General features: G+C 49.1%; 1 protein-coding gene across 1 annotated transcript; it reads left to right on the forward strand.

The window, feature by feature from the left end:
- The first annotated feature begins 35,263 nt into the window (after window positions 1-35,263).
- LOC144168570 (arylsulfatase B-like) lies at window positions 35,264-57,937 on the forward strand. Its single transcript, XM_077697525.1, has 10 exons — window positions 35,264-35,365; window positions 36,122-36,281; window positions 38,219-38,331; window positions 39,556-39,666; window positions 41,126-41,251; window positions 42,139-42,262; window positions 43,993-44,286; window positions 47,055-47,325; window positions 49,238-49,418; window positions 55,418-57,937. Exons 1-10 carry the CDS (start codon window positions 35,264-35,266, stop codon window positions 55,541-55,543), a joined length of 1,608 nt encoding a protein of 535 aa, XP_077553651.1. The 3' UTR covers window positions 55,544-57,937.
- Window positions 57,938-71,418: the final 13,481 nt, after the last annotated feature.

Genomic DNA, 71,418 nt, shown 5'->3' on the forward strand with positions numbered 1-71,418 from the left:
TTCGGCAGTGCCTCCGGGGAACCAGCCCATCGATCCTCGGGGCTATCCGGACAACAACAACGGAACATGGGCTCCGTGGTTGTGACAGCCTCCTCGGGTCAGCAACAACAAAGTACTTGCAACAAGCCGACGACCAAATACATACTCGAACAAAAGATGAATGCGGATCCTCTGTTTTCAGCTGTTTTCATTAACAAGTGCAATGGCAGTATTTGCGGTGATAATGCGAGTAATTTTGCCGCTTATGCCTTCAGAAGAGTCACACACAGCCACGAATAAATGCGGTATTCAGCTGTAACTCCTTGTCATACGGGAAGGTGTCCCCGAAGTGAGCTCCGTCGCCTCCGTCATGTGTGACAGCGTGGTGATGAGCGGCCAGCAACAGTGTCTGCCTTGAGGATGACGACAAGAAGCTGTCGGCAAACTTAACTAGTTTAGTGTATGGCGAGAGGTGAGCCGAAGGAATACAGGACCAATACCCTTACGGGCGAAATTACAGCAGAACTCGACAGGGCGACAGCATGGATTTGCTGCTGAAAAAAAGAATTTAACTATCCACCGAGAGGGCTGGTTTTACACACAATAGCCGTAACGGCTGCGCGGCTTTCACAATGCTTCTGTGTACCTGGCCCGAAGACCGTACTGACGCACACAACACTCTCCAGAGTTCATGAGGGGGTAGCGGCGCTCATTGAGTCTGGAGAGGGGGAGAGGAGATCTCGGCTGCGGCGTCCGACTCTCCGGTACGTTTCTCTACATGAAGATCCGTTGGCTTCATGTTTTGTAGCTGCAACGGCTTGAGTCACTGACGGCGAAACGCCCGCGCAGTGGGCACACGAATTGGAAGGCTCTGCCAAAGAACACAGGAGCACTGCACGAAGCTTGCCGAACGCGCGAAAAGAGTAGCGGCGCGCTGAATCGTAACACCCTGTACTTCTTTCGTTCTTCAGCCAACCTCACAGTTTGCTCTGAACAAACACTTCTGCATAAATATGTCGGGAGAACACTTAAAACTCCGGCTTGTTTATATTTGCTCGTCAGCGCATTTTATGCAGAAATGCATTATAGTCGGGGGTTGTCGTGCGTCCCCTGGCCGGCGTCCGCAGCGCGTCTGATGATGATTGTGGCATGATGCCCCTAGGGATTGGCCAACCAAACAATCCATCACAAGATAGCTTCGCGTTCAACCACCATCGTCATCTTCCCGTAGGGGAACCGCTGAAGAAGAAGAAGGAGAAGAAGACAAAGCTGCGAAGAGGAGGGCTGCGTGAGTTTTGGCTACCGTTATCCTCCTCGGCCGGCGCATCTTCCCGATCTGAACCCGGTCCAAGAGCGGCTCATCGCGCCTCGACTCCCCTTCATGAGCATCAGGCGGCTGACTCGAGGCAACGGGCAGTTTGGAATCAAGGGACAGGCGGTGAACGTGCCCATCGACGTATCGAAGGTTGTGCGGTGCCTTCCTCGCATGGTACCCGAGGACGTTGAGTTCGACGTTCACATCAAGCGGAGGCTGATGAGTCCGGCAACGTACAAGCGCGGGTTGGTGAAGCGCGGCAACATCCTGGCTTGGCTCAAGCACCTGGAACACACCCCGCTGTATCGCGCCATCAACGCTCGGGTCGATTGGAGTCGGCTCGATCACTTCGATGACGGCGGCGAACGAGAGGAACCGCAGGAAGACGACGTCGATGATGCTGACGGTGAGTTCCAAACGATTCCCGACGACTTTGACGTGAACGATCCTCTACAGTTGGCGGTTGCGCTCAACGCGGTCTCGAAGACGCTTCTCTATAACGAAGCGGAAATGACGGGTGTGGGAAAAGAAAAAAAATAAATGATTACGCTCACACTCTCGCCTCTCTCTTCGCCATTAATTGCATCACACTCATCGGTGCACCCAATGCATTTCTGCGTCCTCACTATCCCCCTCGGGGAGGTGCGGGGGAATTTTTTTTTTCTAGATGACGAAATAGCTTCTTAAATATATGCATTGAATGAGAACAGGCTTTACGATGAAGTGAGGCTTACAGGCTACGTAGATGTAGGAATTCGAAACACAGCTTTGGCAGCTCCCTCGATGCAAATTCAGTTGACTGACTGCAATATGGTACTACCAAAAAACCTCAAATATTCTTAATGGTAAATGAGCACACGGAGACAAACTTTTATGCAGCAAACCTTTCCTAGAGAGTGCGTACGTGCCCTAGAGATATAAAACAATTGTGAGAAAATTTAAAGTGTCAGCAACCCGTTTAGAAAAGTCCCAATGTGATTTAGGGTCTTTGTATTGCAAATGCGCAAATAAAAAATGCAAGTGAACACTCAATTGTTACAAAATTCATACGTTTAAAACGGTCGACTTGCGATTTTTAAATAGAGGAAACATGAGTCGAGGTGATGTACAAGTTACACACTTCGCCGGCAGAAATTTTCTTTTTTTTTTCTCTGCGCATGAGCCCCCACCTGGACCACCGCATGAAAGTTCCGAACATCCTTTGAAATGCTTGGAGATAGTCTTGTGAGCAGACAAGGATCTGTATCACAACAACACGTCTTTTTGCCAGAAATAGAATGCCCGCTTCAGCCGACGCAAATACGCGCAGCTCCCGCCCTATCTAGAGCAGCGCTTTACGCTTCACAACTGCAAGCGCCGAAGACCAATGAGGCCTGTTTTCTTAATTAGGTGTAAACAAACCGCAAGATACTAAGTCACTTCATAATACAATGCAATATCTCCAAACCACCATCGCTTTGCTTGCGAACCCCAAACGCGAACTTTGCTTCACAAGACAGCGTTGTGATCTTCTGATGGCTTGACTTCGCAGCCAACCAAGTTGCAGTATCTGACATCTCCGTCCACAACGAAAACCTTTTTTCGCTTCCAATGCTTTGTTCCGGATAACACCACCCCAAAGTCCAAGGACGGGGGCGCACCAGCGATGTGCCGCCCCACTTCCAACCGGAACCCCAGCTTCCACTGAGTTACGGACAATAGCATCAGCCTGTCCGCAGGACCTCCAGAGCACCCAAGCCAGCATGCGCCACCCAACCGTACGACCTCAGCACGACTACCTCCGAAGTGTGCAACGAGAACCCTAGGGACTGACTAGGACCCCGGAAATGTGGTTCCACAGTCCCCTATACAGCTTGAAAACAATTGTAGCGGTAAAGAAAGAATTGAAAATACCATTCTACCCGAGTACTTGACTGCCTCGACAGCTGCCGGGGTCTGTGGGCTAGAGTAAAACCTACCCCTTCCAAGTTACTCCGACTAACAATAAACAGTGAAAACGGACTCTTAATGACACTTTCATGCAATTACCTAAACATTATGCTGTTACATACATCAGCGCTCATGCACGCTGTTGTCCCAGCGTAGATTCTATTTTTTACTTGAGTACTAGCATGCTAAGACGTTTCATTCGCCAGCTCTGCATGTTCGGTCACGCTGATTGGTCGTCTGGAACGCTGTGGTGAAGCCAACCTGCGGCGATTTCTTAGGGAGATACATTTGAGAGGAGCCGACGTTCTTTAATAAAGCATCTAACACCGTTTCAACCCACTCAGCCAATGCTTATAAGAGGACAACTACAGTAAACAAAGATTGCAGTACCATTATGCAAATCTACCGCTAAAAAGAGTATTTCCAAAACGACGACGAATCGTTAACAGACGAAATTAGAAGCGTACTAATTAGGCTAGATCTAACGAGAGCAAGAACGAAACTAGAAAAAAGAAGGAAGCCAAACCTGAAAAAAAAAAAAAATAAAAGGCAGGGCGTAGGAGTTTCACATGCCATGTCAGAACAAATTCACTGTCTTTACCAAAAAATAAGGTGGTGGCTGACTCAGCAGAAGCCGTAGAAGTGTGGGTACCTGGACATAAAATCTAGTAAACTATACATTATCAGAAAACGAAGGGTTCTGATTGAACAACGCGAATGAGAGAGCCATGAACGAAAGGGCGAATGTTATCAAAATTGGTGCAGGGAAGAAGTGTCACTCGTGTCTACAACTCTAGGCAAGGATTGAAGAATCATTAACCAAGTGCGGTAGCTAAAGAGAAGCAAAGAAGAAACTGAAACAACGGAATGAGGCAATGAAAGTAGAGGAAATGTTTATGCTGATTTATGCTCTAGCAATATTTAACAATGGAACGGTACTAAACAGATTAGTTTGGCTGTGATAATACTTCAATAACAAAAGAACAAGGGTAAAAAAGTCCGTAAAACAAGAAAGGCAAGGCCGCCAGTGAAGACGGACTAACCACTGATCTACTTCATGATAGTGACGATGTTGTGCCAGGAAAGCTAATAATATTATTCCTGAAATACCTCAGTGCAAGAAAATTCGAACATACTACCAACTAATAAGAAAGGTGATACCATGAGGCTTAAAAATTACCACCCTACATACCTAATCTCTGCTCTGTAGGATTGCTTGCGACAATACGTCAGCCGCGTACGTGACACCTTGATTTGGAAGAACTCAACAGACAGGCGGGATTTAGACCCACGTTTATTTAGCTAGAGCCATGCAGACGTTGCGCCGTCGCGGATGCGTGGTGGACTCGCGTTCGGGCAGCCTTTGATTCGATTCCTACCTCGCCCTAAATATCTGCAACTTCCTTATTTACTCACTTGTATATTCGTTGGCTTGGCACCATCGGCTATCTAAGGAACCGTTTTGCTGTTACAGTCAAACCCGGCTATAACGAACCCGGGTAGAGGGAATTATGCTATATGTCGAACAAAAATATTTCAGTTAGGGAAATACATGGGAAACATATTCCTTATAACGAAGTTCACATCCGATATATCGAACTCTGCGCGCCTAGAATGGCCGCCTAAATGCATGGTCTCGGAGCGGTGATTGAGATGTGGATTGGCCGCGACCACGGAGCAAGAGCCGCGACTGAGACATTGCGCCTTGCACGGAGCGACGTGACGCCCGACACTTTCCGTAACTGTTTCCGACGCGCGGGACTCACGACGGAACCCGCCCACTCAGCGAATCCGGACGAAGACACCAGCATCGGTGAACTGTGGGGAAAAAAAAAGGTAAGAAAATAATGTTCCGGGAAGAGCTCGCCAATTTTCCCGATGATATCGCGAGTAAAAGCCGTCCGACGCTTATAATGAAGCGCTTTCGGCAGTCGATGTGCTCCGCCAATGCTTCTTGGATTTTGGTGGACGCGGACTCGAACTGGTGCAACCAATGTTTCGTGTAGCGAATGCTATGCTAGTTTAAGCCACCAAAACGAAAGTGAAAACAAAAATCACCACTTTTTTTGCAAAGTAGGCAGTTAAGGCGGAAAGTAGCTTTATTACTTGCAACAAATGGATGATTTTGGGTATGGTAATAGCTACTTTACTGAGTTCATTTTTGCATGCAGGGATGGTGGAGTTGAGGAGGAGAAGGGGGGCTCCCGCGGATCGCGAACTTGTAACGATAAGTTCGTTATAGGCGGGTTCGGGTACATCGAACTATTGAATATATCGAACTAATCGCGGTGCATATTGCAGTTCGCTATAAACGGGTTTGACTGTACAGACGCCCACGCTGAACGGAGGCTGTTATTCTGAGTTGGCGATTTATTGCTTTCATATTATAGCGTGTCGGTTAACCGAGGAAAACCACTCATTTGCAACCCCTTTCGGTGCAGTGGGCATTTTTCAATAAATAAATATATACGGGTGATTACAGAAAGGAAACTAAGCACTCAGAGGACATATCTAGGTTAGTCTCCACTCCCAAAGCGGAATTTTGAGCTGCACTGCTTTGAATTTAGTATCTCCGATTGGCTTCGTTCGGTTTTCTAATAAAGAATTAGAAATTAGGCCCGAATTGATTTGGACCTCAGCCTTGCGTAAATACGCTGCATGGTTCTTGGTCGTTAGCGAACGTGAAACTGCTTGAAAAGTACGTCAGCGAACGACAAAATATGGCTTTCTGTTTTTATTTCAGGCAGTTTTTTTTTTAATTCCCGTTCTTTCCTTTTAAGCGTACGTAGACGACCCGTGTCTGATGACTTGGTTTGCGTAGGTCGAAGCAATGACGTCGAGAACTCATCTAAAAAATGCTCATATCCTACAAGATGCTCAGAAGAAAGTACAGCGTGTATGCTAGAAACTTCTTTTTTTAGTTACAAGCACTTGACAAGGAATGAGTATTTGACAAGGCAAGCTTCGCTTTTCAATCCCACACGTGCGGACGACAAATTTCTATGCGTTACACTGGGCTCTGGATTCACGCCGAGAATAGTTACCCACTCGCTCCCTCTTGCAGTCCTTTGGTTCAAGGACAGGAGAAGGTAGAGGGGGAAATGTTTTTTGGGGAAAAAATTGGCGCGGCTTGCACTAGTGGGGCAACGCTGGAGAAACAGCACAGCTGGCGGCCCCTCCTCTCCCATCGTCGGAGACCCGGCTGTTGCATCATCATCCTCAGCAGCAGCCCACTAGGTCCACTGCAGAACGAAGGCCTCTCCCATCGACCTCCAACCGCTCCTGTCCCGCACCGCCGGAGTCCATTCTTTGCCTCCGTATTTCCTGATTTCGTCCCTCTATCGAGTAATTGGCCTTTCTCTTTTTTCAGACCCGCCTTTGGTGTCCACTCTATCACCCTGGTAGTCCACCGATTGTCAATTCACCTAATTACTTGCCCAACCCACGTCCATTTATTTTTCTGTATTAAAACTGTGATATCTTCTACTGTAGCCTGTTCTCTGATCCAGAAAGCTCGTTTCCTGTCTGAAAGTGTTACGACGATCATTATGTGTTCCATGGCCCATTGAGTCCACCTGAGTTTCACGCTACGAACGCAAAGGAAAGGCTGCGCGCCCGGAATGCGATGATAGCTGAATCAGATAGACCATGGTTTCGTAACGCGGGGGACCGAGGTTGTTTTCAGACCACGGGAAGCGTTTGTTTTTCTCAATTGGCTGTACGTGTTATTGTTCCGCACCGCTGCTAACCCGTACCGCACATGGTCAGGGAAGCATTCTTGCCTGACCGTGTTTGCTGGATGTATGCTCCAAGGTCGGTCAAACCGTTGCTAAGGTATACAGCTCAGGTACGAAATTAGTGAAAAATGCCCTGGTTCTTTCCGCCTTACGTTCGGCGGTATCTAAGTCGTGCCCCCATTTGATCGAAGAGAGCTTCACCGGTCAGGTGCCGAAACTAAAAGACGCTGGCTTTCCGCGGGACATGCTCTCTTTGGCATGCCAAAAGCTGGTTTAGAACATTAGGAAAGGTGGTAGAACCGATCTCGCATCCGCTGAAAAAGAAGGCAAAAAATTTGCTGTATTGCCCTACAAACACGGCTTCACTCACGGCCTAAAAAAGTTTGCCTCTCCCTATGGTGTTCAGGTGTTAATTTCTGCGCGCAACACGTTGGGAAGATTGTGTGCAAAAGTCGATCGCCGCATAAACAAGAAAACAGGCTATTGCCACGCCTGGCTGCACGGTGAAGCATATTCATAGCTATGCACCTTGTCGTACTTCCGTCGTCTATTCCATTCCTCTGCCTTTCAAGTGTGTCCATGTAGGCCAGACGGGGCGCTGCCTTAACGTGTGATTAAGAAAGCATTACAATTCAGTCGAAGGGGCTACAAGTTCCCACTTGTCGGCACACTGCAAGCAGTGCGGTTGCACACCCCGTTTTGCCTACACTTCGATTTTGTTCTCCCATACGAACCAGACGGCAAGGGTGCGGGTCGAGGCAGCGCAGATTATTAAACGGTCGACGAATTGTGTCGATCAGCCTTCAGTTTTTTTGCATGAAAAAGAGATTTCTTATCTGGGCATGGGTTTAAATGTAATTTTTATATTCTGTACCGCCGGTGTCAGCAGCTAGGGTGTTTCTTTCTCCCTCTTTTCTTTTCGCGCATGCTCTGTGAGGATGCGACATTTGTATATACAATCGAGTCCACTTATAACGATACCGTTTATAACAATATATCGGATATAACGATGAGCAGCTATGGCACCGTCATTTTTTTGTATTCTTTCTATGGTAAAATAAACCGCTTATTACTATGCTCCCGTGTCACGATATTGGATATAACGATTGAATCCGGTTATATTGTGCACCAAAAGTGCAACAGTGACGACTCTAATGACGTGGTTGTGCACCCTACTCAGGTAGTGTCTTCGTAGGAGGCACAATGCGTGACACAGTCCCTCGGGGACTTTGTATCCGCCAAGGAAATTTATCTCAGCTAGGTGAAGCACCTATAGACGCTCTTGGAAAAGATTTGCGCTAGCTTCACACGCGGCAAACAAAGGTGACCGACTGTGGCCTCTTTTCCGCAGATTAGTAGTAGTACGACCTTGCTGGCATGCGAATAAAATGTTTTAAGCTCTGTTTCGTCTTTTTATGTTGCAACCCGCTTCTAACAATTATCGGTTATTACGATGGGGTTTCCTTGGTACTTGGATATTGTTATAAGTGGACTAGACTGTAATTGCGTGTTTTGTTTTCTTTCGAATAAAGTCAGTTAAAAGTCAGCGCTTATTTCTGTCTCTCCCTTTTCGTGTTTTCGTCCAGTTTTCGCGGTGTTACCCGCCATGGAGTTGAAGTACGTGCGCGTCTGTAAAAGTGCCATGGGTGGGAAAAAGGGCAGTGGAAGCGAATGCGGTGGTACTGCGCGGTAGAGGAAGGAGGGGTTGTGCCTTCTGTCTTCAGTCGTCTGTCTTCGGACGGGAAGCCCGGAAGCCCGGGCTAGAGCAGCAGCAGTCGCTCGGGGCTTTCTGAACTGAGAAAAGGCCACCCACCTCTTTTTTTTTTGTCAGCTGAAATAAAAACGTTTTTCCACCACCACCTGTTCAACTGATTATCTCCATTTACGCTATTATAACGATTACTGGTTGTTTTTTCGCCAAATCTGCATTTGTGTGGAAATAGAGGGTGTTGAGGGTTTTTCGCCCTTTGCGTATTTTGGAACGTTATTCGTATTTCGAACGTTTCTTTACGGGCTCTTTTGTTCATTTTTGGGTTGTGGAGGAAAATTTATAAAATGAGTTGTTTGATTTTGTTGAATCACAATCATAAAAATTTTATTTTTCGATTTTTTAATTTTTGGTTTTTTAAAATTCTGTACCAGTAATTTTCTACATTTACGCTATTATACTAGTTTTTTTCCATATCTGCATTTGTTGTGGCAAAGGAGGTTGTTACATGGTCTTGGCGGTGGAGCTACTCGGCATAGAATGCTACGAATTCATAAACCGGCAATTATAAGTTATCTACGAAAACTAGTTGTTTCCTATTCGAAAGGCTTTGGGTGTTTGCCCGAATTTTGGTGTAATATTTGAATATGTTCCTACCCTCCTTCGTCTGCCCCTTACCCTCATTCGAGTGTGATTGTCTGCGCTTTTTTATGCATTATAAAAACACATACTTGTGGACGAGTAAATACCATTCCTGCCTCAGCGGCAGAAGGGCCTGTGTTCGAGCCACCAAGCATCTTATGTGCATTGCGCTTGCGTGACGAACAGACGAAGACACACATAGTGCTATCGGCTCACGGTCATTCAGGCATGGCGACAGATACGTCAGGAAAAAGTACCCTCAATAAAAGTGGTAAATGCTCGTAAATTCAAACTCCAAGGGGACGCCACCTCAGTTAGATTAATGAAAGTTCGAACTAACGAAGGTCAAAAACAAAAGGGTGCAATTCAATTGAAGAAGAGTAAAGCATGTCAGCAGTTGAATGCTTGAAAAAGACCGCGAGTGAAGCCTCCCTTTTATCCTTAAAGGCGAAAGCCAGCACTTTTTGCTCAACGAGCGAATGCAGCGGAAGGCCCCACTTTCCCATATACTCCAAAAACTGAAGAATAGATGGGTTGCATTCCATCTGGTTACTTCCGAGCTATGGCCGCAGTAGTGCTATGGTCTCCCCTTCCCCGTGGTCAATGGCAGCGACAGGTCCTACCCTTCAAACCTCATAAATGAGGCTATCTGTTATCCAGCCCCACACATTGAACTCGTGTAGATGTAGTCCACAAAGAAAATTCTTCAAAAATGTCTCCCATGATGGCTTTATATTGTTTTCACCTGATTTAACTTCACTTTCCGTTTTTCTTTCCTTTCTGGAGGTGTCACAGCCTCGTGTGTAGGCAGCGGGTGCATCTCTCTGGCTGTTTGTCAGGACCAAAGCCGCAGCAGACTCAGTGGCTCGTGGTTGGGATTATCCGTGGCGGAACCCACCCGCGTTCTAATTAACGCGCTTTCTTACGCGTATCTATGGAGGCCTGGTGGGACCAAATCATACAGTTCGAATTATCCATAAATTTGAATTACTCAAGTTCGAATTAACGATGTTTCAACGTATTCAATTGCTACAATGTTAGTCGGGCGGCTGGGCCCTAACTTTTTCCTGAATCTTTTCTGCTCGCAGTGCTCAAAACTGAACCAGTTTTTCTACTCGCGCCACCCCGGAACCCGAACGCTGACTACCCGAATGCCTTCAGAGCAACGCTATTACTAGGGCTGGACGCCGTGATGTAGAAGCCCACAGTTCCCCGAGCACCCAATTCAGGGAAATTCACTCAGGAGCAGACAAGAAGTCGCTTGTAAGGCCCACCTCACAGGCGAGACCTTCGAAGCCGACTGTGCTGGCTTGCGGTAAAGCGACAAATCACACAAAATTAGGCATGTGTGTGGTTCACCGCCAGATCGTTTATTTACGCCTTACATAAGTCGGGATGACCAGGGGGTAACATCAAAATGGTTGAGTGGTGTGATTAGGATGATGGGGTGAAGTCAGGATGGCTAAGCGGAGGCTGCCGCGTACCGAAGACCATTATGCCTACGAAGAAGGCCAGTAGGCCTGCGAAGAAGAAAAGGGGCAAAGTCAAAACTGCCCGTCTGCATTTTCCTTTTCCTGGCCGTAGCCAAATGCGGCTAGGCCTGTACGACACAAAAGTATCAGCGTCGGGGGGGGGGGGGGGGGGGGGAAGGGGGGAGGGGAGCGTTGCATGATGGTTAACATTCTAACACCAACTTCGTGCGTTTATTAAACTCCTCGTCCTCGACCGCTTGCCGTTTAAATAAATAAATAAATAAATAAATAAATAAATAAATAAATAAATAAATAAATAAATAAATAAATAAAAATGTTTTAATAGATAAATACTCCTCTAACATGCGTTAAAGTTAAACATCAGTGCCAAACACACACGAGATCTCCTGACGCGTCTTTAACATCCTTTCGCGAACTCGTCACATAATATTATCAAATATAGATAGCGTGTTATTATATTTATCGTGATACGTCTTGCCGCGGCGTCCGCGAAATTCACCTGCAGTTGTGGTGAAAATGAAACGTTCGCTACTGTCATTGTCCGCTAACTTTCCTGACAACCAGTTCATTTTTTTACTGTTCTGCCAACTAGCAGTGACTGACTAGCCCAACTTTAAATCCCCTAAGCTCTTTTCAAGCCATGACAGTTTTCAAACTCTAGTATACAAAAAAAATTATTTCCGGAAGTGAACGGCAGCTGCTGACGTTCCGGAGTGTGTTTTTGTTTTTCTGCGCAAGGCTTCATATTAGATGTCCTTGATTTTTTAAGTACCTAGTTTTTAGCAGCACTTCGAAGAGTACAGGAAGTTAGAGACAATGAAACCCTCGGAGGCTGCACCCATACTGTGCTGGTGTAAAAAAACAATGCAGAAGGCATTTAAACGCAAACATGTGGTGCCCTAGCTGTCATTTCAGGCTCATCCGACATAATAAATCCACTCTCAGCTTCTGTTCGAGCTATTGAACGTGAGTAAGTTTCCTAGTACGAATATTACCTATGCCATTGTCTCGCATGAGAAGAAGCGTGAGCAATAGTAGGCTCGCCTCCTTCACCAGGGGGTATCAAAAATCTTAAAGACCCTTGCATTTCAGACGCTTCTTAGACTGAAAATACAATTCATGGACTCTGGACGCACATTGGTGCAGTTGTCGAAAGATAATGAAATACCTAAATATCTAAAAATCACCACAGAGCCATGCCTTCCGCAGTATTGTAAAACGGCAAGGCCTTGCTTGATGGCCTCGCTAACGCATGCTGCTCAAGACACTGCGGTATTCACCTACAACAATTTTCAGCTTTCCTCTCATTCACTCAGACAGCGCTTTTTTATAGGCGACAGCATTGCGTGCCTCATTCTGCGCAAAAGCGTTGTCGTCGCCGTTGTTATTGTTGTTGTCCTGTCAAGAAAATGGGATCCGCTGTAAAGCATAAATAAGACACACATGTATGATCCGATGGAATTCGAACCCAGGTCTGCAGAGTAGCAGCCCAGTGTTCTACCATCTGTGCAGTTCCCGCAGGTTGCCAGCGCAGAACGAAAAAATGACCGCGTATGTGCTCCTTTCGTTGCAAATGTCGACTCGACGAAAGACGATAGTCGACTGACGCCCCTGCCAAGTAGATGCCTCTCTTCCCTTTCCCTTTCCCGCTCACCCCTCATGCTGTTCCTCTCCCGCCTCGTTCCGAACAAGGTAACGCGCTCAAGTCAATTTAACTTTCCGCATTCCACTGCTCCAAGTCGGGTGCCTCGATGCCAGCGCTGCCGTACGGCGGAGACGCGCGTGAATCTAGGCAACCTACTACAACGTTTATGGAGCCACGTTACCCTTGTCCACGAACGTTTAAAGTGGAATCTGGAACATATCTAGTAGAACATTTCGTTGCTGTTGCCGTTTGATTTCTTAAATGCCGCCAGGGGCACGCGCAACAGCAGGCGACAGTTTTGTGCAGTTGATGTAGTATTTTATTTGCTATCACAAAAACCAAGCATCCATAATTTTTTAATAAGAGAAGACTACAAATATCACTTATATATTGATTTTCTGTCTTATATCATGCTCAAGAACTTGATGTGCACAGAAACGGCGAGTAATTCACAGTGACTGGTATAGACCTGTGTGTTGCAGGTACTTTATCAGAGCTTTTGTAGTCCGTAAAGCACGTTTTGGACAAGCCGATGGTCCTAAAACGTCCTTTAGCTGAATTTCCAGCGAAAGCGGCAGTCCCAAATACACTGCCAGGGACACTCTTTGAGCACTGAATCGAGCATATTCATAGAGCGGGTGCTGGAGGGTGCCTTGCATATCACAGTGTGGGCAGAGTGGCGACGTACGTCGCTCGTTTCATCTTAAAAAAAGAGGAAGTTGCGCGTGTATGCTACATTAAACCGCATTGCTTCTACCCGCTTGGAGAATCCGGGTGGCATTTTCACCAGGACACTCGTTTACGCCTCGCGCTAGAGAGCGTGCTTTAAAGACAAGAGACGTCTACACAGAGCTTTATACCTCTACCCCCCAACGGTTTCATCTCCGTTGGCTAAAACACCGATGCCCCAAGAATGCACTTATACACTGCATGCTTCGCTACTCCCCAGGTTTCCCGTTAGTGTAGGTGGCCCGGAATTGTTTGTACGCTTCCATATCATAGCCCAATGTTCGGGGCCATTTGGCCTCGCTGCAGTAGTTTCAGGGCCGATGAACACAACACAGCTTTTTTTTTTCAACCTAGAAAGCCGTCGATATGCATAAAATGCGAACGTTAGCCATCTAACCCACCAATTAAGCCCGAGGAAGAAAAAATAAACGCGAGCAATCCAGCGAGCTTGTAAAAATCGGCGTATACGTCTCTAGACACAGCAGAACTTCAGAAGCGAGACAGAGTTCCTTTTATCTGTGAGCGATGTTAGCAGCACCATGATTGGCTCAATCTGCAGAACAGTCAAACAATGCATGCGCAGAAAGCAATTGCTTGAGTCGCTCAAAAGTGCCGCTGGCTTGCTTTTCTTGTGTGTGTGGCAATGCAGGTACGGTAGATGCTGTGGACAAGTCTGTGGGCACTGTGGTGGAGGCGCTGTACGAGGCACGGATGCTGGACAACACAATCATATTGTTCCTCACTGACAACGGAGGCCAGCCCTGGGGCCCCCATGCGAGTCGCGGCTTCAACTGGCCCTGCGTGGCACTATGCTCACCGTCTGGGAAGGACGCTGACGCACTGTCGCCTTTCTGTGGTCGCGTCTGGTCGCCAGAAGTGGCAGGGTGTCCCAGCAGATGTACGTTACTGCTGGGACACGCTGTAGATGTACGTTACTGACTGGCTGCCCACGCTCTACTGCGCCGCCGGTGAGGGTCAAGCATCCGCTGGTTTGTGTCATGCTCCCTTTGCACCCTTCCCTTTTGGGATAAATGGAGTTGTCACTCACTCACTCACTCACTCACTCACTCACTCACTCACTCACTAACTCACTCACTCACTCACTCAATGAATCACCAGCTAGTGCTCGATAGTATACTACAGCTTTCACTCCACACACCGCTTTCAACTCACATGGGAGCAGCCTCGATCGCTATCGCATATTAAATGCTATGTATACGGCAAGGCCGGTTATTAAACAAACCAAAACAACTCGCTGCTGGCGTTTTGTGCTTTGTGGCCTTCACACTATTAAGTCCCACAACAGAATCCAGCCTGTTTTTGATATTGCTGAGCTAGTGAGCTCAAGAATTCCCTTGTGAAAAGTACGTTTGGCATTTGTTTTTTATTCAACGCACTGATACAGTTTTAAGAAGAAAGGCACTATGATTAAAAAAGATCCTGGGTAAGGTCAGATGACGTCTGCAGTAAGCAACGTTTTTTTTTTTGTGTGTGTGCGTGCGTGCGTGTGCGTGTGCGTGTGCGTGTGCGTGTGCGTGCGTGCGTGCGTGCGTGCGTGCGTGCGTGCGTGCGTGCGCGCGCGTGTGTGCCGGTAGAACATGGCAGCCGGTGGAACATAGAACATGCCGGTAGAACATGGCATGACACGCACGCGCGCACACGCGCGTGCGTGTGCGCGCGCGTGTGTGCCAGTAGAACATGGCAGCTACTTGCAATATATCTTTTAAAACTGCAATAGCAATGTTACTCTCGAAAAACCCCACCAAAATTTAATTCTGTAAAGGAGCTTCCGTGCAGCCGCTAGGATTTTTTGGTAGATCTCGCCGTACAGCGAGGCCCCGAAACTGAGATGAAAACCTACGCACTGTTGTGCCAGAGCGCCTGGCCCAAAGGCGTTGCACGAGGCGACGCGCCGACAGCGAGGCTGAGTCACGCCTCTCCCTTTGTCGCTGCGGCGCGGCCGACTCCTGCATCTCGAAACGATGCGGCGCGGCCGAATCTCTCAGCGGAGAACGACCCAAACAAGGGCATGTCGCTACGCCCGGAGGCGAGGTCACGGAGACGGCGGCGGCATCGCTCTCCCTTTCCCCATTGGCGGCGCAGCTGACTCACCGCTTCGCTACCATTCGTCGGAATTCAAACTTCAGGCAGCGAGAGCCCTGATTGGAGCATTTCGAACTTCTTGGGGCCACAACGAACTTCCCGGGCTATAAAAGAAGCGCGGAGGCTCTCATCGTCGGCTTTCCTCGGCGGCTTCTCTCCGGCACCAGTCTCTTCGGAAGCACCGAGTGAAAGGGTGCTGTCGCCTTTGTGCGAATGATGTAACTTTTGCTTACCCTGTACATACTGTATATAAATGTTACTTTAAGTTTTCGACGGCTCGACAACTTCTTCGCTCTGCTCTGCGCCGCGTCGATAGCGGACGGAGCAAGGCAACGTCGCTACACCTCTGACTGCGCTCGGATGGCCAGTCCCAACAGCGGTGACAGCGGCGGGATGGCTGGTTCCCACCATCGGTGACGAGCTGGATGCGAGTCACAACGGTGGCGACCGCCCTGGGATAATCATTCCCAACAGCGGTACCAGCGGTGGGATCGTCATTTCCCAACATTGGAAACAGCGGGGGATAGCAACTTCCCAACAGTGGATGGCAGCTGCGGGATCGACCGGCAACGGCTACTACCTGGTGTGGTAAGCGCTCGACGTTTTCTCTCAGTTCACCAGACTTCTCTAGCACAGGTTATGGTAGTTTAGAGAAGGGCTGGGTGAAGCACTGTGTATAGCTTTGAGTGTTTCAAGCCTAGAGAAAGTGTTTTGAAACCAAAGCTAGTGCCGAGAGGTAAACAAAGGAGCGTAGAGAATTACTTGCGCGTGCCTTACTAGTAGCTTGGTGGTATAGGAACGGCAAGGGAATTCTAAAGCGGGTAAGCAGCAAGAGGCCAGTGCAAACGATGGAGGACCTTAAAGTGAAGGAACTCATCGAAATTTGCGAGGAGCTGAGCCTTGACTTAGGCCGTGCGAAACGGAAGCATGCGATCCTTGAGATCATGCGGAAGGAGAACGTAACGGCTGAGGAAGTCAATGAGGCCAGGGCTGAAATCAAAGAGCGCCGTGAGCGCGAGGAAGCCGAAAAGAAAGAGCGCCGTGAGCGCGAGGAGGCCGAAAGGCAGGAACGGGCAGCCAAAAGGCAGAAACGGGAAGCCGAAAGGCAGCTCGAGTTGATGAGGCTAGAGTCTGAGCTCCGGCAGGGTTCGCCGGCGCCTAGCGTGACTTGTCCAACGTTTCAGGCGAGCGGACCGAGAAGTCAGGACCAACGGCCGCCGTTCGTTGTGGAGAGGTTAGGGCCGGAAGACGGAGCGTCCCAGGCCAAACGCGAAGCGACCGCTATCGTATTCTTGGCCAGAGAAGCGAGCCAAGAAGGCGAGAACGGCGCGGAGGCAGAGAAGCCGCTTCGAAATAAAGATTTTGAAACGCGCGCAGAGTCCGCGAGCAGTGGCCAGTGCATGGCACTCACGAGTTCGCAAGCGGGGAAGCTCTCGGAGAGTGTTGACTCTTCCCCAGCGAGCGAGAAGCGAAAGGACGCCGAGAAGCTTAGCCCGAACTGCGAGCCGACCGAAAACTGTCGCGGTAGGCTAGTCGAACCGCCAGCGGCTGAGGCGGGTTGCGTGAAACCCTTCGGTGGAGAAACGGAGCCGGGCGACACGGAGAGTACGTTGTCACCGTTTTCCGATCAGCCGTTACGCGAAGACGAGCTCAAGGTCGAAGCGCTGCCGAGAGAGAAGTGCAGTCGACTCGTAGCGAATGAAGTTGACAGAGACTGTACCGCCGTCTCGGAGAGCAATGGCGTACCTAAAGTAGATAACGCACTTACTGAGACGTCCGATAGAGGGCCGTACGAGTCCGCTGATCGAGTTCAGGTGTCGGTCTCGATTTCAACGATCTCGGCAGAACCAGGCCTCTCAAGCTTGGACGTTCCCTGTCTTCCCTATAGGCGGCGTAAAAATCGACGCCCCGATTGACCAACCTAAAGCGCTGTTTTCGACCATCAAGCCCACCAGATGGCGCAGGCAAAATGTTACTTTTGGTATAGAATACAAAACATTCATTCCGTGACTCAAAGAGCCCACACAGTTCGCTTACAATGTGTTATTTAAAAATACTATTAACAAGTTCCGCATCAAACATCCGTTGAGCAAAAATGTACGCAACTTTTTACGAACAGCCGACTGGTGCACCACCTCGTTTCTGAATTCGCAACCACAAAGCCGCCAATTCAAATTGAAACCGCTGCAACGGCCGACCGTTTCAATGTGCGCGGAGCACCGGTTTCGTGACTGTTATTGCTGTTATGTGCTTTTGCGTCCATCAGTTGTTGAGAGGACTGGCAAAACACGGGAATTGAGTGCTTGTGGAATGACAAATGTGGGAAATTCCGCATCGGAAGGCAGCCGTCGAGGCCAGAATATTTGATTCTTCCAACAGAAGGTGAGTGTTATGCACTCCGCTAGAAAGACGGTGCAAAGGAAACCGTTGTCGCCGTCAATACTTCATTTGTGCCCTTCGTTCGAAATCTTAGCGCAAGTGAACGAGTTGTTATGGCAAAAAAAAAATGTTGTCACGAAAGCGACGTGCAATTGCAGCGATCGAAATGAAATGATGTCCTGGCCTCTGTAAACTTGCGGATGTCAATAAACGATTTGTTCTCACTTGCTGCTCACTGTGGTCTGTGCCAGTCGAGGCCATCTGGTCACCTGGCGTAACATCACTTCACTAGCGCGGCGCAAGTAAACACGCGACCAGCGTGCCAGCCACGAGCCAGCAGGAGCAGCCACGGCCGGACTCGACGCCCCTTTCGCGCGCGGGAGGAGGAGAGTCGAGTCCGGCCGTGGAGCAGCGAGCCGGCGGCCGCCGTGCGAGGGCAGCCATGTTATTAAGGAGCTCAAGCGGCCTGTGCAAAAAGCATCCGCCATGTTTACAAAGCCGTGTTTACAGCGCCATCAAGCGGGCGTACTGGGTAGTTCACGACGCCGCCACTACGCTTTTTCTGGCACTACAGGCAAAGCTAGACCTTTGCTTCTCTAAAATCCTCCCTGTTCTGTGGCAGAACGCTCAGAATCAGCGGATGCCTCAGAGACGGCTTCCAACAGGATCGCGCTCAGTGCGCGAGATAGCGAGGTTTCGCGGGATACTTTGGACAGCGAGGCTAGCCGGACGAAGCCGCTAGAGCCCCCGGAAACAGAAGGTGTTCCTTCGGGTGTGAGCTCTAACGCGGGCGATGTTGTGGCTAAGCCTGCGAGCGGGACACGAGAGACGCGCGAGCAACGAAGGCCGAGCGGCAAGCGGACCGAGAGCTCTGGCAGTAGCTTAGTGGAGCCGCCGACGGCCGAAGCGGGTTGCGTGATCCCCATCGGCAGGGAAACCCAGGTGGCCGAGCGTTGCGAGGCGAACTCGATGTTGTCCCCAGTTCGCGATGACTTGCTTGAAAGCAAGGTGGGACACTTTCACCCGCATTTCAGGCCAGTGGAGCGAAGACGCACAGGGCGAAAGCGAACGTTCGGAGCTTTCTGCTTTGAGCGGAAACGCAATTGCGAGGCATGCGTGCCTGCCGCTAGGTTGACCTTGAAGTCAGCTCCGCGCGATATTACGGGCGTCAGCTTTGCGAGGCTTGTATATGACCGCGGAAAGAGAACGCGCTTCGAATAACGAAACTAGCCTTTGGGGAAGAGCTAGTTGTAACGCTGCGTTCTTCGTTTCCCCGTTCGTCCAGTCCATCCCGTCATGTTCAGCTTCGGCCTCAAACGCGCGCCGTGTGGCCTTTTGAGTCGAGACTAAAGGATCGGGTGTTTTGTGGCCTGTCGTAGTGCGCGCTCCATTACCTCGACGATGGCGCCAGCTTTTCTAGCACATGGTAAGGAGCATGTAGATCACTTACGAGTCGTGCTGAGCAGGCTCAAGGCAGGCCTATCAGTCAAACATTCAAAAGTGTCACATAGGATACGCCGAAGTGACGTATCTAGCGCATGTGGCGGTGGTAGCGCGGCCGACGAAGACCGTCAGTCGTTAAGTGGCCGCAGTCGTAAGCTATCGCTGACCAACGACTAAGTCAGAGAGGTAAGGACTTCTAGGGTTTGACTGGATATGGCTAAGCGTATGTGAGAGATTACTCCACACTGGCTAGTCCTTTGACTGACGCTCTCAGAAGAGCCAGTTAAGGTGGAAAGGGCACAGAAACGAGCCTTGAGCGAGGAGCCACTTCTAACGGTCCCCGACTTTTCGAAAGGTTCGTTATTCAGTGCGATCGAGCGATCGGGGCATGTAAGTTGTACTATGCCAAGAGGATGCGAACGGCCGGGAACCGCCAGTTTGTACTTAAGTCGCAAGTTCACTTGCCGGGAAGAGGCTTACAGTAATTCTGGAAAGGTATGTAGCTGCGTCGTGTGGACAGTGCAGAAGTTTGCGTGCTCTGTAGCCGGTAACGCAGACTCACTAGGCCGGGCGTTCTAAGTAGGGCCGCCTTCGTCCTCCCCGTGTCTTTCGTTTCGTCTCTTCGTGAGCAGCTTTTATCTTAGCAGGTAGATGGGAGCAAAATTATTGCCCTCATTTGCTGCCTCAGTTGATTATTTCCGCACCGCGTGATTTCAAGTAATCAACCTTAGTTATCATTTAATGTCGTGTGTTACGTTTGACACTTAGTGTGAGTTCTTCTTTTAAGAGTTTTACGTCCCGCATGGGTCTCTTGGTGTAGAGGGTCCAAATTTGGGGATAGATACCTAGCTAGGAGAGTTGGTCACGTTTTAGAGTCTGGTGTTCTGACGGAGGACAGAGGGTGCTTGCTTGCGCTAGGTGTTGCCTGTTGTCGGTCGGTTCTTTGCAAGCTCCAGAACGATGAGCAACCGGTGCTGAGGACAGACCGGAAGAGCCGGACGAAGCTGGTCGAGACACCTGGGCAGCACGGCGAGGTACCTGTGATCCGGACCTGGCAGGCGGTACCTGTTCAAGAGAGGAACTTCGTGGAGCCGCCCTTTTCCTGGGGCCCTGGAGGTGTACCTGGATGAGCCTGGCGAACGAGCGCGCCCAGCATCCGAGCCACGTGGAGGCAGCTCGTCTTCACGGCGCATTGTCTGGCGGCGGGGGTGCTGTTGTGCCAGAGCGCCTGGCCCAAAGGCGTTGCACGAGGCGACGCGCCGACAGCGAGGCTGAGTCACGCCTCTCCCTTTGTCGCTGCGGCGCGGCCGACTCCTGCATCTCGAAACGATGCGGCGCGGCCGAATCTCTCAGCGGAGAACGACCCAAACAAGGGCATGTCGCTACGCCCGGAGGCGAGGTCACGGAGACGGCGGCGGCATCGCTCTCCCTTTCCCCATTGGCGGCGCAGCTGACTCACCGCTTCGCTACCATTCGTCGGAATTCAAACTTCAGGCAGCGAGAGCCCTGATTGGAGCATTTCAAACTTCTTGGGGCCACAACGAACTTCCCGGGCTATAAAAGAAGCGCGGAGGCTCTCATCGTCGGCTTTCCTCGGCGGCTTCTCTCCGGCACCAGTCTCTTCGGAAGCACCGAGTGAAAGGGTGCTGTCGCCTTTGTGCGAATGATGTAACTTTTGCTTACCCTGTACATACTGTATATAAATGTTACTTTAAGTTTTCGACGGCTCGACAACTTCTTCGCTCTGCTCTGCGCCGCGTCGATAGCGGACGGAGCAAGGCAACGTCGCTACACCTCTGACTGCGCTCGGATGGCCAGTCCCAACAGCGGTGACAGCGGCGGGATGGCTGGTTCCCACCATCGGTGACGAGCTGGATGCGAGTCACAACGGTGGCGACCGCCCTGGGATAATCATTCCCAACAGCGGTACCAGCGGTGGGATCGTCATTTCCCAACAGCACCGAGGCAGTTACGTGTCGTAGTGGCAACCTAGGCTTGTATACAAGCATTCGCTTTCACTTCTCCGTCTATCTGTTCTTCATGGCGCGAGAGCGCGAAACGGCCACAGAACATTGGCAGATTTATCACCGCGGACGTTGCGGAAGGGGGCTATTGCCCATCCCCCTGGTGGAAGGATGCATCCTGTCGTGAAACAAGGGCAAGGTCCGGGAAAATCGGCGCAGACGATTTCGTTGCATGCTCATGTTGCATTTCATTGATCTTAGTGCGTTGGTCCCCATCACCAGGTGGCAAACCGGGCCGTCTTAGTCGTCAGTTGAAAGGCCGAGACTTGTGGCATCACCTTTCCGTGGAAAAGGCCTCGCGACGGACCGAGATCTTGTACAACATTGATCCAATCGATGGCACAACGGGTAGGAACATTGAACAGGGTCACTGATGCAACCAACTAAGTTTTCCTGCGCTTTCGTTTAAACCATCTCGTATTGTATCGAATTTGAATTAAAGGAATGATTCGCGGACTTCCCTGCCATGATGCGTTCGAAAGCCAGACTCAAGTATCGGGGCTTGGATATGGCCAAATGAGTGGCCCGTGACATTGGCATGCTTTGATATTGGAAAGTGAGGTAGTGTAGAGATATAAACCTTGTGGTTGCTGAACCACTACCTAAAGGGGGTTTTAGCCTCGCCAACATACTGCATTTCACTGATATCGTATTCAAGAAAATAAACCCCGTTGCGCGTGTCGCAAGTAGTTCCCATTTATATTTACTCTGAAATTATATGCGGTGCTACTTACGCACATGGATGCAGTGTTAAGATCGTACACCTTGCAACCCGGCTTGTTTGTTGCTAGGGAAGCAGTTAGTAGGCACTTTGTTTTTTTTTTTTTTTGTTTTTTATCGGATGATGTAAGGAGGTCACGTAAATTTTGCAATCTTCTGTAGGTTACACTCGGTGGTTCTCGGAATATCGATTTCAATCGCTCGCTCTGTAACAGTACGTTGTGGTGCTTTTTTAGAACGGCATTAACATTTTGTGCAGGCGCGGAATAGGTGAGAACCAGGTTTGTATGGAAGTAAATCGGCTGTCTTGTTTTGCTGCATAAAAGTGTTTTGAGGTCATGGCTATCAGCACGCTTAATGGCGTCGTCGATAATCTCAGGTGGGTACTTCTGCTTAATTAATGCACTAAGAAGTTGGGCACCATTTCAGTTAAAATAAGCCTGTCCGGAACATATTCTCTTAAATCAAAGCGCCCGACTATAGGGTATGCTAGTTTTGCAGTGCTTTTCATGATAACTATTGAAATGGATGTATTGCTTCTGGTCAGTTGGCTTCCTATAAACTTTGGTAGTCACTTGACCATCGCGAAGAGTCAAAGTTACGCCCAGAAAATGGATAGTTTTGTCCGATTAGGTATGGCAGAAATAAATGGATGGATGAGCGTTTAAAATCGTCAATAAAAGATAACAGTGCGCTTCTCCGTGCTGCCAAATCGTGAAGATGTCGTCAATAAACCGTCTGTAGTACAGTGATTTGAGCGAACGGCTGGCCAGAAATTCGTTTTTGTGTACACCAATTAAAATATTCGCATAATTAGGGCCGATGGGTGTGCCGATTCAGATCCCATTGAATTATAAGTTGTTAAATTTTAGGATATTTTAAAAGGGTGTCAATTACTCTTTCGCAGATCGACTCGTTGTAGGCATGTGGTGTTGCCCCTATACCATCTGCGTGCTGGATATTGTTGTAAAGGAATGCCACATCTAAGGCAACCAGCAGTGAATGAAGAGGTACAGAGAGGCCGGCGATATCGGAGAAAAAGTGGTTGGTATCTTTGATATAAGACGGATAAAAAGGTGGAATCGGGTTAATCACTGTATCCACAAATTGGGAGATAAGTTCTGCAACCGTACCGATGCCGGAGACGGTCGACCGAGCAGTGTTTCCCGCCGTATGGATTGTTGGGAGAAGGTAAAAACGACTCGGGACAGGGCTCAGTGGAATGAGGGATCGCAGGGCGGAAGGCGGAATTTCTCGCTTTTAAATGCAACGCATCTCATGCTCGCCCCTCTGTCCTTCTTGCGTCTGTCCGGCGTTGTCCGCACAGCTGCGCCTCTCCTCCTCTCCTCTCTCCGATAGCGAACACTCTCTCCCAAACAGCTGCGGGTTGGCGCAGCGCGCTCTCACTCCGTTGCTGGGCGCTGGTGGGCGGCGCTGCGCTCTGCGCTGCGCTCGGCGCTGCACGCGCTGCGCATGTGCAGTACTCTCTCTTCGCGCTCTCCTCTCCTTCGGGCGCTGTGAATATAAAGGCCGAACCGCATGGAGCGTTTTTTCGCGCGATTCGCGCGCGTCGGCGTTGCGCGTGCGTTTTTTCGACGCCCGCGTTGACGATTCCGCGCCCGCGGCAGCATCTGCCTTGGCTAGATTTTGACGTGCGTCGCGCGCGGCAGTGGGAGGAGCCTGGCGACTTGCGCCTATGGGGAGGCGCGCGCCTCATGGCGGCGGTTTCGAAGCGCCCGAGACCACCGGCTGGCTCCGCCGGGGATGTTTAGGCTTACCACCCCAGCAGATATTGAATGGGCGCTTTCACTAGTGGTGCGGATGATGTTTTACAGTACAGTTTTCGCCCACATTATAAGCTCCTTTACCGCACAAGCTACTTCGTGCGTGCCTTGAGCGGCATTTTAGACAGCGGTTAGAAGCGGTCGCTCGAAATCCCGGCACCACTTCGCTGCCGAAGCCGTCCGCATTACGCTTGCACTCTCTCGCAGTACTCGAATCGTCTAGCACCTAAATGTGCACTTTACGGACCACAAGGCACTCATTCTCGTCTGCAATAAAGACCGTACCTGAGCATACGTGTACTGCATTAGCATTACATGGTGAATATGAAAAATTACGCCCACCTCCCCTTCGCGTGAGAATCCCTGCTATAAGCGTAATCAATACGATGGAAAACGCCAATGGAACCCCCCGAGACGCGTTGCATCACACCAGGGTTCCCGCGAGGGGAGGTGGGCGTAATTTTTCACAATGAAAACTTCGTGATTTGCGCTGGCTGCTACTACACGGCCCCCGTATTCACAAACCCAGCGTAAAGGGCCCTGCAACACTTCCGATAAAAGTTTTCACTCTTTGCTTCGCGCCTGGAACCACTGCGAAAGCTATAGTTATTGCCAGCACGGAGCGGCAGTGCGTGATTTGCTCGTCGCCCCAGATGCGGTGGTGGTGGTGATGATGTTTATTGACGAAGGGATCTAGCCTTGCGTGATATGCCGGCAATTGCTCCCCCGATCAACACCTTCTTGCCGCTATGCGCGGGAAATCACCAGGAGTCACCTTCCATTTCTGCTTTGTTTTGTGGCTTTTCTTTTAAATTGCTATCGAAAAGCGTTTATAGCTGCAACTGAACGAAAAACGGCCAACAGCCGCTACACGGCCTCAGTGGCGTAATTCGAGGTCAAGACCATGGAAGGGAGAAAAATATTTTGAGCGAGTTTCAAAGTTATCTTATGGGCATACAGCAGTAATTTTTGGCTAAGGTAACTCGTGACCCCCTAATCTAAGTACTCGGTGTGTTGTGTGACTACGTTCTGCGAGCACTTAAGATTTCAGAAAAAGTTGAGACAACTGTAGCAGGGTCCCTTTAAGTATCACTTTTGCATTTCGACACCTTTCTGTGCCTGAACGCAGGGCGCCTTTTGGCAAACTTGACGCTCCTTTCCGCACCCTAACCTGTTGAGCAGATACTAGCTGGGGCGCTCTACCTGACGGTTACGTTCTCGACGGTGGAGACGGCAGTTAAAATGGCGAGCTTGTCTTGAAATAACAAAACTTCCCGCTCTCTGCCAGCAAACGCGCCACCGACGAACCGACACCACAGATAGCAGTGAAGACACGCGACTACACGCCTACAAGCAGGCCAAGCACCTAATAGACACCGCACTTACTCTTCTAAACGCAGGACAGTTTGCGGTGTGGGCTGAATTCACTAAATTAGTTCATTTCCCCGGACGATGTTTTTAGAAAAAGTGCAAGAAACATTAACTCATCAGCGTAGCGAATTCGTTACATCGAGGTAAACCGTCGCAACGGCTTCGTGACGTAGAGTTCGCAACCACATGGGATTCAATGAAGGTGGAAATGGGGAATTCAGAAACTTCGTTCAATACAGGAATTCGTTACATAGATGTTTGTTACATCCAGCTTTAACTGTATAGACAGCTCTGCCCCTCCGGTGTGAGAACTGCCTCCTTCACTAAGAAAAGCGCCGGATATCAATCAGGTCCTCTGTTTTGAATTAGATATTGAGGAACCTAACTGTATCATTGCAAAATCCGGTGTAGAACTTCCAAATTGCCGTCGCCTTCCTCGCTAACCAGAGGCGCGAGCTTTGCTTAAGCCTTAACGCGACATTATCCTGGATGGCCTGACTCAACATGTGCAGCGAAACAAGGTGTTGTATGACATTTTATTTATTTATTATACCTCAAATGCTCCGGTAGAGGGTTTTACATGAGGGGTTTTGCATTTACGCACACCACGACTACTTTCCTTCCCCGCGAAAGCTTTGTTTCGGATAAAGACCCCCACAATTAAAGTACCCGGCCGTGCGACGCACCGCCAGCCTTTGCTTTTATACCAGAAAACATAACAACTACCGTTCTACATACGTAATCTCTGCTGTGTTGGATTGCTTACCACAATAGCAATCAGCCGCGTAAGTGACACTTTTATTTGGAAGAACCCAACAAACAGGTGGGATTTAGGCCTGCAAGACCCACGTTTATTTAGCTTGAGCCATGAAGCCGTAGGCGCGTCGCGGATGAATGCATGGTGGACTCACATTCGGGCAGCCTTTGATTCAATTCCCACCTCGCCCTAAATATCTATAATTTCCTTATATTCTCAATTGTTGTAGGTTTGCTCTCTTCGTGCAGTATTGGCCATTTTAGGAGCCCTTTTGATGCTACAGATGGTGGCGCTGGACGCGGCTGTCTGTGCTGAACTGGAGATTTATTGCTTTCGCATTATAGCGTTACCATTAAGGAAAACCACTCATTTGCGATCTCTTTTGTTACAGTAGCCATTTTCAAACAAACAAACAAACAAACAAACAAACAAACAAACAAACAAACAAACAAACAAACAAATAAATAAATAAATAAATAAATAAATAAATAAATAAATAAATAAATAAATAAATAAATAAATAAATAAATAAATAAATAAAAATACAGGTGATTACAGAAAGAAAACTAAGCACTCAGAGGAAGAACAATCAACATATCTAGGTTAGTCTCCACTTCTACAGCGAAATTTTGAGCTGCACTGCTTTGAACTTGGAATCGCCGATCGGCTTCGTTCGGTTTTCTCATCGCCAATTGGAAACCACGCCAGAAATGATTTGGACCTCAGCTTTACATAAATACGCTGCGTGGTTTTCGATCATTAGCAAACGCGAAACTGTTGGAAAAGTACGCCAGCGGACGACAAAATGTAGCCCCGGCCGCGGCGGCCGCTTTTCTGATGAAGCCAAACAGCTAGAACGGGCGCGTGTTCGAGATTCCGGCGCGTGTTAAAGATTCCCAGAGGATCAAAATTAATCCGGAGCCCTCCACCACGGCACGCCTCACCGCCTGTGTACTGACGACGCGTTAAGCCTCACAATCAATAAGTCAACAAAATATGGCCTTCTGTTTTATTTCCGGCAGCCTTAGAAATCTCTTTTTGTTTCCATTCAAGCGTACGTAGACCACACGTGTCTGATAACTTGTTTTGCTTAGATCGAAGCGATGACGTCGCAAATCATTAAAAAAAAGTTATATGCGGACATCCTCCCGCGGATGCTAGAAGAAAATACAGCGTGTCTGTGATAAAACTTCCTTTGACAGTTTGGACTGGGGCACCTGTATTTGACAAGGCAAGCTTCGCTTTTCAATCCCACACGTGCGGACAACAAAGTTCTTTGGGTTACGCTGGGCTCTGGATTTACGCCCCGAATAGTTTCCCACTCGCTCTGCTGGAGTCATTCGGTTAGAGAAGAGAAGGAGGAGAGGGCAAACGTTTTATTGGGCGTGATGATGATGATGGTAAATAAACTTTATTTGAAAAAGAAAGAAAGACGATAGTCAACTCCCGCCCCTGCCATGTAACCCTTTCTCCGCTCTCCGATCCCATTGCTCACGCTCTTGCCCTCCCCTCTCGTTCTTCCCGTGATGCAGTGAATGCAGGTTTGTTCAATCCAGTTCAATTTTCCCGCCTTCGAACTGTTCGCGCCCCATCTGTTTGGACAGCGCGCAGCTTTTTTTTATCTATAGTTTCCGGTTTTGCCCCGTGCGCCGCAAGCGGAAGCTCGGTTATTTTTGTAGCGTGAGCTACACTGGCCGACGTCGAGCAGTTTTGAGTGGCTCCTGGAGAGCCGTGCTGCGCATGCGCAAGGAGCAGTGACGTCGCAAGGTGACCAGAACGCTGCTGGCTACCCGGCGTCTCTTACACACCCTACGCGCCCAGCGTCTTCGCCGACCTACGTTCCGCACGTGGCGCCCCGGTCCACTTGATCATGCGAGGGGTGGCCGGGTGTGGAACCGATGGCTCGTGTGTAGCAGCAACACCGGCGTGCGCCTGTGGAACCAGCTTAGCTCTGGGGCGATTGGTGACGCTGTGCCGGAGCCGCTTGATAAATATACATGTGTCACATAATGCGTATGCCGTGTGTGTGTCACTGAAGCAGCAGTAAGCATAATAATCAAGCTAATCTGATACAACCAAGAAAGCTAAGAATAACCAGCTGAACCTCAGCTCACGCTACGTGTATCCTGGCATAGCCGAGCTAAGCCAGTGCTAATTTTGTGCTTTGTTTTATCTCGCGTAAGCTCCTCGAGCCTTTCTGTGCCATTTCTTTTTTGCTTTTAACGCGTTGATTTTTCACTTGCTACTGTGAAAACCAAAACACCGTATATTCTTGACTAGAAGAATGCGGGGCCTGCCGGTCAAGTGTTTACATTTTGCCTCAAACGTGCTTGAGGAGTCCTTCGCGCTAAATGATGGGTTACATGCATGACTTTCACCGCCAGTTTTGAAAGTTTGGAATGGTCCTGCCTGCACAGATTCCTCGTTCAACATTTTGTGAAGTATTGACCGGGTGGCTGAGTCGAGGGACCGAGCGAGTGACAGACGGACAGACCGAAATTTTCGCGCTTGGGTACCCGAAGAAAAAGAAGGGAGAAGGATGGAGAAGGGTGGATGGCGTCCTCAGTTCAGGAAGCCGCGCGCTTCTGCAGCCCGGGTGGACTGTTCGTTAAGGCGTCGCTCGTCCTCCAACTGCAAGCTGATCGGTGCGCATTACCACCGCTCAGGTTATGGGGAAGGGAAGGGATCGGGATGTAGTGGCTAGACCCACACAGGATGGGCTGTTGTTGCGGAGAGGTTACCGGAGAGGTAGAGGTAGGAGAAGGTGGTGGGGGAGATGTACGAGAGTGTGTTGGAGTTGAAATAGATGCCGGTCTGTAATCATGCACCATGGTCGAGCCTCTGTGGCAGTCACGACGGATGAGGAGGAGGGCAGTGGAAGCGAATGCGGCGGTACAGAGCAAGGAGGTCGGTATATCGGAGCGGTTATAGGGTGGATGGGTGGCGCGGACGCCAAGTAGTTTCTCGTCGGACGGGAAGCGGCATGTTCCGCCTCATTCCCTTGGAGGGAGGCGTGCCTAGGTGCTCGCACTACCGGGATGATGGGGGAGGCGAATTAGAAGCACTGAAACAAACAAACAAACAAACAAACAAACAAACAAACAAACAAACAAACAAACAAACAAACAAACAAACAAACAAACAAACAAACAAACAAAACAAACGAACGAACAAGCAAACAAATGAACAAACAAGAGAAAAAACACAAACAAACAAGCAAGCGAATAAAGAGTGAGCAAAGAAACAAAGAAAAAACAAACAAGCGAACAAACAAACCAACAAATGAAAACGCACGCCTTGTGCTATAGAACACCTCGCGCTTCAAAGACAAACGCCCATAAATGACCGCGTACTCCTCTCGAGCTTTTGCATCAAATTCGGACGCTTCCCACCAACCCATGAAAGTAGAACAGGCCACCCCACGTGGTTTTAACTTGGTAATACAAATGTCTAATAAGCCTACATGAACTTGAAATACCGCTGAGTCGGTGATGTCTATCATCAACCTAAACAACGTTGCCGTACTCACCGAGGACGATAATTGCAAACAATACAAGTTCAACCTCGGTGATTAGCAAAGCAGATACTGCTCACACAAAAATTGCTAGGGAAACACCTAGCGCATCACAGAAAGAAATTAGCTGTAGCAAGGACGACTATGCGATCTCCAGGGATGAACCGCGGAGCGCGGAATTGTACGGGTGACGTGAATTCCGCCCCACTGTTTGCAGCATGCGCCGACCACTATATATAGTGGCCTTGACCTGCTAGCTCCGTTTCTATCCACCTGCATTGCTTGGTCGCTTCCTGTAATTGTAACAGAAAATTCCAGACGGTGAAGCCGAGGTCATACGACCGACAGACAACAGCTGTTGATGCTGGGCTTTGCAATTGCAGTAATTTTCCAGGGACAATACTTTCTGCTGTATGTCCCAAAGTTTTAGTTTCGAAATATAAAAAACAAAAAAAAAAAACAATCGGCGTCCTCCTTGTGTCTGTATGTAGGTGCCGTTGTAGGTAGTCTCTGTAAAAATTTTCTAGGCCAAGAAGAAAATGCGCAGGCCGTAAAAAAATTCAACCTTTCGTCATAAGCGAGGTTGAAACGTTTTATGTAGGAAAGCTACAGAAAACTAATTTCTTTCGTATCTTCATAAAATATTTTTGTTACATTTAGAGGTACAGCTTATTCGAATTCTTTGTTGTAGAGAAGGCATAGGATTAGCCTAGAAAATTTTGATAAAAGGTATACTTGGTGATGCCCGGGACTGCTAAATGACCAAAAAGAAAACGTTTTTCCATAAACCAATATTACCAGCATTTTTGCTGCATGAATTCAATATATGCATATACAAGAAATCAGTAACAGCGTAACATTAAATAAAACAAGCCGATTAATTTTGTGGCAATGCTGGACTGTGGTCGCCAACTTTATTTTAGAGCGTACCTTTGAAAGGTAACAGGGTGTCGTAAAAGCACCAACAGGGGATAATTTTCATCAAACCACTATATTTTCCTTCTTTATTTCTTGGGCAACCTCGACTTGCACGCCTTGGCGTATCCAGGCAGCTCAAGAACATGTGCCCTCCCCCCATCCCCCCCCCCCCCCCAAAAAAAAAGAAATAAAGAGAAAGGGAAAGCAGCTGGCGGAAGTGGCTTCTTGCCTAGCGTGCCCCTGTTTTCCCACACGCTCTGAGACCAAAGCCTATAGTATTTCCAGGTACAAACAAAAAAAAATTGCTCGTAGCGCCATTCTGACCTTTAAGTCCTGCGCTTCAGCGCCTCATAGTGTTGCGCGTATCATCGCTCGATCGAATTCCGAGAGGACAGGTGCAGAAAGTGGGTCAGGGAAAATAAGCGTGCGTGCCATTAGAAAAGGATAGAAGACGGGACTGGTTTTATCCAAAGGATCGGGCGAGAAAGCTCCAAATCGAGCAATTTTCGCTTGCATTTGGCGAGATTTTTTTTTTTTTTTTGGCGGTTTGGCTAGCTTTAGGCAACTTTTAGAGTTTCGCACGTGTTCGACAACCAGGCAATATTTGAAACGCAAGTGAATTGCTGTTCGTCTTCGTGGTGTCCATACTGATATTTGGTGCACCGATTCAGCGGTTTTATATTGGATCGGTTCCACGGCGGCTTTTCATTTGCTGCGAAACAGACACACTGGGGTGTCTTTACGCATGAAGACTATTTTGTGGCACCAGCTTGCCTTCGTGGCACCACTAGTAGCTTGTTTCAGGTCTGCGTTATAGTTTCTTCTAAAGAATTCGAAGATTTCAGCAATCTGTACTTGCTGGAGGCCACAAACTTGACAAAATGTTCTTTTGAAACCTTTCGTTGGTGGTTTGAAAGTTTATAGGAGCAGCATCTATTCCCGCTTTCGAGTGTGAATATTGCTTCCTGCAAGTGAAGCTTGGGAGCCTGTCGGACATATGCGGAACACAAATCTGGAAAAGCATATAAAGTACTTGAAACACCGTAGAAGATTTGGTGTTTCATTTCCTCTTTTAGCTCAGCGTCTCCCTTTGATCTTTGCTGATATCAACTTCCAGAATGGAAGGTGTTTTCAGAGACACGTCTTTGAGAAAGTGACTTAAGAAACTGCACATCTCATGAAATGCTACAAAGTATGCCCAGCTCTCGGCATCGTCCTTGGCGTCAAAATTGAACCCCTGGAGTTACTTGTACTATTTCTGCTGGAGGTGGGGTGCACGGTTTTGGCATCCCGGGAATGACCAACAAAGTGTATATACCACAACAGGGTCTACAACAGCTCTTTATGAACTTTTTACATGAAGCCTTGAGAGACCGGATTCATATCTACACTGATGGCTCGGTAACGAACTCCAGTTTGGCGGGAGCTGTAATCGTGTGTCAGCCAGATCAGTTGACATTCAGTTCAAGCTGTCCAATTTAACGCCGTCAACCTCACCGGAAGTCACAGCTATTCGCGAGGCGCTCCTGTACGTCAAGCAAGAATTACCACAGAAATGGGCTGTGCTTTGCGACTCTAGGCCAGCTATTCAGTGCCTGCAGCCTGCTTTTCGCCGCGGCTTGTACGCACAGCTTGTGGCCGAGATCCGTCAGGAGTATTCTCTCGTAGTCAGGCGTGGGAATAACATTATTTTTCAATGGCTCCGAAGTTACTGCGGCATTTCCGGGAATAAATGGGCAGACAAAGCGGCTCATTATGCCCATAAATGTGCCCTGTTGGCCTGCATCCCGTAATCACGCCATGACGCTACAAGGTCACTGCGCCCCATCGCCCGCAAAATCACGCTTGCTACTTGAAATACACCGGAGTTTTCAAACTCCCGCTTGCACTTGCTCGACCGCGACCTGCAGCACCACTTACCCATTAACACGCCATGCCTCGGATGCCACCCTAATGTGCCGCCTGTGGATAGAAGCCGCTTTCACCAAAGCTTACTCATTCTCTATCGGCATAGCTGACAGCCCTGCTTGTGACGTGTGTGCCACGGGCGAAACAATAGAACAACTCTCGTGTCCCTGTGCCCGGTTTGCAACGCAGAGACTGCACCTGTAAACTGCACTCCGGAAGCTCGACAAACCGCCAATAACTGCGCAGACGTTTTTATGCTACACGCGTTGGCCATCCCAGTCCCAAAAGGCCACGAAAGCATTACTTCGGTTTTTAAAGGGCACAGGCTTGTCTGAGCGATTGTAGGGACATCATGTATCATCTTCAATCGTCATTTGGTTAGTTTACCTTTTCTGTTCAGGCTTTATTATCGCCCACAGGGTTGCTTTTGTAGTTAACTTCACAATTTTTCTTCTCTTGCTCCTCAAGCTCCATTCCCAGTCTTTTAAATACCCTTCCTTCTCTTTAAACCCCTCCTTTACGGCTTCCCATGCGCAGGGTAGCCAACCGGACTGTTCCCTGGTTAACCTCCCCACCTTTCATGTGCTGCCTTTTCCTTCCTTCCTTCCTTCCTTCCTCTTCCCCAGTGTTTGCCATGTTGAAGACGACGGTTGATTCCATCTCTCTTTGTGAAGCTCCCCATAATCATAATCTCATCTCTTGGAAGAGCCCGTACACAGCGGCATACTCATTTGAAACGTCGGGAGCGTGCTTATTGATCACAAGAGTTCAGTCTTGGCGAATTCCAAGACGCATGAGGGTGTAGTCCGAGCTCGTAAAAGACTAATTAAAAGAGCACACTGACAGATGGACATCTGAGCGCAGAAAAATTTTGAAATGGCAATTTCTGGGAAGCTTGGCTTTCTGATTAGATGTCAGAGGTCGACAGGAAGGGATGGTAGTCCACAGGTGCTCTGTTGAAACACGCTTTTATAATTTGGGAAAGTTTGAAGCTCGCTGTCTTGTCGCTCCAGAGGCACATTACGTCGCATAAAACAGAGCAGCCGGCCAGTCGGGTCACTCCCGCATGTTCGCGTGCTTCCCAACACAGGGTTTGTCGCCAGAAGAAGGTGGGGTGCGGTTACCACGGGGAGCCCGGTACCTCAGAAAGAAGCACGCGCCAGAGAGGAGAGGTGGCCGACGCAACCGACGCGGTGCATCGCCATGCCATTGCCCGGTGAAGGACATGATAAAAAATAGCGGCAGCCGGCACAATCGACGTGAAGCAGTGCGCCATACTCAGGAAAGCAGCCTGAGAATGAACTCTCGGGTTTGTACGGTAAATCGATGGGAGCATGCGCGTGCAATTGCGACTGAATTGATTTGCATTCTACTGTACCGAACCTACGGCGTCCCTTCATCATAGATACACCGCCACTACCGACTTATGAAACCCCAAAGCGCTAGTTGTGAAGGTTTGAAAAACGTTGCACACGCAATGGCGTTTGAGGATTTTACTTCGTTTCGATTTACAAGAAAGCTCTATTACATGCGTTAAGGAAACAATAGTGAGACACGTGTATAAAATTGCTTGAAGTGCATTCAGCAAACTTTCTGCAATCACTTCAACGAGAGAGAGAGAGAGAGAGAGAGAGAGAGAGAGAGAGAGAGAGAGAGAGAGAGAGAGAGAGAGAAACATTTTTATTTGCCCTTCTATAAAAGCTTCTGTGTTGTTGAAGGGTGGGGGGGGGGCTGCTGTTACCAGTCCCCCCAAAAACTGCTTCAATGTGTTGGAGGAGGGCGTCCCAGTACTTCTCTTCTGTCAGTCCTAATGTGGAGGTGGTCAAGTGTTAGACTGAGGGTGGGTACCGGAGGAGCTTTTCGTACGTTTGCGGAGAGCGAGTTTCAGCTGTTTTGGGGGGTCCTCTGGGGGGTCGAGCCACTCCGCCTAAGTGCCGGGAGAAGGGGAAAGGGAGTCTGTGTATATGTTCCTTGTCTGTATAATCTATACGCAAAATTAAAAAAAAAACATCATAGATACTGTGTCGGCATATTTTGTGAGAATAGAAATGTCGCGCCTGCGAGCATTTTCCACTTTTTTCTGGCATTCCGCTTATTTATTTTCGAATGCGCTGGTAACCAACCGCTAATATTCACTAACTCGCCCAACTTTATATACATAAACAAGACCGCTCTTTCTATGACATGTGAGCGTTTTCTATCTCTGCTAGCATGCAAGACAACTTTCAACAGCGAACGGAAGCTGCAACTTCACCAGCATGCATTTTTTGCTTTACTACGAGAGCCTTTGGAGTACATGTCCCCCGTTTTATGAGCAGCACGTGTTGAACAATACGTTAGGCAGTACAGGAAGTTGGCGACAATGAACTTCTTGGAAGCTGCACTCTACATAAATACAAAATAAAAAAGTGACATGAAACACATTTAAAAGAAAGCAACAGGTGTCCCAGCTGCCATTTTTGGATCCAACTAACCCAATAACCATCTCTATCGGCTGCTCTTCGAGGTACTGAACGTAAGTACCTTAGTACGAATGGCACAGATGCCTTTTTCTCGCATATAAAAAAAACTGAGTGATTATAGTCTTACCACTTTTACCAGGAGGTATCAGAGCTACCCAGATCGCCACTTCTCGGTTTATCGTACAGCTGAGGCACGGTAAAGACGGCACTTCTACCAAGGATGAACACTGGGCCCATATCTTTTATAATACTGTAGAAGAACAAGCGCTACTTGTTTAACAACACGGTTAAGGCATGTAGCGCATGTGGTTAGTGCAGGCACTATAACCCTTTCTGGCCCTCCCCTCGCTGACTTGGACAGACTTTTTTTTTTAATCAGGATAATACAGTCCCTTAGTTTTACCTGCACCCGTCCGCCTTTAGAAATTCTCCAGACAAATTAATGCAGACACTGAGTTGCGTCTAGATCGAATGATACGGGCTCATTACGATTCTTATTTCACAGATTTATCTTGCAAACCAATCTGTGGTTAAGACGGGGTAAACACGTATAATAATAACGCACGTACACACAGGCGTTTATCTGCTATGACTAAAAATAACACCCACTTTGGAGGTCCTGACGTCATTTCCTAACCTGGAAATTTTATGTTCTAATTATCAGAGTCCACCATGACCATGCCCTCGTCTCTTCAAACAGGGGATGGCGGTGCCTTTGCTGTTTCTGCTCCTGGCATTGTGCCCGATTGCATCTTTCGCTTACAAGAAGCCACCGAACATAGTTATCATTCTAGCTGACGATCTGGTGGGTACCCTGATTTTTGTTTTGGACGAATGCCCTTTACAGAGCTCATAAGGATCCACAAAAATGGAAATTTTGTTCACTTTGTAGCAAGATTGAAGTGTATTGAGGTTAGGTCTTGCCCAGAGCTGTACGAAATGAAGTTTTTTACCGCAGTAACAACACCAGCAGCAGCAGCTGCTCATGTATTTGCCATTTTTGTGGCTGACTTGTACGCCATTGTTGCTTGTTTTGTTTTTCATCCGTCACAAAAAAAATGTGAACATTGCGACGTCAAAAGCTTTCCGAAGTTTATTAATCAAGCTTCCTGAGCGGCACAATTCGAGAATAAATCGCTAAAAATAACGGCAATTCATTCGGTCTAAATGAAGTTGTGGTCTGAAAACATGATTTTGTGGTTCCGACGATACGGGGACAAGCTCGCGGTCATGTCGAAGCCTAAGCCTCCCCCCTGTGGTTTTCCAGGCTTCCAGTCCAATCTGTTTCACGTGAGGTTCAAACAGACTTCATGGATGTGATACAACTAAGATTCTCCGAGCTAAAATACTCAAAGGTGATTCGTAAGGAGAGCGGTCGGCTGAGACCCGTGAACGATATGAATGAATGGCAAGAACAACGTCGGAGTACGAGGCTTGCGTGCTTGCGTGTAGAACAGGAGGATAAGTTGATTAGACGGGAAATATTGACGTGGAGGTCGTTTAGATGCGTTATTTAATTGTTGCGCTAGCAGCACCCAATACCTCGTGAACGGCTTCTCAGGGTTGGGACGACGTGAGCTTCCACGGCTCGGCGCAAATCCCTACGCCCAACCTGGACACCTTGGCCGCGGATGGGATCATTCTGAACAACTACTACACGCAGCCGATCTGTACGCCGTCGCGTGCAGCGCTGCTCTCGGGCATGTACCCCATCCGCACAGGTAGGTCCACCCTACGGCCTGAAACAACTTTTGTTTAGCAGCGGAAGCTTTCATTTGTGGGGTTGGCTACGTTCGGGATGTATGGTATCCGTATACCTAGGGTTGAAGAATTTCGGTGTGCCCCAGAGTACAAATATTTTACACATAGCCGCGCACACCCACAGGGTCGATCGGTAAAGACTTGGTAAAATATCTCACCAAACTTTGACTTAGCATTTCAATCAATCAATCAATCAATCAATCAATCAATCAATCAATCAATCAATCAATCAATCAATCAATCAATCAATCAATCAATCAATCAAATACAATAGTTTCTTTAAAGAAGCACTGACAAGAAATTTTTGTGATGTTTTTTTCGCTGCTATGGGTGCCTGCCAGCCCACTAATCATAAAATGGCAGGTTAGATGGTCGATAACAGCGTAAGTAATTATTTACAGCCTCGTTTATTCGTGTCTGTCGGTTTTAATTAAACAAACATCGAGGCGGGCGGCATTATAGGAGTGCGCACATGACTCCACTCGTTCCGGCCGCACCACGGCTGGACTGGACGCGCGCGCGTGTGCTTCCAGGCGGCCGTGGTCGCCCGCGCCCGGGAAGCTTGACGTCACTCCTAAAGCTGTGACATGTGCACAAGGCAAAGCAGCGCGCGCCAACAGCAGCGAGCGCGTTGGCTGCGTCACAGGAGCCCTGACGTCGGCAGTTTGGGGCGAGGAGCAAATGGCGTCAAGGATGGTGTCATGCTGATGTCGATGACGAAAGGGTATGCGTTCTGAGCTTTCTGAGGCGTGCAAAGTTCAAAATTTAGAATATGTTCTACTCAATGGTAACGGCTGAAATATTGTGGGATTTATCTCCATTTGCAAAGGAATTTACACAGGTATCTAAGCTTTGTACTTTTTTGTCAGTACTCCTTTAAATCAATGAATGAATATTCCATGGATAGTTATACGAAATGTCGCTCACTTCGAAAGTCGACCCCGCTTTGTCCCGCTTGTGCGAGACAAAGCGCCCTTGGCAAGTCAGCGAAAGTGCCTTTGAAATGGGTAGAAGCTAGGAATACGTATAACGGGGCAATATTTTATTCATTTGACGTTTGCGGATGGCACTGTCTTGTTCTGTGAATAGGGAAAATACTTTAAAACGTTTTTCTTGAACTGAACTAAGCCTTGTCGTACGTTTAAATGAGTAAGTCAAAATTATACCATGCTGGAAGCACCCGCTGTAGCCTCGGTAATGGGTACTAGGAAGGGTTGATACCAATACTAACATTATTTCAGCCCCAAATGATACACTCACAGAGGAGCTGCAGAAACAGCTGCCGTGAACAGCTTGACAAGCCGAAACCCCTCTTAAGCCGAGCAGCAGCAGCAGCAGCAGCAGCAGCAGCAGCAGCAGCAGCAGCAGCAGCAGCAGTGAACAGCGATGCCGTCAGTGACGCGTCAGCAAATAACGGCAAAACTACAATGTAAAACAGCTTCATGCGTTGTATAAACAAATGGGTGAAAGAATTGGTGAAAAATGGGTGAAAAGGGGCTGGAAGACATCATTTCTATCTTGCTGAAATTCACAAAAATGCATGCAGAGAGACAGAGAGACAGAGAGAGAATAAGCATTTATTCACGAGCTCATATGTGCACGATGGAGAGGCCACAGGCGGTATGAGGTACGTCCTCTCTACCGGATTGCCCTTGTACTTGATGGCCGCTTGTCCCCTCTCTATCAGCAGACACTGGGTCGAACGGTCCGCCCTCATAAGCCGACACAATTGTGCGGGCTGGATATACTGGAGAAGTATAGAGAGGGAGAGGGGGATAGAAGTTGGTCTTGAGTCGGGAAAATACACGCAGAACCGAGCAGCAGTATTGATGCTTGTAAACACGTGCAATTTCTTTTCGTTGTTTCCTGATTACCTTGCACTTTGCGTACCGCACAGGCATGCAGCACTTTGTGAATCAAGGAGCAGAACCTTCAGGTCTCCCACTAAACGTAAAACTCATGCCGCAGTACCTCAAGGAGCTCGGCTATGAGTCGCACCTGGTAGGGAAGGTGAGGGACAATTGATCCTTGACTTCAGACGTTCTTGAATTTCGGACTTTATTTACAATTCATACTTTGGGCCAAGTTTCACATTGCGAAAGCAAGTTCTGATACCAGCCTGAGCTTTATGGGAAATTTGCAGCATAAGTTCGGGGGAGGCCCAACCATTGGTTTGGCCCAGTAATTGAGGGGTGTAACTGCCCGGCTCTTTCCGTCAAAATTCATTTCGTTTCCTTTCTTCAACATCGGCAATTACCGCTGCACGTTAATTACGTCTCATTCAGAGCCAGCGCCAACTTCACATGCAGGTTTCGCGTGTTATACGGCCAACCGCACATCCTTCTCCGCGCACTCTCAAAGCGCTAGTTTGTCCAGTTACAAAAAATCCACGCAGTCAGGATGCGCACGCATTGCGCATATGCTCCGGCTACAGCCTGCACTGGTTTTTCGTATTAGGCTATCTTCAAAATAGTGACGTAAAAACCTTATCGTGCGCTACGGACGTAAAAAAAAACGGCGTTTCACGCAGTTAGGACGGGTGGGACATCAAGTGACGTCATTATTTAAAGATGTTACAACAGTTGCGACACGTCTGAACCCAGCCTTACTTTCACAGCTTGCGCAACACGTTACAAAGTTGCGGTTACTTATGCAGCAGGGAATTTACCTGAAGAACCACGCCAAAGCACGTTTTCATATTTTCATACATGGCCTCTATTGTGCGCTGCTAGTGACGTTGACACGAACTTGTCGCTCGTACTTCTATAATGTTACTCTTTGTATGTAGGTGTTACCAAATTACACAAATTCCACCTGGCGTTTTCAATTCTCCACCGGCGTTTCTGGCTGTTAAATTTGTAGTAGAAAATAAAAGCGCACCAACTTACTAGTCACGTCGTATTTCGTTAAGTTAGAAACCACGGCAAGGAATAGTAGCGAATGATTACATCCATTAATCCTGACTCTGTGTGGCTGCTTTCGGATTTTCAGAACATTGTGCCCAAAATACAGAATTGGGGAAAATCGCGAAGGCGATAGCTAAGTGTTGCGGATGTATTGAGGAAAGCAGAAGCTATTTTTTCTACTGAATACGAACAGTAAGGAGAAAAACATCGATTAGAAATACGGAATAAATGTGCAACTTACTGGTTTGCGCATTTGGGCACGTCCGTGACCTGGTTGTGCAGCCCTGTGGTCGGCATCGTCCCATGGTTCATGTTACACATCTTTCAGTGGCACCTTGGCTACTTCAAAAAGAAGTACACGCCCACGTATCGTGGATTCGACTCCTTCTATGGACTATTCAACGGCGAAGGAGACTACCTCAATCACACCTACACACAGGTACGTCAATGGATGGCGCAATCTTTCCAAGTTATTTATCACAAGGAAAGCAGTTTGTGCAAAAAAACTCCAAAATATTAGGCGCTGGTGTTTTTCTTTGGGGAATTCAACATTTCCTGCTTTCGCATATGGACGGCCATGTTGGCTTCCATTTTTTAGCTAAAGCATTGGTGACTCACGGAGTAAAAAACCGGCGCCGCTGGCAAAAAAAAAGAAACGCCTCTTTGGCCGCCATGGCGGGAATGCGCTGGCGTGGCATGCTCATCGCCTCATGCGTGACACCGAAAGAACGGCGCCATCCACTGCCGGAAATGCGAGGAGCCCCGTTACGTTGAGGCCAGAGCCATCGTATGATGTAAGAAACCCAGTGCGCATCTGGGTGCAAGAAACCCAGCGGCCGCATTGACCACATCAGCAGCAGCAGTGCCCGAAAAGCCGGGAGGAGAGGCAAAAGAAGCTTCGCTTTAACCGCAATATTCGGTTCAGATCTCCTTGAGAACTTGTGGCCTGCTGAGAACTTGTGGCCTGCAGAGTGTGGCCTGCTGAATTATCAGCACTAGACCGTCTCCGGGCTGCCAGGAAGGCACGCTGGCGCTCAACCCGCCGCATTGTCTTAGTGGCTAAGGCGTTGTGCTGCTCAGCCCAAGGTCGCCGGTTCGAGCCAGGTTGCGGTGGTTGTTTTCCAAATGGAGACGAAAAGAGGAAACACCCGTGTGTCGATCTTTCGGCGTTCGTTAAAGATTCCAGGTGACAGAAATTACCCCCGAGCCCTCCACTACGCCGCGCCTTGTATTCCAGGTGTAGCATGGGAGTGTTGCCCCTCATATGTTATTCGAAATCCGCCACTAGATTTTTCTATGTACTCTTCTGAAAATTTCGGTCCGAAGGATCTCCTCGAAATGCCCGCGGTCTGTCCAGGACTGGTAAATCGAGGACGCCCACTGTGTCGCATGAGCCTCGGGATTGTGTTTTCCCGTCTCGATCATTCCCCACATCAGCGAGGAGTAGATAATCTAACGGTTAGCGAGGAAACAACTACGATGGCAGCCAGATAGTTCACCGTCGCCTAAGTATACGCGGAGAATTTTGTTTGGCATGCAACATAAAAAAATTCTCCCCACCACAACAAATGTACCGGCTGCATCAGCGAAAAATATGAGAAACTTGAGCTACATGCCAACCAATGCTATTAAACCATTTGCTGCTACGTGTTATCAGAACCGTGCGGACAAACCAATTCGCGCTTAAGAAAACTTATAGATAATCCTGACGTACCCAACAGCCCCAGGCCGGGTTTTGTTTCACACAAATCCAGACAACGAATTCCACTTCCCATTCACGCGCACCCTATTCTCGATAACATATAGCGGCCCACTATGGTCATATGAGCCCCCGAGAACCGGCCTTGACCTTGATTACACTCATCTCCATCAGGCTACTTGGCTGTTCGGTTTTGCAGGATAACCAAACTGGGCTGGATTTCTGGACCGGTTCAGAGCCTCTTTGGAACGAGACCGGAAACTACGCGACGACCTTGTTCACCCAGCGAGCGGTCCACCTGATCCGAACTAGGAACAAGAACAAGGTAAATAAACACAACACCCAGCTGGGCTGATGCATGAAATTCGGGTTAATAACGCTCCTAATAATGAGTATATCCAGTTGCCTACTTGTCAAACGGCTACTTCCCTTCAAGGAAGTGAAACGGTTAATTATTTTAGGGGCTGTCATGTAGTCACCGTGCTTAAACACGGGGCAGTCATTTTTTACCGCCTCGCGCTAGAACGTAACGCGTACTAAAAGAACACACGAGGACACTAGTTTTCCTACGCTTCGCGCTGGAATCTGTCATCTCCGCCGGAAAAAAACTCGTACTGAAAGAACATATCGGGACACTCCTTTTCCAACTTCTCGCAATAGAACGCTTCGTGCTTCAAAGACACGAGACTTTTACAGCCTAGCTGTATACGCCCACCCCCCCAAAGGTTTCATCTCCGTCGGAAAAAATGCCAAGGCGCCAATACACTTACACACTGCATGTTTCGCCCCTCCCCATGTTTCACGTTACTGGAGATGGCCCGGGATTTTTCATGAGTGATACACACTCACGACTTAAAAATAACCCAATACGCGCTACAGAGAGAGAACACTGACATCCAACACTGGGCCGTCCAAAGGGACGAAGATATCGCCAGGAGTCAAGGCATCTTGGCCGTCGTCTAGGGTTCGACAGGACTGAATAGGCCTCCCATTTGGGACCCCATAACGCTATTTTTTTCTCGTCCACCGCATGCCATTCAGTGAACGTTTCTGACAACAACGGCCTGCGAGCAAGTGGTTGACAATTTAATAGAACGGGTGCCTTTAGGCCTTAACGTACGAACTTTTCTCCCCTCTGCATCACCTACATACAAGCAGATTCGTTAAAAAAGTTTGGTGTATGTTGCTGTTGTTCACCTTCGTGCTTTGCAGCCCTTCTTCCTCTACCTGAGTCACCAAGCGCCTCACTGCGGATCCGAAGGTCAACTGGATGCTCCTCTGAAGTTTATAGAAAAGTTTCCTTATATCGGAGAGAAGAACCGCACGATATATGCAGGTAAGAAGAATGCACATGTTCCATTGAAGCGAAGCAGCTTGCTGTTACAGACAGACAGACAGACAGACAGAGAGACAGACAGACAGACAGACAGACAGACAGACAGACAGACAGACAGACAGACAGACGGGCGGATGGACGGACGGACGGGCGGACGGACGGACGGACGGACGGACGGACGGACAGACGGACGGACGGACGGTGACCGGGCAGGCGGGCGGGGAGCGCGTAACTGCTCGTACGGTAACCGCTGAGTGCTTTTGAGGGCATCCACTGCCAAGCCGGCTATCATTTACATTGGGTTGGAAGAGGTGAAATGTGACAACGAGGGCGCACCAAGCAAACGTGAATATAACGTGAATACGAAGGACTAGACACTGGGTTGTATTTGCTGTATACACTACCGCGCCTATCAGAGCAGATTTAAAGTAGGTTGCGATTTCTTCTGCTGCCTTTTGTGACAATGCGTTGATGAGGTGTACGCCCTAAGCCGATTTGGCCATTACTTCGCGGTTCTGCAATTAATGCACTTCATAATCCAAATAGCCCGGACAGGCGACGACAGAGGCAGGATATGTGTAGAAGAGCGAGGTAATCAGGGGGTAAAACGGGCCCAAACCTATATTGTACTTCACGGCCCCTTAAGACCGCTTGCGTGTATACGATTACGACAGCATTGTAGCCCAACTGGTGAAATGTTTTAGAGTTGCTTCTACCGGTACGGCAGCTGCCGTCATATTCCTAGGGGTTTGGAGGAGCAAGAGGGGCTGCAGCTCCGGAAGAAAGAGCGGTGATGCAATTTGCAAAGCGCCCGGATCCGCTCGGTGGGAAGCCCGGCTCAAGATTCCGCTTCCGCGGGTGGGGCTGCTCCTTTTTCCCTGTACCACCATTTGTCACCATTCGGCGCTCCTGCCTGACGCTTGATGACCTATTTTTACAACATTCTTTTGGTCACGCCACTGGCACCACCGCTTTTTGACGTTATGTGACTATAAGAATAGCACAGAAAAAATAAGGAATACCCCCTCTTTATTTTGTTAGCGGATCCTAGTATATATCATACGTTGTTTTGTCAGGGAGAGACAAAAAGAAAGGGAGGGGGGTGGAGTGGAGTGTAGAACATTTGTTTGAATGTTCATGCACGAATAAGTGAAGTGGAGAAACACCGCACGCTGATTTCGCGTAAGATGATTGAAGCTGACACTTCGGCAGTTGCCGCCTTGTCGTGCTTTTGTAAAATCACATACGTCAAGGGTATCCAGCTTCGTTTACGCTTAAAATACATACGTAAGAGACGCACTGCAAGACTTTCACGCAAGTCTATAGGATATCAACAAGCCTGGTGTTAATTCCAGGGGCTAAACGACACAACGTCTCACACTTCACTTTCATCCGGTGTAAGGGTGCAGTGACCCTCGAGCAGTTTTCTGTATTTTCACTGACATTGGTTCTTATTAGGAAGATGTCGGCAGTTCATCATGTCTGTGCCAAAGTCATCAATACTATCTAGGCTTGCTTTTCACGGAGGCTAAGCGGCAAGCACACTTAACTTGACGTGAAGATAGAAACACGGTAGCATGCGAGTACCGGAAAAGTACAGCTTGTCTGATAATTAAAACGACAACCTATGATAATTTATGCCCAAGCAGGCCGAAGCTGGCAGGCAAGCCAACAGTGAGTGATGGCATTATGATCGTGAAATCGTCGCCCTTTCTTTTTCGCCAATGGAGGCATGGTAGATGCTATGGACGAGTCTGTGGGCGCCGTGGTGGAGGAGCTGTACGAGGCCCGGATGCTGGACAACACAATCGTGGTGTTCCTCTCCGACAACGGAGGCCAGCCGTGGGGCGCCCACGCGAGTCGCAGCTTCAACTGGCCTCTGCGTGGCACTAAGCAGACACTATGGGAAGGAGGCTGCCGGGTTTCCGCCTTTCTGTGGTCCCCGCTGGTCGCCAGAAGAGGCAGGGTGTCTCAACAGATGATGCACGTCACTGACTGGCTGCCCACGCTCTTCAGTGCCGCCGGTGAGAGTTAAGCATTAGCTGAATTTTTTTCCTCTTGCCACGTAATGCTCGTCTGTAAATTAGATTGTCGCTTCATACGCCACTTTCAACCCATATAAGAGATGCCTCATTATTTGGGGTAAAATACTATGCATGTGGTTCGCTCCGCCATTGCAAGACCAACCCGCCGCGGTGGCTCAGTGGCTAAGGCGTTGCGCTGCTGAGCACGAGGTCGCGGGTTCGATTCCCGGCCGCGGCGGCCGCTTTTCTGATGGAGGCGAAAAGCAAAAACGCCCGTGTGTACGAGATTTCGGCGCACGATAAAGATTCCCAGGTGGTCAAAATTAATCCGGAGCCCTCCACTACGGCGCGCCTCATCGCCTGCGTTGCGTCGGCGCGTTAAACCCCACAATCAATCAATCATTGCAAGACCAGAAACAACTAGCGGCGGACGTCTAGCGGGTCACGCACATCAACTACTAAGTCCCACCGTAGAAACGCCCATCCTCACGACATTTCTGGACTAATGGCTGTCATACTAGCATGTCGGTATGCATTTTTTGTTTTGACATTCAACTCATTGAGGCTCGTACCACGAGACGGCCACCAGGCTTAAATATATGTACTGAAGGGCTTAAGGTGCCTGATTCCACAGTAAAGAGCGGTTCTTCGTTTCTTTGTGCGAGATGACCAGTAGAGATAAGCGGCCCCTTACAATACATTTTTGTACCTCCACTAGGGAGCAGTGTGCCTCAAAGCTTTGTTTCAGATTAAATTTATTGCCCAACAGAACATTCTAAAACGATTCTTCCTACGCTGCTACAGCGCACGTGTTTCATGGGCAGCTGTGTTCGTTTAGTGAGCCCCAATAGCTAGATGATAGCCGGCTCACCAAGCCAAAGACGAAGTACTCATTTATATACAAACTATTGCTATGCCTTCTTCCATTTTATTTCCTGTTTTCGTGTTGCGAGATATGAGAACGGTTGCAGACTCTTGGCATATTTATCATCTTGGTCTTTGCGCAATCGGTCTTCAGGTTATTATGCTCGCTTCCTTCATCCCTCCCGGAAGCAGGTGTTACATTCGGTGAAGGCATTTGGGAACCGGACTCTGTCGCCTCCGTCAATGTAGTAGCGTGGTGGCGAGCGGCAAACAAAAGCAGCTGCCTTTGTGAGGACGACAAAAAGCTGAAGGCAAAACTTAACTCGTTTACTGCGTAGCGATAGATTACCCGCGACGACACGGCAACATCACCCTTCCGGGCTAGCCTACAGCATTTCTCCAACAGAGCGACAGCGGGATTGGATGCTGTCAATCGAATGCCTTCTGCACTTGGAGGAACCGCATATTTGCCCCCGAAGCGCTAACGGTCAAACAACTTTCTTAGTGCTTAGCACGCGGCACGAAAATAGTACAGACACACACAAACACTCTTTCCCGGGTTTGCGAAAGCGGTCGGTAGCTGCGCTCGTTGAGCGTGATAGAGGCGGAGAGGAGATATCGGCTGCGGCGCCCGCTTCGCAAGTGGAAGTCTCAACACGAAGAAGAGTTTTTGTATTTTGCCGCCGCCGAGGTTGAGTCACCGACAGCGAGGCGTCCACGCGGCGGCCGTTATCCGATATGCTGTAAGCCTGTCCGGGCATAGAGTTTCATACTAATATATACTAGAGGGAAATCTGGCGCTGCGATCGCAAGCCGCCGTGGGTGGCGCCATTGCAGCTAGCGACGTTCCTCGCCTACTTGGCTTAGCTAACCGTACGGCTTCTTTTTTGTCTCGAAGCCAGAAAGGTAACTTTTTTTTTCTTCTACATCGTGCATAAGGCTTTTAAATAATTATTGACAGGTACATCTTTCTGGAAGTTCAATTTTGTAATAACAAAACAAATTTCAATAATCTTTTAGAGTAATATTGTCGCTTTTTGGCAGCCAGAGGCAACTTTTCAGCCTGTTCAGGAGCCATGCCAAGGACAAGTGGAACGTGCCTGCCCGGTACATGACGGCCCGCTCGCTGAAGCGCGGCCGCGCGGCTCCCCTAGACAGTCGCGCCAGATTTCCCTCTAGTGTATATTAGTATGAAACTCTAAGTGTCCGGGGAAGGAAGGCACTTTCTTACACTGCACCGGAGCTCTACAGAAAACTTGCAGCACGCGCGCAGATAGTCGCGGCGCGCTTCATCGCAACACGGGATGCATCGACTCTTGCAAAAAATATGGACGCCATCCCGCCCCGCGAAAGTGGATGTCCAGCGAAGCTGTTGTAAACCACTATGCTGATTGGGGAGGGCATGAAATGTCCCTCGTTGTCCCGGTGGGCTTATCGCTCGCACTCGGCATCTCTGGCGGCTAATGCTGGGTCCTGACGCACGTGCTCGTCGTCTTCGGCGAGAACTGCTGGGTCCTGCTAGCCTGACACATGCGCTAGCCCTCCAATCACGTCAACGCCTACCCCCTTCGGAAGAAGCTCTAAACTTAATCTTTACCAGAAGTGTCCCATATTTCACCAGCTCCTTATCATCCATCATGAGGTTTCGATGGCTGGTTTTTGTTTTTTTTTCTTTACACGAACACTGATGTTTATGCTGCACTCCTGATGGCGCATGAGCTCGGCGTCTTGGGCGAGAACTGCTGGGTCCTGCCTGGGTTTTTTTGTTCAGGACACGAAATCTTCCGACCAACGATAGGCTAACAGCTTCGTTGTAAAAGTTCACGACACGGGTAAATGCCTGTGTATGATTTAGTTGCATGCTCATGTTGCATTTCGTTGATCTTAGCACGTCCGATCCCCAGGGGGGAAACCGGGCCACCTTAGTGACCAGCTGGACGGCCGAGACATGTGGCGCCACCTTTCGCTGGGCAAGTCATCGCCTCGGACCGAGATCTTGTACAATGTGGACCCAATCCAAGGTACAGCCGCCCTGCGCTACCGAAACTACAAGCTGGTGCAGGGCGTGCTCCTAAATGGGACGTTTGATGATCGGTTTCGCACCACTGGGAACCCACGACCTCAGCCGGACCTGGACGACCTCATGGTGACTTCTAGAGTGGCACGGGCATTAAAGTAAGGAAAGCGCGAGCTTATTTATTACGCTTTGTGGATCCCTTCACTCGTCTTTCCATCCGTCCCGAAAAGCAAGCTGGAGCGCGAAAATATAAGAAAATGAAAATAATCTGCTAATGTGACCTCGGGAAATCACGAAAGTCTACCTAATTCAGCAACCTTACGCTATTAAACAAAAGAGAGGAAACGAAAGAAAAAATTAGTTCCCTTCCACTCGGTGAGAACGGATGACCTGCGAAGCTGCACGCCCTCCGCGGAGTGCAGGAAACCAAACATGCTTGTAGGTAATTTACGACTGAGCGTACCTCCAAGCCAATTACCTGAATGAAATTCGGAAAGACCTGAGCTTTATCCTAGCGTACAAACGTCCAGCTGTCTCTCCCCCCTGTGTCGTAGGCATCTCTTACTCTTTGTGTACTACGGGCCGGTCGCATTGGGCTGCTTCACGGCCACGTTTAAACCTCACGCCGACACAATGGACATGTCATTTGTAAGGGCATGAAACCTTTAGCTGCGCGTGTCCCCCCTCCCTCCACTCCCAACCCGTGCACACATGCACCGGTAACCAGTCTTGAGAGGGTGCTTAGAAGTGAAAGACACTGTTTAACCTGTCGCTCTGAAAGCTCTTTAAGCTGACCAAGTGATATTGGTGCACGTCGGTGTTTCAAGCGGGCCAGTTGACCGAAGCGGGAGTTCATCCGGGACGGATTCGCAGCTACTCGACCAGCTAGAAATTGAGGTGGCAACGGCAGCGGCAGTGGCTTGCGTTGTTTTTTGGCGACCATTCACGCGTCTGTCCTGGCTGACGTTTCTTCAGTTTCCTCCCATCTTCCTCCAAGCGAACCACGTGCTTCCGTCCCATAGCGAGTTAACACATCGAAGGCCTCGACCTTTATTCTAGCGGACACACACGTGGGTGTCCCCTTCGCTGCCCAGTCGTAGGCACCTTATTGTCTGCGCAACACACCAACCCAGACCCAAACCGCTGGATTGCGAAGACAGCTAGTAGGGCGCATTGTGCCACGGGACACCCGCGTTTAAATCTCCCCCCACCACAACGGGTATGTTATCGCGAGCGGCATTCAGCCCAGCCGTGCCTGCATGCTTTCTCCCTCCACCCCCGGCAAGAGTTGTCTGACCACCCCGGGTATATCGACCGGCGAGCGGCTTCACGGCAGAGGGAACAGAATGCCAAGCGGGCGACGCTGGCGTCGGAGACAGGACGATCGCGCCGTTCGGCTCACAAAACGCCGGAAGCGGACCAGGCTAAACTAAGCTTTCCCTTTGCATATCGAGGGTCAGCTGAGTGAAGCCGCATCCATCTTTTATTTCGTAGAAGCTCCAGTTAAGAGCGATAGAAATTTTCATATATAGCATTTGCTGTGCTCCCACAACGTAGCACATCGTTGCTTCATGGTTTATCTCAATTAGCCAAGGAGCACATTAAATTAAGCGTATTGGTAACGGTTAGTGGGAGCAGGTGGTGTGATCGTGTATACGATTTTTTTCGCTTTCTACGGGGCTGTAATTGGAAAACGCCTTGAGTTCTGTCGCAGCCCTAATGAATAACTGGCCGGAATTTTGTGAATTCTGTTGTGCTAAGCAGTTTAGTTCAGAGCGTGTTGTTCTTGCTACATGATTGTATCAAGGCCGGTTTGATTTGTATCTTCCGCAAGAACTAATCAGGCGTTGAGAAAAAATTGAATAGATCAATTGCCGTATTTTTTTGTAATTCGTGCGCCATTGCTCGTACTAAAACTTTCAGATGCGATGCTCTACTTTTTATCTAAATATTTTCAACGTGTTATGAAGTTCAACCATAGGCGTATTTGATTAACTGCCGAAAAGGACGTTTCTAACACCACGGGAGGGATGTGGCTTACCAGGATAATGCAGCCTTTTTATATCACAGGGGCCTCTACCGCCGTAATGCTCTCCGGTTTCCCAAGAACTGGCGTCAGCGGGCTACGCTCCGGTGCGATGACGCCGGCCGTGGTCGTCCCTCGAACTTCGCGAGCGGAAAGCCGCCGTACTTGTTTGATCTGGAGAAAGATCCTTGCGAGCTGAGGAACCTGGCTTCTACCCTCCCGAATGTAAGTTCCAGCCCCACTGGGGCTGTTTTTGGGCGGCCGGTGTTGTGTATACTTTTAGGAGGAGGCTTCGGAAATTAAGTATTGCTCTAGAGTTCCGCTAAATAGGGACAATGAACGGTTAGGGGAACTGAACTAAAGTCGGAAGCAAGAACACAGAGTTTGATGAATTTCCCAAAGTTTGTTCTTCTAAGTAATAGCATGAAAAGCTGCGGTTAAAGGGCTTTATACTCAAACTGAACCAGGGGAAATTATCAGATTTATATGTGCGACTACATTTAAGATTGCAACACGGAACGAATTCATTCGGTAGCGGTTGAAGACAGCTGCTTAGCTCACCCATGCTGTGCATGCGGTTTGCCGAATTAGGTGGAGGAAAGTATAGGCTAGACATCGAGAAGTTATTAAGGCGGAAGCGTTTCTTGGCGAGGTTCGAGATAGCGTTCACCCAGCTGGCGATCGCAAATAGCAACCGCAAAAGAATTCTGGGAAACGTGCACGCACGCGCAAGACTTGAATAGCGAAGATTTTGTAGGGGAGTATTGCCGGATACATAGTTAAAGGGGTCCTGAAATACCTTCCGCCGATGCATGGATGTACATCTACCCAAATAAAGCAATGTATTTTCAATCTCCTCCCACAAGAATTTTGTTAAAGCGATGAGTATTAGCTGAGAAAGCGTAAATCAAAAACCGCGCATTATCGTCGCTTCGCGTTTCCCTCCTTTCGACTTACTCTCCGCTGTTGACGGCGCGCGAGCCTTGCCTCCCATGATGCTGCGCTCCGCAGCGGTGACGTACTTCCGCTATTGCGCTGATCAGACGGTCGTCTGCTACGGGCAAGCTTTGGTGACACCATGAATCCCGCACTCCGCCGCTCAAGGCTGGAAAAGCGAACAAAAAATCTGGCCGCATCTATGCGGCGGCCTCGCCTTGCCCTTTCGCGGTGTACGTTGCTGGCGGCACATGACTTTTTATCGGCGGCGAACTCGCAGCCGCACGGGGTGGGTCGTGCGCTCTAAAGTCCCTCGATCGGCGTTTATCGAGGGACTTTAGTGCGCTCGTTCCCTTGATGTACCGCGCACTGTTTATCCAAAAAGCACCGTATCAGATGTGGCCCCGCTGGTGCCGGGTCTTATTTTGCGGCGGTGGTAATTCCTGCCGGCGGCATGTGAAAAAGTCGTATTAAACCGATACAGAACCCGTGCACAAAACGCTTCAATCATGTGACCAGTTCAGCTTGGGGCGACGCGTGGTGGAGAGCGGCAACGTTGGCAACACATTCTACGCCGCGGCTCTGAGCTTTCTAGCGTTGGAGCGAGCGCCATTTCTTTGACTATCTCAAACATCGGTTGCCTTGGCAACAAGGCACAAACCGCTTAGAAGTCAGTTACGGTTCCGTGATCCCGGTTCAGCTCGGGGCCCCACCTCGCGACATGTGGGCACTGCAGGCGTATCATTCATTCCTATTGGGAAGTGCGAGATGCGTTTGGCATTACAGGAGGCGATGGTGTGTGTGTTGTGGACGCCTTTGTTTCGCGATGAAATGCGCCGCTGTGCTTCTGCGGGTGGATAGTGCTTCCCATGGTCTGGATTATCTTTCTCGAGCGACGTACGACTCAACCTCGCATGGGGTATGTGCAGTGTGCGTGGCTAAAAGCCATCGGCTTGTGCGCCAGAGTTAAGTGACTTGCTGTTCGTCCCCGCAAAGCGCGCGCGAGGTGAGTACCGAATTTACGACGGGCAGGAGGGAACCCATCCTCTGTCAATCGTGGTTCAGACTTTCAACGCATGTTGTGACGTTGTGTTCGTTAGAAACGCATCTCTGGATTGTTTTGAAGTTGAATAAAATGTATGCGTCAAACCCGGGCATTCGGCTCAGGGCGTTCTCTGCGATTGCACGAAAGAAGTGCCACGGGGCTTCAACGCTTTCTTTATGAAACGTACTCAGGTAACAGATTATCAATGTCGTGTTATGGCCGTGTTGCATTCAATACAAACGGTTAAGCGTTTGTTTTACACTTGTTTCGTTTGTCGTAAAATGCCCAAGCACTCCGGCACTCCGCTGGCAGATAAGCCGGTGAGCCGACGCTGAGCAGACGACTCATCTCTTTGCCGGAAGTGCGTGAAAAAGCCGCCCAATAGCAGGGTGTCTAGCTCATGACGAACATCTGGGAATCGATGATGTAGACATGCGAAGATGGCGGCGTCCAAAAACACGAAGGAAAGGGTGAGAAAAAAACGACAAACTTTGCAACAAAAGTGTGAGCTTTCCGCTGCGCGTAAAAGAGTAATACTTGGCACAGAGGACGTTGACGACCCAATCTAACGGTTGCGCTAGCTCATTTAGTGTGCTCAAAATGCCTTTCAGGGCCCCTTTAAGTTTCCGTGTCATTGTTTATTTGCATAGTCGCGGTGCTAGTAATCGTCGTCATATGCATCGAAGAGGTCGTCGTCTTCTTCGCGGCGAGTATTGGATGCAAAGTCATCCTCGGCATTGTAGACTTCCCCCAGCTCTTCGTCATCGACTTGAGGCAGCGGTGGCGGGATCTGCAAGTCGTCTCGGGAAGGATGGGCACCCTCGTAGCCATGTCTGCAAATATCCATAATGGCTTGTAGAGAATGCGGCGGGCGCGGTGACTTCTTCCAAGGAGAGTGTATTTTGTCTTTAACATTAGCGCTGGAGATTCTTTTAACGTGCGCGGTAGCACTTGACGACGGCGCTGGATATTTTTTTGCTAAGCCCCTGCGCAGAACCGGGGACGCTCGGCGGTCGCCGCGAGGCACGCACTTTGGGAACCACCCCCACTTCACCGGCTCAATAAAACGTTTTTTACTCACTGAATCACTCGCTCGAGCGCACCATCTTGGTGCAATTTGTTTAGCGAGAGTGGTTTAGCGGTGCCCACCCGGGCACCGCCGGGTACTACCGCTAGTTAGAAATAAAACACCGAGAAAATGAGCGTGCGCATCGGCCGGGACGCGTTCCACTGCACGTGCATCATAAACAAACGACAAGACGTGTCCTCAGCATTCAACCCGTGGCTTCAACGAAAAAAGCGCGCTCTCGCCCACAGGCATGAAGTGCGGAGAACTTGAGGGGCCGGGCTTGTCGTTGTAGCTCGTCTGGGGTCACAGTATCTGGCCACCGGAGTGGTTGTGGTTTGAGGGAGAGGAAAAGGAAGGGAAATGCACTGGGGATATTTTGAGCTCGGCAGGGAACTCACCTGCACAGAACCCAGTGCAGGGGGAAGGGACGTAGAGGGGGAGTGACAGGATAAAGTGGAGAGAGACACACAGAGAGGGAAAGGTATAAAGAGAGCTGTCAGTCCGGGCACAACAGTCAGCCACCGTAGTCACGCGGCATCACGTACACAAAAACCGAGGCTTCGAAGCTATCACCGCTTCCGCTCGACGGGACTGAACCTGGATCCCTCGCGTTACGAAGCCGATGTCATTCCCATTGCACAACACAGGCACACACGTTACTTATATGCAAAGTTTTGGGGTGATATATGCGCTGCGCCGTTTTTACGGACGCTGCCGTTGTTAAGCCGCAAATATGTACACAGCAAATACAATAAGGAAATATTATGAGTAACGCATTGATTGCCCCAAATTACTAATACATTCAATTCAGTGTCTCTTTATTAAAGTCCTTTTCCGGAACTGCAGCGCCCTCTATTGACTATTTTCGGTATCAACGCCGGGATGATACTGAAACTAGTCAAGAGGGGGCTTACAGTCCCTTTTGCGGATCACTGCTCCACACTTGACACTTTCACGTTGAATGGAACTCCTTCGACGTTTCATTTACTTCAGTCGTAAATTTCCCCCCCTGCAATATTTTTTAGGGGCGAGGCCTCTTAGGGGCTCGGGCTCTTGGCGTCTCATGTCGTCATCGTAAACGTCGTCTCGTGTAGTCAGGGTACTAAAACACTGGGGCACTAGTTCACGCCTCGTGCTAGAACGTAACCCGTACTGAGATAATACACCGGAGCACTCGTTTACTGCTCGCGCTGGAACGCTTCGAAACGCGCACTGAAAAAACATCGGGACAGTCGTTTACACCTCGCGCTAGACTGTTCCGTACTTCAAAGACACGATACGTTTACAGTAAAGCTGCATAGCTCTACCCCCCCCCCCCCAAAGTTTTCATATCCGTTGCCAAAAATGCCAAGGCGCCAAGCATACACTTATGCACTGCATGTTTCGCCCCTCTCTAGGTTTCACGTTAGTGGAGATGGCCGGGGATTTTTGAATGCATAGCTTTCTACCTCTACCGGCCAACGGTTCCTTAGCGCCATGCGGGACAAGAAGCTCCTGATGCGGCTGAAGAAGGGTGGGTGGTATTCACTCACGGAACACCGTGTAGATGGCGCGGCGAAAGGGAGCTAGTACCCAGCGTTCCCTGCGTGCCGGCGGGTGCGATGGCGGGAACCATTCCGTCGGCTTTGTCGTCTGCTTTAGCGACGGTTGTGTTGGGCCTGTTTTGGCGCAGCTTCACATCCATTGCGCGCTTCCTTCGCAAGGCTTGATTTGAGGGAGCAGCTCCTGGGTAACCCGGAGCCGACGGAATTAAGTGGTCGTACGGCAAAGATACGCTAAGGGTTGGTTTGCAGGGCGGGAAAACAAAATGTAGAGACCACGTTAGAGACCTGACCGCTAGAGAAACGCTACCTGTTGTGCACTGCCTGCCAAGAACGGGACCCCGTTTTCTGAATGGGCGAATAGCAATTCGGTTGTGCTTTAAAAGTATTACAAAAAGTGAAAGGAGCAACTGGTTCTGATAAATAGCAATTATAAGAGTCCCCTCTGCTTACTCGTAATTCTCAAACTTGCTAAACTAACTAGTTTCATTCGGTATAAATGGGGATCACTAAGCTACATGCCGAATTGCTTCAGTATGTGCGCATGTGTCGCGCGGTGGTGTAGCCCCGAGCAAGCACATCAGGATGGCTACGTTCCGCTGTCTCACCCTTCGAAAGACGCTCCTCTCCGTTTTCTTTCTGCCGACCGACGGCTGGGCTACAGCGACGGCGTCCGCCGCTCTAGCCCTGCCGTGGCCGACGCTGCTGCGTTCGGTATCCACCCCCCGAATTCCAGGTAACGGCTGGCCCAATCCCTGGTTTCACTCTTTCTAGAGCCATGTGTGTGAATTTAAGTGACATCGCATGGGCAATTGTTGTGAGTGTCAGTTAAAGCTTTTCTTTCGAACTACCTTCACAGTATAGATTGGACCCAATTTTTTTCTTACACTGTACGCTACCCTAAACGTCCGTGTGTTCGAGATTTCGGCGCACGTTAAAGATTCCCAGGTGGGTAAAATTAATCAGGATCCCTCCTCCCTCATCGCCTGCGTTGCGTCGGCGCGTTAAACCCTAGAATTCAGTACGATAAGCAAATTTTCTCCACTGCTAGGTACCCTCCAGCATATAATTCTAGAATTCGCACGCAACCCAGCCCTACCACCCTATTCACCAGTACTTTTCCTGAGCCATGGAGACGCTGTTGAGCAGCTGTCGGATAGAGGAACACACCCTTTTGGTGAGCCGAGCGAAGACGTCTAGGACAACATATGGATTCCCTGACTAGGGTTAAACTTCCACTATCGCCCTCATTAAAATGCTCTCTCTCTCTCTCTCTCTCTCTCTGTGTGTGTGTGTGTGTGTGTGTGTGTGTGTGTGTATCTCGCTCTCTTTCGCTCTGACTGGGTCTTCAACAACTGTGGAGGCAGTGTCCCAGTAGCACGAAGACTGATTGCACAATAAGTACCTGCAGTGAGTCCGCTATCGAGCCTGTAAGCTACATACGCCATAGACTAGACAGCAGACCTAGCCTAATGAAACATTGTTATCGTCTCATAAGATTATGCCTACGAATCCTCTGCAAACTATTTAACACACTGTAGTAGTGTGCAGTCACCTATCCAACGAATTGAAAACAGGTTTGATAGGAGTCGTTTCATACTGATTTTATTATTCTCTTCATGTCAATATCCAGGTGGTGGCTTTCCTGCAAAAAAGGCTGGAGCGCTACGCCGCTTCATCAGTGCCACCGGGGAACCAGCCGATCGATCCTAGAGGATATCCCGACAACAACAATGGAATCTGGGCACCGTGGCTGTGACAGCCTGCTCGGGCTAGTAACATAAAAGAAAGTACTCGCAACCAACCGATGATCACCAACACACGCGATGAGAAGGCAAAACTTGATCCTGTGTTGTCATCTCTTTTTATTGCCGAAATTTCATGGCTGTGTTCCGTATGACAATGCGATAATTTTACAGCTTATGCATTAAGTAAAGTCACAATTATCCGCGTAACAAATTTAGCAATCAGCTGGAACCCCCCTATTCCTTTCCTTCTTCAACCCGACCCCCATTCCCTCCTAACAAAATTCTATAAAACGGGTGAAGTTACCTGTGTATGAATACGCAGGGAGATCAGTGGAAACTTTCGTTTTATAATAATAGACCTATATCAGCTTTTCGTAGACGCCATAATAACTGTAGAATAACACAACAGTATACTTTTCGCGAGATCAGGTTTTACGATAAGACCGCGTTTTAGAGGCAACGTAGATGTATGCAATTCAAGGACAAAGTTTTTGCTGTACCCTGATTGAAGATGCAGTTTTTTGGCTACAGCAGAGTACTATTTAACAACCTCAGGTATGGTTGGCGATAAACGGGCACAGATAACAAAAATCTGCGCCCGCTTACCACTTTTGTGGCTGCGCACAGCAGCGGCGAGAGGCGGGGTCGTTTCTTACGGTGGCGTTAGGGTTAGCTAAGTTAGCTTTACGAGTGGACAAGGTGCATGATTTGCCTGTTAACTCGTTCTCGACGAAACTGGTGTCATTAGAGCCCTCACTTCCTGCCGGATCTTTTGGAATGGAAAAGAGGTGGTTAGGCACTGCTGTTTCTCGGCTAACGGAGCTTCGGCCTCCAAGGCGAAGCGGGTGTCACTGTGTCGGCTCCCTTGCGGCAGAGAACACCACTGGAATCACGACTTCGAATTTGAGTGGACGTGCTTTTCTTTTGAATGGCACGTGCGGCCCCAAAAGTTCCTGGGGTAACAGTCGGCTCTGGATTTATGGCCCGGAGATTTTCCACCTCGCTCATGCAGTCGTTCCCTTTAAAGAATCAGATGGATGTTGAGACAAAAGGGCCCCGCGAAGGCCTTCGTTTCATCGGCCCCGCTGCAGTCCGTCGTGCTAGCCCGTAGAGGCAGAAGATTAGACGCCTAACAGATTAGTGGACAACACAGCAAGGTCGTGTGTAATATCCCTGTTTTATTATACGGTTAGTGCAACCTACGCCGCCATTATGCTTTGCGCCCGATAACACTCAGAGCGCGGATTGCGTGCCCGCCGTCTACCGGCATTTTCACTTGCGCGCAGGGGGATTAGGTCGTCTCGAGGAAAGGCGTAGCTGGCGGTCGGTGCGGTGGATGCATCCAGAGCCGGCACACAGGTCCTTCATCTCCCCTTTACTGCAATAACTGATCTATTCTTTGCTGCAGACGCCCTGGCGTGTAACCATTGCGTGCTTCCGGGCCAGCCGAGGAAACGAAGGAAACACTTGTTGGGGGAAACAGGTGGTAGAATAACCGGATTACGCCGAGATGCAAGAAGCCTGTACAGTGTGAGCTAGCCACAGTTGTGGTAGGAATAAAAATACGTTTGTAAATAAGACGGAAATGATCGGCGCTAGTAATGAGTGAAGGAAGAGAAAATACTCAAGACAGAAACGGGAAGGACGGAAGGAACGAAAAAAAAATACAGGGGAAGAAAGGCATGACCAGGTTGAGGGAAGAGGTGGAAGAGATCACAAGAGAAAAAAAAAAAACTCGTCCTTAATGCAGTGAGGTCGACGGTTGCGCAGTTAGAGATGTGCCGGTGAATTACAACAGTACATGTACGCCACGCCTATTATACTACAGGCGGTACATAACCGCAGTTAACGACGTTATAGCCGTTTGACTTATACCTGTGCTACCCGCCCGTTTCAAAGGCCTTGCGAAGTCCGTTGAACCAATTGTCTATCGAGTGCCCTATTGTAAATACATAAAGCACACTTGCAAGCGACCATTCAATTGTCATTTGAACGTTGCCGTGTAACAGAGGCATTAGACGCTTACTCGTGTTTTTTGCACGTGTTATTGGTAATCTGATGTCCAACCGGTAGAACCCGATTGTATGCGTCGTCTACTTGTTTTTCCCGGTTTTAAAGCGTTTCGTAGTTTTTAAGTGGATTTTTACCGTCGGCAGTGTCGGCAGGTTTGCCACACCAACATTCTTCAGACTCAACCAGAAATTGATTATTCTAAATGAGAAAGCGATGGATTGAGGCCGTGACGTCGCTGTTTGGGAGGCCGAGCTATGGTGCCTCACTATACATACTGCAGATGCGCCGTATGTACTCACTCTCCCACGCTCCGCGCTAGCCTTGCTCTCACTGCTGCTGTTTCAGCCCAGATACCCGCTGGTGTTTTCTGCAGTTATGACACGTCGACAATAAAGTGAACCAGCTGCTGCTGTTTCATCCCAAATAGCAGCTGGTTGTACTGCAGCTATGTCACGTGGACCAGAAAGTAAATCAACTGAACTAGAGTCCACACGTGGTGGTTTTCGTCACTAAGTCTGTTGTTTGCCATTGTGGGATTTTACATCGTGTTGTTCTGAGTCTACATGTGTTCCTTCCCACGGGCCTGTCCGCCGCATGCTATCCCAGCTGCACGCAGCACTCCCAGTATGGCGTAAAAGCACATACTTTTTCTATGTCACGATATACGTTTACTCATTCTTCTTTCCAGGCAAGAAAATAAAGGAAGCTCACACTAACGCGAAAGACTTGAAGGTAGCGAAACTGTACGCAACCTTCGCGACCACCACGAAGGTTTAAGTACACGATTGCCGCCGATTTACTTCTTCTTCGCTGCCGCAACGACCTTTACTCCATAATTGTTGCTGTAAGGGTGAACTTCTTTTATTTTTTTTGGAGGTGTTAATCATTGGACATCACCTTGGAGGGGCGTACGCTATGACGTGTCTTTCTCGTTCCGAGCAAGTGTTGCCACGATTACGGCGAACGCTGGAGTTTTTTGTTGCCACTCTCGGCCAATCTCCCTAAGTGGGTATGCTTGGCTTGACAAACGTGCTCCGGGGCCGCTGGGCGGTCACCGCGAGGCACGCAGAGACGAGCGCTAGGCATTTTCTTGGTTGTGTTAACTGCCGGGAGGCCGCCGCGAGGCTCGCGCTCACGTGCACGCTCTCGACGATTTCTTGGTATTTTTTAGTGCGGACACGAAAAATTACGATATGCTAAACAGCTTCGCTGCTTAGACGCCAGGCTAAGTATACATTGTACTTGTAATTAGTAGATTTTCGAGACACCGCAAGAGGAATGGGAACTGGCGACACTGGAAAAAAAAAAAAAACAGAAATCACCGTAACGCGTCCGTATGTGGTGTCACAATTCCCTTCTGGAACACGGTTATTACACGCCGCTAAATGTGGTATTACTGCGGAAATGCCTCGTTTGCACGTTTCTGATACCGAAAACCCAACCCTTCTTTGGCCTCAGGGGGACCATGCGATACATAGGTTTAAGTGGTCGCGTGAAATGTGAAGCTACCGGAACAAATTTTATAGCACACCATTATTTGGTAAGTAACATGGGGTTTTTGGTAGGTCAAAGCGTTTCGTACTGCCGTGGTTCTTCCTACTGCAAGAACATACCAGCGCCATCTGTCTCCCTACCAAGAGCGATCCTGAGAAGATATATAGAAGGCAAAGCCTGTTCGAATTATTACCACTGGTGATACGGTTCATATACATGTCAACATAGCTTAATGCAGAGGTAGCCCGGGGTGGTTTGGCTGCAAAATACAAACCCATGAACGGAAATTACACCGTTCTTTTCATTAAAAACCATGTCGCATTGGTTTACAGGAAATAAAGAACTGGGACTACAAAACGGGGTTGAAGAAATGCAAGATAAAAACAGAAAAAAACCCAAAACATAGAAAAATTCTTGCCCCGAGCTGACGCAAGCAGAGCCAAACGAAACACAAACAAAACGCAGAGAAAAAATGGCCCCGTATCTGCTGCATTTGCTGTAAATGCTGCATTTGCTGTAAATGCTGCATTTGCTGTAAATGCTGCATTTGCTGTAAATGCTGTTCAAACGTTGGCCCAAAGAGAATTATCTTCTGCCGCCCTTAATTACGACGTAACTAAATCCATTTTACCCCTCCCGCTTTTCTCCTTCTGTGTCTGTCGTCCGGGGATGTTGCAATGCGGTTTATGAAAGGGTGTCGTGGCCGTTGTTGCCGTTGGAATTTGAACCCGGGATTCCACCAGAGTAGCTTAGCGCTTTACAGACTCTGCTACCTTCGCACGTTTACAGAGTAGAAGAGAAGTTGCCGGGTTGTTCCTTCCGCACTTGGCGGATTGACCAGGGATCGGAAGCTTTGAGACGCTATCTGCGCGCTTCACAAAATGCGCGAAACTATAATTTGGAAACGTAAAACCTTCACATTAGTGCATGCCGCATGACATCTGAACGTGACGGCACGTGAGTAGAACAGGTGTGCTACAGCCGCACAGAATCCTGCTTTTAGGGAAGGTCTGGCATGTTTCAGTCAGGGGAATAAATGAAGGCCGTGTCTAGAGTCCCGTCCGACGGTTTTATAAGCCATCCACTATATCGACGTCCACGGGCGTTTTATGACAAAATTGCCGCGTCTGGCAGTACATCGCTCTAGATAACGTAAAGCTAGGCAACCTAACCTAAACATAACATAAGCTAACGTAATGCACACAAACAAAGCATTTAAAACACCAAAACTAACCTAATGCACAAAAATTACACCTAAATTAAATGATGAAAAAAAAAAATAACCGAGGTGAGAGCTGGTCTCGAACCACTGACACTGGGATCAATAAGCTAAGACGGATCCTCTACACTACAACGACTTTTTTTTATTGCAATATTTCAGTACAAAACAAGCACCATCAAAGAAAAAACTACAACGATAAAACTGCTAGTCATCACCTTGCCAGCAGAAAAACGATTAGAATTGTTTGAGGTTGGTCAGTGTTTCCATCACAGGCAACCACTGTGGAGGCTCAGGCTGAGCCCTCCACACTTCAATAATCATTCGCATTGAATCACCGAAATATTCTCTTGACCATTTAGCGTCAACGTCCCTATGGCGTATGGCCATGCGAGATTTCCAAATTGCATGGAAGTGCTCTGGCCAACTTCACCAACAAAACCAGGAAGTGCTCTGGCCAACTTCACCTGACACACAGTGCGCAAAAAGGGGTCCTTCACATCCCGAAGAAACAAAAAACGATTTACCACTTGACGCAAAAACAGATGCGATAATGACAGGCCACCAAGACGCACGCGCCGAAACAGGTTCGTACGGCTGGTTCTCTCCCATGACGACTCCCAAATCAACACAGCAAAAACTCGGTGCAAGGCCTGCACATGTGCCCGCGAACAATGTAACACCTGCAGAACGTACCACAGTTTTCTAATTAAAAACACATTACACACTGAGGCCCTCGCAAATATTGAAAGTCCGCTACCCTTCCATTTCTCGGCCTTTTCACGCAATTCGACGCAATTCGACGCAATTCGACTGCGCCAATAAGGGTCGCTGTCTACATAGTTCTCGAGGGGCACTCCCAAGTACTTCACCGGCGTCGTCTTCCAGCTGATACACTCGAAAACACTAGGCGTACTGTCCCACTGGCCATGCCAGAAGCCTAGACCTTTCTGCTAATTAACACCACTGGCACTGTACTTACAAAAAATTTTCAAGGTGTTTACAGCAATGCTTATGCTTCTCCTATCAACAAAAAACAGACCAATGTCGTCAGCGTAAGCTAACCGCACTTCACACGACTGAAGTTTAAACACTTCGACGTCTTCGCTCCTGATTACACTTAAACAAAACGCTTCAATGTACAAACAAAAAAGCAACGGCGACAATGGGCAACCCTGACGAACGGCCCGTTAAACAGGAACGGGTGTGCCGATCGTTTTGTTAATAACAAGCCTAGTAGAACACCCAGTGTACGCCATGCGCACACCATTAAGAATAACAGAACCAACATTCACGTGTTCCAACATATTTAACAAAAGTTCGTGCGACACCTGATCGAAGGCTTTAGCCATGTCTGCCTCGAGCATTGCCAAAGTCCCTTGCATGGCGTCACAACACTCGAGAATACTTCGGGCAGTATGAATATTTGTAACTATCGACCGCCCCTTGATCCCGCACGTTTGATGCGGCCCTACCACGTCCTTTATGACAGTCTGTAAGCGGCTAGCCAATATTTTCATTAAAACCTTATAATCGACAGTTGTCAGACTAATAGGACTATACCCAGGGATCTGCCTGAGTTTCGCAACCTCCTCCGATTTCGGTATAAACACAGTGTGCGACACGAGAAAAGAAGGTGGCAGCACACCTTTGTGGTACGCCTCAGAGTAAACTCTATATAGAACCGGGCTTATGTCACCCTTAAACGCCTTGTAGAAAGCGGCGCTCAGGCCATCAGGGCCCGGCGTCTTCCCTGGGCTCAACTCATCGATAGCGCCGCGTATCTCTTCTACTGTAATATCTCTTTCGAGATGCGCCATTACTTCCTCGTCTAAGCACGGTAACAAAGACGTAAACTTTTCTCTAAACTTGACGGCATCGACAGGATGACAAGAAAACAATTTTTTTTTAAAGTCACAAAAACAACGCTCTATATTAGCCTGGTCACTATAAACCACACCTTCGGCTTCAATTTCCACTATCGCATTTCTGCGAGCATACTTTTTTTCCGCGGTGAACGCTCTTTTAGTCGGCGCTTCCCCGTGCAAAAATCGTTCAGCTCTTGCGCGCACAAGCGCACGCTCATACTTCTCTTTATCTATTACTTCGAGCTGCGCTTTTAATCTCGAGATCTAATGTCATCCTTCAACGCCCCGGGCGATTCACACTCTGCCTTAACGTAAACGTCCAGGGTACTTCGTAACCAGGCTTCTCTTTGCTTCTCGTCGTGTTTGATTGCGGATGATCTTTCAAGGGCCTTTACCTTAACTTCTTGTTTGAAGAGCTCCCAATTGAGCGTAAAGTTAAGGTTCTCTTCTCCACCGAAAAACGTCCATGCGCATGCGTTAACGGCCTCAGTGAAATGTTCATCCTGCAGCAGGTTGTTATTAAGCATCCAAAGACCCCAACAGAACGCGTTGCTTGGTTTTGCAATTCTACCAACGGTGACGGGCAGTGATCGCTGAAGGAAACGGGGGAGACTCGGTAGCTATTACACTCCGGCAAAATCTCTGACGAAACATACACTCTGTCGAGACGCGCATGACTGCTGTCCTGGAAGTGTGTATAGCGAGCGGTAGCGCTACTGCCGAAGCTATCGCCCACATCTTCCAGCGCAAAGTCAGCGACGATATCAGTTAAAACTATCGTACTCGCGTCGCGGAACCTTGTCGAGCTACTTTTGTCTTGCGCGGAACATACGCAATTAAAGTCGCCCAGTAAAATAACGAGCCTCTGCGTATCGCAAAACCCGCGAACATCCTCCAAAAAATATTTCCTTTCCGCTGCCTTTGTGGGCGCGTACACACAGATCAAGCGCCATTCGCTTGACGATAAAACAAAATCGCACACAACGAAACGCCCACACTCGGACGCGGTAACGGTCTCTAGGGTTGTCCCCAAACTCCTTCTTCGTACCAACAGGGCAACGCCCGCAGACATCCCGACCGCGTGAGCAACGCACACGTCGTACCTCGACGCAAACGGGCGCACCATACGATCTGTCTGCTCCTCTCTCTCAACCTTCGTTTCTTGTACTGCCACTATATCCAGGTCCTGTTCGGTCACTAAACGATACAACTGATTCTGCCGTCTCCTGTCAGCAAGCCCCCTGACGTTAAGCGTGGCAATACGGATTGGCGTGTTTAAATACACCAGGTTAAGAGAGAAAACAAACAGACCCCAACGCATTTACGCTGGCGCATTTAAAATAAAAAACCGTAAAACGACAACACCCCCCCCCAAAAAAAAAAAAAAAAAAAAAAAAACGGATCCAACTTGAGCCCGTTGAGAGAGCTTCACTTGACGCTCGTACATACAAAACACCCCAAACCCCCGCCCTAGCACGAAGAAAGAACTCGTCCACACCCAACACACACCCCCAAAAAACGCGCAATGACCGCAAGGAAAACCCTTCGACACCCGACACAGAACCAAAAACCCACGTAGTACAACTAACGAGCTTAAGCCCATCACTAGAACACGCCCTGCACTTTCCTTGCTTTTCAACGACACACAAAGACAATTTTAAAATACTTTTAGTAGTCCGAAAGCGAAGGCAAGGATGGCGTTCTTGCGAATTCTTTGTTGCCGTGGGTCCTCTGTCGTAGGGCGTGTTAAGCTTCGCCTTGAAGCTCGAGCGCCGCGACGTAGGTCCAACACTCACCGACCCCACCGTGGCGTTCTTACGAATTCTTTGTTGCCGTGGGTCCTCTGTCGTAGGGCGTGTTAAGCTTCGCCTTGAAGCTCGAGCGCCGCGACGTAGGTCCAACACTCACCGACCCCACCGCTACGGAGCCGTCCCCCCCTCCCCGTTGCCCGACACTGTCTTGACGCGGCTGCTTGGCCACAGACTGGTCCTGGTCGCCAGTTTTCAAGTCGACGCCCTGTTGGGGGGCGGGAGTTTCCAACGCCGGAAACTGACCCGCCACGCTCACCGGGCTCTCACCGTCGCCGTCGTACGTCAGCTTGTCTCTTTCGTTGGCACTTTGCCGAGGTAGCACTACGACGGCTACCGACTCCTTCACCTCAGCGCTCTTTTCAGGCGGCGCGTCTTCCGTCACCGGGTCTCCGGCGCCCCCTGCTGCAGCTGCCTCCGCCTCCTCCACGTCGATGATGTTCTCCGTTCGGTCCACATCCCCCACCGGTCCGGCCACCTTCGCGTACGTCCGTACGCACTCGTTCGCTTCGTGACCGAAGCGGCGGCAGAGAGTGCAGCGCGGCACCTTGCACTCTCGCCTCATGTGCCCCGTGCCAGAGCAGCGAAGGCACTGCGGGGCCCTGCCGGGCACGACCATGCACGCGCGCCTGCTCGCCTGCGACACGGAGCTGGTGGGGCAGGTCCTCAGGCCTCACGCCCGCGTTGAGCTTGAGGGTCACGGATCGCGTCGTCGAGCCCTTGTCATGGACGCCTTGTACACGCCAGCGCTCCCATGAAACATCGCTGACCCTCCCGTAGGGAGCCAGCGCAACTCGAACGTCGTCCTCGGTCACGTTGTGAAGCCGCCAGTGGAGCTTTAGCCGCAGGTCCTGGTTGGCAGGGTCGATGACGAGGCAGTGTCGACCTTTGACGTGAAGCTCCTTTGCTTCCAAGATCTTCTTGACGCCCTGCTCCGACTTGAACGTCACCGCCCATACGTGACTTATTTGGAACGCCCCCAAGGCAAGCACCTCAGGGAGCAATTCCAGTCGTGCCAAAGTATCGCGGAAATCTTCAACGCGATACGGGCGGGCACGCATGTCACCGTGCAAAAAAACGGTATTAAAAACGATACGTCCTGTAGGCAATGTCGGCAACGAAACTTGATAACTATCGTCCTGAGCAAACATCCTGTTTCCGCGGCCAACATTGGCCGCATTAACCGCTCCTGAGGAGCCCTGCATCCTGCGTCCGTTCACTGCGGTGGCCGGAAGCAGAACCCGTACACTACAACGACAGACCCTTAGGCCGGTGTTAGCCTAGTGTTATATACACGAATGTCGTCGGACGGCACTCTCGCCATGCCTGCAACGATCAGCTAGAGTGCCGTCGGACGGCACTCTGGACACTGCGATAAATGAAAGCGAAGATGGAGAAGCGGGCACCCTGAATGACAAAAGAAGCCTGACGAAGCAATTCACGTTCAAAGACAAATTAATGAAAGCGAAGAGAGAGAAGCAACCACGATATAGCAGTAAACAGGTTGTTAATAAGTATCGCCAGGCTTTCGCCTTCAAAGCTCGGGAGCAGAGTTGAGTGCCCGAAGAATATGTTCAATTTAATTTTCGCGCGTTCAAGCTGAGGTGCGCGCGCACCACTTGTTGAGACAGTGAGCCTATCGTGTACTCCCAGAGAAGCGAGAAAATGCCGAGCGCTCGTGCGCGAGTGCGTCGCGGCGCAGTGGCTTCAGCAAAAAAAAATTTAGTGCCCTTCCACTCTGTGAAGAAGGATGACCTCCAAAAGCAGCACGCCCTCGAAGGAGTGCACGAAACAAAACACGTTTGTTTGTAATCTACGACTGAGCATACTTCCTAGCCAATCATCTGAAAGAAATATGGAACAGACCCGAGCTTTATCCTAGCGGACAAAAGTAGAGCTCGCACTTTCCCTCAAGCGTCGTAGGCATCTTACCGTTTGTGTAGCAACCCAATCGACTCAACCACAGATGACACCGCACCGTTCGCATTGGGAGGTTTGACGGCCATGTTGAACATCACGCCAACACAACGGACATGTCATCAGTAAGAGTATGAAACCAATATCTTCGCGTGCTCCCCCCCCCCCCCCCAACCGCCCTCCTCTCCCAACCCGTGCACGCATAAACCGGCAACCGATCATGAGCGGGTGCTTAGAACTGAAAGATACGTATGTCGCTGTGAAAGCCCTTTAAGCTGAAGTAGGGATATTGGCCCACGTCGGCGTTCCAAGCGGGCCAGTTGCTGTTCATCCGGTAGGGATTCACAGTTACACAACCAGCTGGAACTTAAGGTGGTAACGGCGGCGGCACTGGCTTTCTGTGGTTGTCTCGCCAATTCCCGCTTTTGTTCGGGCTGACGCTTCTTAATTTTCCGCTCATCTTCCAAGCGAACGCCATGCATCCGTACCATAACGAGTTAACACCTCCAGGGCTTCGACCTCCTTACTAGCGGACACACACGTTTCGCTGTGCAGTCGTATGCATCTCACTGTCTGTGCAACACACCAATTCAGACCCAAACCACTCGATTGCGGAGGTAAGCTACAGGGCGCATTGAGCCATGAGACTGCCCCGTTTAAATCTCCCAAAACCCCAACGGGTACGTCCTGCTGTGCGTGCTTGCACTTCAGCGCGAACGCAAGTAGACTATATCCTTTTCAGCTAATTTAACAGAAATGTAGCTTACAGTTCCTATTTTACCTGCTTCAATAATTTCTCGTGTGCGCTAGTCCTTGCTCTTACCATACCTGTGACGCAGTATTTTATGCCAACGGGCATACTATCGCAATATAAAAAAAAAAAACCAAACACCTACCAAGGAGTGGTCTGCAAACTTTATGTTTCAGTGTATTACTGTTAGCCCATCTTGTTCACCTTTATTTTTAGATTCCGATTATGATCCGATGGTGCCCATATTGCGCTTTCATTGATTTCAGTTTCACATAACAGCAGCAAAAGTAAGAAAGGTAAATGGGAAAAGCGGGAACAGACTCCTTGCGGACATGATTTCGTTTGAAAGTGCGTAGCACTGAGGCAATGCCTGTAACACCGAAGATGACCATGGCTAGGCTTCACTGCTTCTAGAGCGAAAGGTCCACTACGCTACATCATTCAAGGTCATTCATTACTCGCGCAGAAATGAACATCAACCGCCAGCGCGCAAGCTGCGGCTTTTTCTTATCGCATCACCCACTGGGATCTTCCCCACTGCGGGAAGACTGACTGACTAGATGAGGGCGAAACGGCTGCTTCACCCTTACGGCCCAGCGGTGGCTGGGCCTCCTGCGCGTGCGGTTCAGCGCAAGCTAACCACGCGACTAGGCCAGGGCTTTATTACTGCTACATAAAACACTACGCTGACTGAGTTTACAGGAACGAAGACTAGATAATGATGATGTTGATGATTGAATTTTATGGCGCAAGGCCGACTAAGGGCAAAGAGCGTCAAGGAAAAGTTGTTTTATGAGGGCGAAGTCAGAGTAAATGTGAAACATCTAACAAAAACATGCCTGGAATGACATAAAATGCAACGAGATGACTGGTGTAAAGGGCCAGTGTCAACATGCATGGTAAGTAATGAGGTGTAAAAACTGGACATCGCTAAGAAAAAAAGTACGTTTGTGGGTCATTATGGGGTCATCCCCTAAAAAGTACGGTGGGTGTAGTGGAATGTGTTGTCTGTATAGTTGTGAGCAGTGTTTGTGTCGTGCTGTTTCCAGTGCCTTGCATTGTATGACGGTGTGGATCACGGATAGGCCCTCTCCACACCTGCTACACAGAGGTCTCGGAGATAGTGAGTAGGTGGGAGTGTGTTGCACCTGTGTGCCCTTCCGTAATCTAGCCAAGGCGACTTGTGTGTATCTATTGCGTGTGTGAGTGGTGTATTGTCCCAAGTGTGGCTTTAATACGTGTAGCTTGTCTGTCTGTGCACTCCAGTGTGTTTGCCATGTTTTGCGAAGTTGTTGTCCATACCTCGGCAAAGTAGGCGCGGCTCACTCAAACTCACTCAAAATTTTCATTAGAATCACCACTCACACTCAGACTCAATGATGAGGAGCACATCTGCAATCACTCAAACTCAAACTCACAGTGAGCGCAATACTCAGAACTCACTCGGACTCAAAACTCAAAATGTATTCAAACTCAAAATGTACTCAGTACTCAACATGTACTCAAAACACAAAATGTACTCAAAACTCAAAATGTACTCAAACTCAAAATGTACTCAGTACTCAGTACTCAAATGTACTCAAACTCAAAATGTACTCAGTACTTAAAATGTACTCAGTACTCAAAATGTAGTAAAACTTAGAATGTACTCAAAACTCAGAATATAATCAAACTCAAAATGTTCTCAGTACTCAAAATGTACTTAAAACTCAAAATGTACCCAAAACTCACAATGGACTGGAAACTCAAAATGAATTCGGAACTCAAATGGACTCAACTCTCTCGTGCCAGGAATTTACTCTGGCTCAGATGGACTTTGATTTCATTAGCATTCAGAGTTTTAAAATTCACGCGTGGTAAAAATATTACGGGTGCAAATTCGTGAGCTCAATACACCCGAATTCAAGCAATTCGAGTGCACGATAAGGTTCCCGAGGTCGGTGCCTACCGCACGGCTCCTTACGGCACCGTCAAGGGCGTCATAAGGGGAGTCCCCTGTTGGACAGCGCCGCAGTCATCGACCGGAACATTGTGAATGACAGGAACTCTCTCGCAGTGGGCACCAAGAGAATTGGCGAGACCACCACCGTCGTCGTCGCGTTCCAAGGCCCCAAGGTTCCCAACTTTATACGCTACGGAGTCACCCTGATTCCTTGCTATCTCTACAGGAAGCAAATCGACATATGCCAACAGTGTGGCAAGGTTGTTCATCGTAAAGACGTCTGCCCGACGCCTACAGCTAAGTCCTGTTTAGCATGCGGGGAAACCAACCCTAAAAAAAGAACACACATGCACGCCCAAGTGCAAGTTATATAATGGCGCACACCCAACAGTGGACCGCGGCTGTAGAGTCAAGTATAAGAACCCCTACATCGTTCGACGCATACAATGGACCCGTCGACAAGCGGAGCAGCAGCTGTCGAACGCAGACTTTCCACCACTCGGTCAAGTTCAGGTGCCACGTACCCCAAGATCCCATTCCCGGAACCGTTCGCTGTCGAAAACAAGGGACGCCAGCAGCTGCATCAAGAACAACAGGAGCCCCAGTAGAGACATAAAAGCATAAGCAGAAAGCGCTCACCGTCACATGAGCGTGTTAGCTGGGCTGACGCGATGAAAGAAAACAAGGAAAACAAGACCCCGGCACACGTCAGCGTGCCTAGGAACGACGAGGCCATGGAATCTCTACGGAGGGAGAACATTGCACTTAAAGTGATCCTAAACAACCTCGCGAAAGAAAATACGGAACTCAAGACATCCATAGACAATCTCACGAAAGAAATGGCCAAGATAGGGGCATTGCTCACAACACAACCGTGCAAGTTATCATCGGATTCGACTCAGATGAATAACGAACCTATGGACACGGCCAAGACGCAAGGCGAGAACGACAGGTCCGTAAGGAAACCAGCCATTAAGAAGAGAGCTGTCGAATCCCACTCGTCAAGGGATAAGAAAAATAACCATGTCGACGAACGTGCAGCAAGGATGGACCACATAGACGCACGGTGGGAAGCTCGATTCAACAAGCTGGAGGAGCTGATGGGCTCAGGCATCGCGGCGTTTTAGAAGATCGAGCTAACCTTACGGGCAATTGTAAGTGAACCAATGTTTGCACCACTCTTCGCGCAGCATCTTTACAATCAAGGCAACCAGCAGCTGCTCAACCTTAATCAAACATGGCCACCAACGCACCAGCAATAACCGCAGGTTTAACGATCTGGCAGTGGAACTGTCATGGCTTCAAGAACAAGAAGGCGGTCCTCCAGCAACATATAGCACACACTACAAGGAAGCCAGATGTATTGTTACTTCAAGAAGCACTCACCGACGCCCCGTCCCTTCCCGGCTATAGGGTGCACAAGGGCTCCGCCGATGGCAGGGGCATATGCACACTGGTCAGAAAAGGGCTCACCCTCGTGGAACATGAAGTACAGAAAGGGCAAGCAAAAATTGAGCACACGCTCACCCAGATCGTACCCGGCAAGAGGAAGAAGGGAACCCTATACCTTGTCAACGTATACAGCAAATCATCACAAAGGACGCAGAAGTTCAATACGCTGCTACTCAGGGCTAGCACTGCAGCGGGTCGAAACACACTCATAGTGTGCGGCGACTTCAATGCGATGCACCCTCCTTGGGGTTACAAGAAACACACAGCTAAGGGAAAAGACCTACACCAAGACACCACGGATCTAGGCTACACGCTAATTACGGACCCGACAAATCCCACCAGGATCGGAAACTCGGTTTCCAGGGATACCACACCTGATCTCACGTTCGTGAAAAACGATGATAAAGGAGTAATTACCTGGGCCAACACGGGAGTCGACCTTGGAAGCGACCATACTATAATAGAAATCAACATCCCGGAATACAACGACACCAGCATCAGGACGCACAAACTGGTCGACTGGAACGCCTTCAGAGACCGTAGGGCCAAGGAACACTGTGAAATTGAGGACATAGAAGCCTGGACCAGGGAGCTTACCCAGGATGTACGAAAAGCGACAGAAACCATTGAGACGGATGCAGAAATTGAGCAAATGGACAGCAGACTAGCACACCTCACCGCGGCTAAATGGTCCTTGCTGGAACGCTGGAAGAAACAACGTCTCAATAGGCGACTCAGAAAGAAGGTAGCTGAGCCCAACAGGGCGATCTAAGGACACTGCCGCGCCCTCTGCGTTCAGCAGTGGAATGCGATCTGCAACGCAGCGGATGGACAGTTGCATTGCGGAAGGACCTGGCACCTCTTACGCCATCTCTTGGATGAAACTAAATCCAAGTCCCATCAACGTGATAGGCTAACCAAGCTTATGCGCCCGCGCCATATAGAAACACTGTGAAAAGGAGGTACTCAAGAAAGTCAACGACAAATACTTACCGCCTACCCCAATTGTGCAACATGGTCCATACCAAGGGTTACCAAACGAAAGGCTCGATCGGGAAATCGATGTTGAAGAGGTTCGAGTAGCACTACACGACTTAAACAGCAAATCTGCAGCAGGCTTGGTCCTAGCAACAAACAAGACTCTCAGGAACCTAGATGACCACTCAATTGAAAACCTAACAAAATTCTACAAGTGTTTGAAAACAGGATCGCTGCCGCGGCAATGAAAAACAGCCAAGACCCTTCTCATCCCTAAGCCAGGTAAACCGCCGGACACCTACAATCTTAGACCCATATCTCTTACGTCGTGTGTAGGCAAGGTGCTGAAGCACGTCCTCATGAGTCCATGGCAGGATTACCTGGGGAGCGAGGATCTATACCCAACCACGGTTATCGGCTTCCGAAAGAGATTAAGTACCCAAG

The sequence above is a fragment of the Haemaphysalis longicornis genome, unplaced genomic scaffold (assembly GCF_048455015.1).
Source record: "Haemaphysalis longicornis isolate Haplotype H1 unplaced genomic scaffold, Haemaphysalis longicornis Haplotype H1 scaffold_2, whole genome shotgun sequence".
In the NCBI taxonomy this organism is placed as follows: Eukaryota; Metazoa; Arthropoda; class Arachnida; order Ixodida; family Ixodidae; genus Haemaphysalis; species Haemaphysalis longicornis.

Excerpts from the sequence above, each read along its gene's own strand:
- LOC144168570 (XM_077697525.1), top strand. The coding sequence starts at position 35,264 with ATGGCGGTGCCTTTGCTGTTTCTGCTCCTGGCATTGTGCCCGATTGCA. Across the intron at positions 36,282-38,218 it reads CATGTACCCCATCCGCACAG|GCATGCAGCACTTTGTGAAT; the intron begins GTAGGTCCACCC and ends CGTACCGCACAG. Across the intron at positions 41,252-42,138 it reads GAACTAGGAACAAGAACAAG|CCCTTCTTCCTCTACCTGAG; the intron begins GTAAATAAACAC and ends CGTGCTTTGCAG.